The 71,655-nt window shown below is 43.2% G+C and overlaps 1 protein-coding gene across 2 annotated transcripts; it reads left to right on the top strand.

Annotated features, from left to right (window-relative positions):
• Positions 1–20,264: 20,264 nt before the first annotated feature.
• Positions 20,265–71,133, top strand: EEIG1 (estrogen-induced osteoclastogenesis regulator 1). 2 transcript variants are annotated; one of them, XM_075185174.1, is made up of 12 exons: positions 20,265–20,363; positions 38,381–39,164; positions 56,001–56,121; positions 57,278–57,307; positions 58,267–58,383; positions 59,034–59,080; positions 59,260–59,399; positions 59,940–60,083; positions 60,893–61,082; positions 62,942–63,063; positions 65,399–65,468; positions 66,682–71,133. In XM_075185174.1, exons 2-12 carry the CDS (start codon positions 39,019–39,021, stop codon positions 66,725–66,727), a joined length of 1,173 nt encoding a protein of 390 aa, XP_075041275.1. In that variant the 5' UTR covers positions 20,265–20,363; positions 38,381–39,018; the 3' UTR covers positions 66,728–71,133. The 2 variants fall into 2 exon arrangements, with proteins under 2 accessions (XP_075041275.1, XP_075041277.1); XM_075185176.1 differs by having other exon boundaries at positions 20,269–20,363; positions 59,940–60,044.
• The last annotated feature ends 522 nt before the right edge of the window (positions 71,134–71,655 follow it).

The following is a 71,655-nucleotide window of genomic DNA, read 5'->3' as shown; positions in this document are numbered from 1 at the left end:
AGTTCCCGATACCTGGCTTGGTGATGGTCAGCAGGGACCTCCTCCCCAAATGAGGAGGCATTCACGTGTGAGCCAACAAGCACCTCACTCTCCTCCTGGGAGGAACAGTCAGAATCATTCATTACCAGGGTGTGGAGCAACCACACTACTGTGCTTACGCGAGGTGGAAGGAGTGGTAGATTCCAATATCATCTCTAATGAGGAAGAAACCTTAACCAGGCTGTGAACTGAATTATCCAGTCTTCTGGCCCTAGCTGGTTCCCCTTCACTAATGGACTTACAGGACCCTGTCCCGGCATCTTAGGCACCAGATCTAGCAAACTCCCAGTAGAGCCAGAGGGAAACTAGGAAATATCACCCTCCCAGGAACGGGCCAGCTGAGCAGGCTCAGGAATAGAATTGGCTAGTCCTAGCCCAGTCAGAACCAGAGCACCCAGATGCACGCGGCACCCGTTACTCAGAGTGGCAGGATGCACAAAGTGTCAACACCTGGCTGTCCAGAAAGCAAACTGGAGTTGCATCTAGCACAGATAAACTTCATCATAGAAATTACCCCAGGCTTAGCCCTTGGTGCTCTCTCCCTATCTGACATAGACACAGAAGGAGGAAAAAACAACACAGGAAGCAGCACACTATCAGAAAAGATAGTGAGTCTGCAATACAGCTCCAGAGTCCAATTAATCTGAGGGTCTAACCACTCAGAAAACGAACTCCACAAACCTGGGACCTTACAGACAGAAGGGGAGAGCTCCACGATGGCTGCTGTTCCCGTGTCTGTACCTAAGGAGTGAAGGACGTCCTTGGAGGAAGTATAGGGAGAATGTAAAACCACACGGTGCAATATTTGGACTCGTATAATCAGGGCCGTAACTACGGCTGTGCAACGGGGCGACCACCCAGGGCGCAACGCTGATGGGGGGTGCAGTTTAGGAATATTTTAGGGTCATTTGGTTACAATTGAGGGCTAGGGGGGCGGCATTTGTCGTTCTCGCCCCATGCGCTAGATTTCTAAGTTACGGCTCTGCGTATAATTGCAGCATAAAGACACTTGAGATCCATCACTCCTCTCTGTGTACTCTGTCATCATCTCGCTGCCTTAGGCTGGGTGTCAGGCGCCGTCCCTGTATCGTCTCCCCTACACAGAAATGGGCGCCGGCTCTCGCGCGTCTGGTTGCTGAGCTGCTGACTAGTTCGGCGCATGCAACGGGATGCTACTTTGGCTTCCAACGGCGGCGTTCCACGCCAACGCCACTGGTAATTAGGGCCTCCCTCTTCCCATATATATATCTGACTCTGGTGCTAAAGGGGTGCCAGAGTATTGCTCCAGCGTTATTAGTGTATTCTCCTTATTCTGATTGTCTCCAATGTATGACTCGGCTATCGTTCCTGACCTGTCTGCTCTCTCTTCTTTGGCTGATCTTGCTCCCAGTGTTTGACCCAGATTGTTGACGATGTTAATGGATTTTCCCTTTGTACTGCTTTGCCCGTGTGGTTTGACCAGGATTGCCTGACACCTCTTCTAACTACGCTTCACTGATTACTCTCTCTGAGGACCGCAACCTGTGTGTCTCCCGCAGCTAAGCCCAAACTCCCTTGCGGGGGTCCCTGGCGAAAACCTGGGGCACGTTAGACTCTGCACCTCACTGCTGATTAGCGCTAAAATCAGTAAGCAACTCCTTCAGTTTCCAGATACGTGACAGTATACTCTGGCCTTGTCCATAGATGGAACAGGAGAGCCTTTTGCTCGAGATCTTCTCCTTCACCTCGCCCGCCGAGTTGAGCAGCAGGAGGCAGATCAGGCACGCTTACTGCAATGTGTCCAAGGAGTGGTCTCTCGGCTGGATTCTCTGCGGGGTGCTTTGGCACCATCCCAAGCGGCAGTGACTACCACAGCTATCTCCACTCCTTCAGCTTTTGCTTCTTTTTCCTCTTCTCCTTCTTCTTCTGGGCTTCGGATTCCCTCACCGGAGAAGTATGACGGAGATCCTAAGAGATGCCAAGGATTCCTGAATCAATGTGCTATCCACTTTGAATGTAATTCTACAGCCTTTCACTCTGAATGAACCAAGGTTGCATTCATAATCTCCTTGCCCAGCGGACAGGCTCTCGCCTGGGCTTCTCTACTATGGGAGCGATACTACCCTCTCCTGGAAAATTTGGCTTCCTTCATTGAAATGTTCCGGAAGATTTTTGATGAACCAGGACGGGTCTCCTCTGCTGCAGCAAGTCTTCTGAGTCTCTGTCAGGGTTCCTTGCTGGTCGGTCAGTATGCCGTGCAATTTCGCACACTTGCCTTGGAACTTTGTTGGAACAATGAGGCATTAAATGCCACCTTCTGGCAGGGTCTTGCCGACCTGATCAAAGATGAGTTCGTGTCCAGAGAGATTCCTTCCGATGTGGACTTACCCTCTGTCTCTGCCGGAGATCCAAGCTATGTCTCAGTACGATTTTGAAAATTTGTCTTGCGGATTCATCAGAAAATCCTCTTCCTCCGCTGGTGCGGGCTTTTTCTTCATTAAGAAGAAGGACGGATCCCTACGTCCTTGCATCACTTATCGACAGCTAAACAAAATTATCATCAAGAACCGCTACTCTTTACCTCTCATCTCCAATCTTTTCGTTAGGATTAGCGGTGCAAAAATGTTTTCTCAACTAGATCTCCGTGGGGCTTATAATCTCATCCGTATCCGCCAAGGAGACGAATGGAAGACAGCCTTTAATACACGGGATGGGCACTTCGAATACCTTGTAATGCCCTTTGGGCTATGTAATGCCCCGGCAGTCTTCCAGTCCTTTGTCAGTGAAATTTTCCAGGACCTTTTGTACAAATCTGTCGTTGTCTATCTGGATGACATCCTGATTTTTTCGCAACATATTTCCTCTCACCGGTCGCACGTTATTGAGGGTCTTTCTCGTCCCCGCAGCCATCAGCTTGACTGCAAACTAGAAAAATGCATCTTCGAGGTCAAGCAGGTTCTATTTCTTGGATGTATCGTATCTGGTTCCGGATTACCGATGGATCCAGAGAAAGTGACCGCAATTATTAACTGGCCTCTCTCTCAGGGCCTTAAAGCTGTTCAGAGATTTATAGGTTTCCTGATGCACTGGAGGCTTTTGAGTGGTTAAAACAAGCATTCTTGTCAGCTCCTGTTCTCTCTCAACCGAATCAACTAGAACCTTTCTTCCTCGAGGTAGATGCCTCCGCCGTTGCAGTCAGAGCAGTTCTCTTCCAGAAGTCCAGTTCGGGTATTCCCTGTGGTTTCTTTTCCAAGAGATTTTCCAATCATGAGAAGAACTATGGAATTGGTGACAAAGAGCTTCTCAATATTAAATTAGCACTGGAGGAGTGGCGTCATCTCCTAGAAGGTTCCCGTCATCCTGAAACAGTTTTCACGGACCACAAGAACCTTGTTTATATTAGCAAGGCTCAGTGTCTCAATCCTCGCTCGGTGGGCGTCATTCTTTTCCCGCTTCGACCTTATTCTTACTTTCCATCCAGGCTCCAAGAATGTGCGTGCAGACACTCTTTCTCGTTCCTTTGACAATTCTGACCTCTGTACTCCTTACAAAACCCAGCCTATCTTGGACCCTGCCAGTATAATTGCTCTTACCAAGACCTCTGCCAAAACCCCATCGTAATGCTTTATATCGCAGGTGAGGTTCCAAATATGAGCATCCTCTAGGTGGGGTTAGATGACTCTTCTTAACCCTGACAACTATAAGGAAGGTATTTCTTTATATGTGTTCCTTTTCACGGTGGGACACAAGCAAGTTCTGTAAAGACACCAGTATAGGGAGAGATAAAAACAGCCATTTCCAGCAGAGGATCCACACCAAGATCCACGAGGGAAGAATATTTACCATCAATGCCTGAACATTGAGCAACAACTGAGAGTATATATCTATAAATAAATCTTTCACCCTACTAATACCACTTTCATACTGCCGCCCTGGCAATATCCTGGATTTATGAACCGGGATATTGCTGGGTGACAGTGCAGGACACCCCGGCAAATACCCGCTTATTTTTTCAAACCCGTCGGAAACTCTCAGCTTGATACATTTACTCTTCAGTCTGTGTGTGTATGTTAAGGATTTTAGACTGTAAGCTCCAATGGGGCAGGGACTGATGTGAGATCTCTGTACAGCATTGTGGAATTAATGGTGCTATATAAATAGCTGATGATAATGATGATGACTGTCCCCTTCCATTCAGATGAACTATCTTTACAGCACAGCTTGTGTGTATTACTTCATTTACTCAGTACAGGATGTTTTCTGTTACATATACCTTGTTTTTGACCTAGATCAGGGGTCGGCAGCCTCTGGCACGTGTGCCAGACGTGGCATGCTGACCACTTTTTTCTGGCACGCCGGCGCTGAAGCTGCTTCGGTAAAGCAGCCGATGACGGCCGAATGAAGCTTCATGCGCATATTGAAGCAGCTCCCAGGTTTCTAGAGGAAGACGAGTCTCCAAAGGTAAGTAAGAGCAGCAAATTGAGGGGCACATATACTTGGTATACTATGACTTTCTGGGGGCAACTGTGGCATACTATGAATTTCTGGGGGCAACAGTGGCATACTAAGAATTGGGGGCACAGCTATGTGTCATGATATGAATTGTGGGCACAACTATGAGACATGATATGAATTGTGGGCACAACTATGAGAAATGATATGAATTGTGGGCACAACTCTGAGGCATAAGATGAATTTAGGGCACAATTATGAGGCATGATGTGAACTGGGGCACTACTATGTGGCATAATGTTTTTTTGCTGGTCCCGTTGCTGTTAATATGACATTAGCATCATAAAATGAGACGTAATTTTATATTTATATATATATATATATATATATATATATCTATATATATACACAGGGCTGCCGAGAGGGGGGGTGTGGCTACACATTACCCGGGCCCGGACCTGCCAGGGGGGCCCGGGGCCCCACTGGAGACCTATCTTGCACGCGCGCACCCGTGAGTGCAGGGGAGATCGGTAGTGGCTGAATCCCCTTCAGCTCAGGTACCTTCAGACGCCAGGTCATGTGACTGCGGCGGTCACATGGTACTTAGTGCGGACGGGCTGCTGGATATCTTCCCATCCTGAGTGCTGTGCAGTGGAGAATAAGGTAAGAAGAAGGTGTGATGGAGAGGGGGCATTTGTGACTAAAGCATGTGGGCTGATGTGGGCAGAGGGGGCATGTGTGAGTAATGCATTTCTCTGTAAGAGGCTGGCCTAGTGCTTTTCACCTGCTAGACACACCTCCAATGATGCACAGACACGCCCCCAATTGTACGACCACTCACAGTTTTGTAACACTTTTTTACCATGCTCAACTATAAGGGGACCCCATGAAGCTGCTGTAAAGGTGCCCTGAATATCTCTAGGCAGCCTGCCAATGCTCCCTGAATGTCAGGGAGACTCCCTGAAATAGGGGTGATGAAATTGGGCAGCACAGTGGCTAAGTGGTTAGCACTTCTGCCTCACATGTCCTATGTCCATGTATTGATGCCTATGGAGGTGGCCATTTTCATGGAGACCCCAAGAGTTAATAAAAGACTGACAGGTAAGACAACATGACTTCAGTAATGTAGACAGAAATGTAAAAGACACTTCAGTCTGTAGAGATTCATCAGCTGCTTTTCTTTAACGCATAGTTGCCTCCTCTCCCTGAATGTCTGGGAGACTCCCTAATTTCTGGGAGACCTCCCGGGAAAGAAGGGCAATCTCCCGGTTCTCGCCCCCGCAATAGATAAGTGGGGGGTGGGGCTTAATGACACATATTATATTGTGTCATCTTAGCCCCTCCCCCTGCTGCAATTGGGCAAAACTGTGACAATCATTTAGGGGGTGGGTCCAAAATGATGCAATTCATCAAGCCCCACCCCTGCACGCAAAATTAAAACGAGGTATTGGTTCATATTTTGATCAAAACATTTAAGCCTGCATTCCAGTGTCAAGGGTACCTCATTGTATGCTGGTCCTACACTGGCTTCAAACACAGATTTAAATGTTTTGATGTTCTGAATAGCAAAGGGAGCATTTATTGTAGAGGAGAGGTCCTAGATCAGTGGTCAGGGAACAGGGGTAAATTACCCCAAATGGGGTAAAAATGAAATTCCTGGGGGTAATGCTGCCAATTCACATGCTGTCAGTAGGATTGTAGACCCCTTTAAATGTGAAATTGCTGTTGTACCAGAAGAGCCTCAAGGGTTGGCAGAGGCACTTCTTGAGCTGCGATGTAATAATGAAGCACATATTGTATTTGAAAACAAAGCAGATCTGTCATATTTTTGGATGTCAACAGCTGCAAAGGCATCAAAATTGCACATGAGGAGGCAGCCAAAAAGTTGCTGCCTTTTGCAACAACCTACCTTTGTGAACAAGGATTTTCCACCCTAACGGACATAAAAACAAAGCAGAGAAATCTATTGGACGCTGAAGACAGTATCCAAATTGCTCTGACATCAAAATGCCCCAATATTGATGCTCTCGTATCAAAAATGAAGCAACATCATTTCTCCAAAACCTGAAGTTTTGAAGTTGAAGCTTTCAAAGAAATTTTGAATAACATTTTGAATTCCAATAATTAATAATATATGATTTCCTTCCTTTCAAATCAAGGGGGTAACGTTGACGTATCTAAATATATTTGGGGGTAAACGGTAAAAAAGTTCCCTGACCCCTGTCATAGATGGAAGGGAGAGGTAATTAACCATGTATTCTGATGGATACCAGGAGAGAGAAGATGTGTTACATTATTAAAGCAGTATAAGTTGGAGAAGCGGGGACAAATCAAAGTCTCAACTTATGAAAGGCTGAGAAATTATAAAAAAAATGAAAGTCACACTCCTGGTAGCTAGGTGGCGCTAGAGGATTTAAAATTCTGCTGCATTTTTCAGTATTGAAATACATGCTACAGTCCAGCAGATGGCGATGTAAGATTAGTCCAGCCATAAACACTTCTACCTATTTCTACAATGGCTAGTTCACCTTTCATGTCTTCACTGTTTCTCCTCATTCCAGCTGTACCAAACCACCAATAGACACACAGAAATGCCAGTCGCCAGTAACTCATGAATCAAGCGTTCCCCACCTCTTAGATTGTAAGCTCATTTGACCAGGGCCATCTTTACCTCTCTTTCATGCCATTGTATGTGATTAATTTATATCATGATATCATGATAATTGCAAATACTTGGCATATTCACAGAACATAATTAAACTACCTTGCAATGTCCCGTAGGTCCTATTGGCATTATTTAGGTTAAAAATCTATTTATTCAATATGAACCCAGCTTTTGCAAAAAAAAAAAAAATTACTTACAGAACAAATCGTGAGACCTTAAAGGTTTACATGTAACTACATTTATGGAGAAATGTCAATCATATTTCAGATCATTCTTCTACTGTACTGCTTTATTGTCGGTATGTCGCTCTTTAGCCACGTAATACAATCTTTATATTTGTTTATTTGAAGGAAGTGCGTGTGTCACTGTTTAATACCTAGTGGTCCTTCTGTAGTCCTTGCTGGGACTTGTCATGTGGACTGTTCTCCTTCAGGCTTCTAGCATCTGTGAATTTTCATTATTAATGACACGGTTTGAGAATTGCTAATTTGCTGCGCGCATCTGGATAATGTCAAAAGAAAAATATGTATGTAAGTGCATTGCAGTAGAAAAAAGTGGGGTTGACAGATCGGCATTAATCAGAAATTCATCAGAAATTTGACATAGGCATACTGCATTATAACACTTCACTTAATTCATGTCCACGCTTGTATAATAAATTCTACAGGCATAGAGCATGCACTTGAGCTACCTTTAATAAAGCCATACAGCATGTATATTGTACATCTATCTGGTTTTAAATTGTTGATCTGGCAGCTTAATGGGCAGCACGGTGGCTCAGTGGTTAGCACTTCTGCCTCAAAGCACTGGGGTCTTGAGTTCAATTCCCAACCATGGCCTTATCTGTGTGGAGTTTGTATGTTCTCCCTGTGTTTGCGTGGGTTTCCTCTGGGTGCTCTGGTTTCCTCCCACACTCTAAAAACATACTAGTAGGTTAAATGGCTGCTATTAAAATTTACTTTAGTGTGTGTGTGTGTGTGTGTATATGTTAGGGAATTTAGACTGTAAGCTCCAATGGGGCAGGGACTGATGTGAATGAGTTCTCTGCACAGCGCTGCGGAATCAGTGGCGCTATATAAATAACTGATGATGATGAAATGTTGAGGTTGGGGGAGGGAAGGGGGGCTCTTGAATCTGTTTACCATTAACAATGGCTGCTCCGTAGTCCAAATACAACTTTAGAACTGCACTGGGGCTCTTCCTGGCCACCTTGAACAGTGGGGACCATGGTAAGAAACAACACTGGGATCGTTGGAGTGGAAACCCCAGTGGCCCTGGTATAATAGACTGGGGCCCCTAAGATCCCTGCTCATTATAGCAAAATTATAACACCCCCCCACCTCACACACACACTGTTTTAAATAAACTTTAATTGAATAAGCAAACCCTCAGTCAACGACATAACTTTGTCATATAGTAATATAAACAAAACAAACAAACTTTAATTCATTCTCGATCAGTCAGAGTTAAAACGACCCATCCGCTGTGTTCAATCTACACACCCTGAATCCCGCTGTTTGACAGCCAGGCCAGTTTGTCTATTTCGGTGGCTGGTTAAAGGCTGGAGGTGGGAAGGGGGTATACTGCCCATTTTGTAATTATTTATGTATTTTAAGCAGTGTACTATGCATGGACACTGCATTAATATATGTGTTACTGTTGCGTGTTTAGTATATTACATTATTTGGAGTGTTCATATCACTACTCTGTCGAACGATTCCCAATAAAAATGTAGTTTGAGACCCAATCTTCGCTGGCCTTCTGTAGAGCGCTGCCTGTCTACGTGCACTCTAGGCCAGGTAATAACAGCTTCACAGACACAAATGTGACCCATTTAATGATATGTGATAAGAACTGCCCCAATGTTCCTCCCTTCACGTGATTAATTAAGGCATAAACAAGGCTACACTGAGCAGTGTTCTAGAAGACAGCCAGGAGTAGAGCCTTTTGTACTGGGTAGCAGTCATGCTGGTGAATGAGCAAATCTCTTCAGGGCTCGGTCAGGTGACCAGATGCGCCTCATTCCTTAAGGAACATCGGAATCATCGACGACAATCAACTTTAGAATCTACAAGCCTCAAATGCGGTTTTATTGTGACACGCGTTTTCTACCATTGCTTGTCTCAACAGCAGAGGCGTATTGTCACCGGGATCAATGATCCCAATGCCGGCATCATTTTCAGAACAGTATTATGTTGCATTCAGTACAGAATGAAAAAAGTCTGAGACAATGCTCTTCAAATTAATTAAATGGGATTTTTTAATACTCCCAGAATTTATTTGGACATCCGACTGCAATATGTCAAGTTTACATTTTTATAGTTTGCAAGGAGACTTTGCCATGGCCTCTATAAAGCTTATTTCAGCGTTTGATTGTTCATTTTTTATCATTTATGAGTTTTATTACAAACCTCCATGTTATAGGGCACTAAAAAATACAGTGGCAATATATAAATAATGATATAGTGTCATTTGAACCCAGAGGCCATGGTTCATTAAGACACTTAGGCAAGAAATTTCTTACTTAAGTCTCCTGGACCAAACCATGTTACAATGCAAGGGGTGCAAATTAGTTTTCTGTTTTGCACATAAGTTAAATACTGACTGTTTTTTTCATGTAGCACACAAATACTTGACAACGTATTTGTACACTCAAATTTAAAGTTGATATTTGTGCGCTACATGAAAAAACAGACAGTATTTAACTCATGTGTAAAATAGGAAACTAATTTGCACCCCTGCATTGTAACATGGTTTGGTCCAGCAGACTTAAGTAAGAAATTTGTTGCCTAAGTTCTTTAATGAATCAGGCCCTGTATTATTACTTATATATTGCAAGAACTGCTACAACCTCATACACAAAGTGGGAACCCACTTGTGTGCTAAAAACAGAGTTTACCAAGACAACTTGTTGCTATTTCAGCAAAAACGTTAGCCTAGAAGTCAGTGGCATTTACATTACAGACTTCTATATTAAACAATGGCACATTTTCCACCATGGTCCCTCACGAATACTACACAATATGAAATGCTTACTCTCCCAAAATGTCTGGGAGACTCCTGAATTTCGGGGAATCTTCCTGGACCCAAAGAAGTATGGGCAGCACGGTGGCTCAGTGGTTAGCACTTCTGCCTCACAGCACTAGGGTCATGAGTTCAATTTCCAACCACAGCCTTATCTGTGTGGAGTTTGTATGTTCTCCCCGTGTTTGCGTGGGTTTCCTCCGGGTGCTCCGGTTTCCTCCCACACTCCAAAAACATACTAGTAGGTTAATTGGCTGCTATCAAATTGATCATAGTCTCTCTGTCTGAGTGTGTTTGTTAGAAAAATTTAGACTGTAAGCCCCAAAGGGGCAGGGACTTTGTGTACAGAGTGAGTTCTCTGTACAGCGCTGCGGAATCAGTGGCGCTATATAAATAAATGATGATGATGATGGAAGAGTAGACCACCAGCCTGATCTTCTTGGGAAGTGATGACACTGTTTACTGACAATCATCATGGCTCCGTGCCCAGTTGTGTAGTGAGGAGAATCGCGGTATTATGCAGCAGAGGGGTAATTATGACATAAATTGCATTGTTACACCCAAGCGCTTGCTCGTTGCTCGTCCATTCTGGGTTCTTCCAGAGGGGAGGTCTAAAAATTAGACAAGTATGCTCCAGAAAACTGTCAGTAACGTAGCTGTTTTCTAGATCCTGAAACTGCGTTAGGCATTAAGGCTAATTTGCATTTAGGTGATAAAATGGCAGTGAACCACAGCAACCAATCGAATGCAAGTTAGACAATGAAAATATCTGATTGGTGCATCCATATCACTAAGCAGTATAGCCAACCATCCGCAATTGCTTTCCCAGGTCAAGTCTAACCTTGAGAACTGGAATCACCAACTGATCTGTTGGATAGGATGTATACATTCAGTGAAGCTAAATGTTTAACCTAGATCTTTTCTAAGGCCTTCTGATCCGTGTATCCCCTGCTTAAATTTCTTCAGCATTACACTACACAATTTATATACCAAGAAACGTCCTAGAGTTGGGTTCCGAATTCAACAGAGATCGGCACAGGGAGGAGGTCTGGGGGAGTCCCTAGCTTCAAACATTACTGTTTGGCAACACAGCTTACTATCAGGACAGTGTGGTCGGCAGTCACGGAAACTAAAGTGAACTGCGGATTGGAACCTCACACTTGAAACACAACCTCACCCGCTTTTCGGCGTCCCGAGACACAAGGCCAAGCAGCCTCCCTGGTGACGTCCATAAAATAAAACCGGTGTCAGAGGGTGAGTTGCCCATTTCTTTCATTACAGACACAAGCCAGTATATCTCTTATTTTATACATCTTATATACACCTTATCTGGCTCTTCCCTGACTTTCCTCTATCACACCTGGCCCTCCTTCCTACTTCTACCCTTGGTTACGCAACATGCGCTGTTCTCTTGTATCCACCACCCAACTATATCTGGCCAGACCAACGGAAATGTCATAATCAAACAGGAGAAGAAGAAACTTATTGGCAGGTAATACAAGGCCTTATAGGTTTATCACTCTTACATATCCTTGGAGCGTGTGTTTTATTGCTTGTTTATCCCTTTATTACTACCCCTTGTTTCCCCCAACCTTTTTTATGTTTCACCTTCTCTGCCCGTTACTCTGATAATCATCAACACAACTAGTCCTTCGGGACTGTGATAGGGTCAATCGGGTCTCTATGACCACATTCAGATATATCCTGAGTCAGGACTTGTAGTTGTGCAAATATCAGTCTATTAATCTGCAACTTGTTCTATCTTGAAAGTTGTATATTGTTATTTGATAAGAATATTGTCTGCTAGGACTCAGTCAAGGTCAATTTGCTTGTGCTGGTCAATGGGGGAGAGGTCAATGGGGGAGAGGTCAATGGGGGGAGAGGTCAATGGGGGAGAGGTCAATGGGGGAGAGGTCAATGGGGGGAGAGGTCAATGGGGGGAGAGGTCAATGGGGGGAGAGGTCAATGGGGGAGAGGTCAATGGGGGGAGAGGTCAATGGGGGAGAGGTCAATGGGGGGAGAGGTCAATGGGGGAGAGGTCAATGGGAGAGAGGACAATGGGGGAGAGGTCTTTGGGGAACATCACCTATACCACTAAGGTACAAACAGATCCTATTAGTAACAGGATTAGATAGGGTGACGGTTTAGATAGTTACTGGTTTACTTATATTATTCTATTCCATGATAGTAATCTAATACACGACAAGAGAAGTGTAATCAGTGGAACTCTTTGTACCTGTAACATAACCCCTGAATATAATCACATCTGTATCCATCTAGTGGTAGCAGCCATGTATTTTATATAAACACTATGTAGTCCTATAGGTTAAGATGGGAGAGGTTGTACTATAATACATTTTTCTATGTATTCATTCATTGTGAATAATTGTCTCATATAATTCCACTGAGTTATGGAAACATATGTATGTAAACCACCAGGGAAACAGTCTACATGTATAACAGAGTTAGTTATAATGGGAAAGGCAGAAATTTGTAAGACCCTCCTCTCCAATCCTCCCACAACAGGACGCCCACAATAGGACGCATCTGATATGGGAAGTATCCCCTCTCTGCCGGGGCAAACGCAGGATTTGTAGAGGGGGGTTTCCACAGAACGCCACCAGTGGGCGTGACCAGCATGCATGGGGGCGTGGCCATAATTATAGACACTGCTTGGCTGCTCTCCAACTCTTCCTAACCCCAAAATATACATGGGCAATGCTGCGTGCACTACTGTTAGGTACACGCAGCTCTCCCTTTTCAAGCAGAGCTGTGTAAAGAGGGAGCAGGGTCCAGCCACCACAATTATACAGTGCTCCAGGCTTGGGGGGTTTCTAAGCACTAGGAACCCCCCCCCCCTCAATTTGCCTATGTCCCCATCCAAACCCAAGTCAAGACTGTGCTACTCCTGAGAAAGCAAAAGTGATGTCTTTAATTCTGTTGCCAAAGAATTGAAGAATCTGGAACTGCTCCAAGCTTCATTTAAGTCAGCCCCTACAAAGATTTCAGAAAACACAGCAAGAATATACACGGCAGAGCAGAGAACTGGTGAATCAAAAGATTCCCTTCTCCCACTGCAAAATACCGTAGCTCAGACAAAGCAATTGTTGCAATCTGCTGCCAAAAGGAAGCTCTATCTATTCCAACAAACCAAAAAACTTGTAGGCTAGATGGATAAAAATGTTATTCTCAATAAACTGATCTATTCTAGAATGTGAACTTTTATCTGGCCACAAAGCGGTTTTATAAATATTTCCCCTATGTATCTGGTATCCACCTATATGGCTTATAGAGGGAATACCAACGGTACCTCCTCTTACCTGAAGCTGAAAGACGGTTGGCGTTGAATTTCAGCAATTTCACACCACAGAGCTCTGTTGTAGAGCCACGGGCAGATTTAGGATCCATAGCCATGATCAAAGATACCATATTGTGTGTGTGTGCTATACATGGGAGATGGGGGTGATTGGTTAAGAAGAGGTATTCCAAATTTGGACAACTGCTTTGTATGTTAAGTCGATCCGGCAAATAAAGCAGTGTTGGGGTAGCTCCCTGAAAATAGATAACAAATAGAGTATAGAAATCGAGTTACAAAATATACTCTTCTGATCTATTATACAGATTTATAGACGCCAAAAAAGTCAACAAAATTGAACTTATCTTTTATGGCAGCATTACGTCCTAGTAGTTAAATGTGACTCACCTGCTCCTGCTCCGAGCCCCCAGGGCTGCTCTAAGCTGTGTTTCCAGGGAGGACTCCTTTTCTTTAATATACAAAACTGCCAGACTTTTCCTGTTTTCCACCAGCTCATGCACTTGGATACAGGGCTGCCAAGAGGAATTCAGGGCCCCGGTACAACAAATTCATGGGGCCCCCCTCATAGCTGAGCATGGTAAAAAAAAAATCGGGTTTGTGGTCATGCATTTGGGGGCGTGGCAAATTCGCCATTGGGGCGTGGCTAACACATCAAAATCACTCGGCTCTCAATTCGCACGAGCGTCACATATGTCCAAGCACTCCTGGCTTTCAGGACATCTAGCACCAAAGTGTAGTATAGAAAAAATGCAGTGTGTACACAAACAGTTCAGTCTTGGCCTCCACCTTACATTGGGCACAACACTCACCAAAAATTGACATTGTCCCTACTAGAATCACAACATTTCACATACTGTCCTGCTCTCTCCTACCTGTTCTTCTCACTTTCACCACCTGTTGCTGCATGTTTCTTTAGTTGCGGCTTGTCTGGATCCTGGAATGCTGGGGGCCCTAGTTGGAAAAAAATAGCTACATTTAGATAATTCCAAACAACCCTGGCGTTAAAATCAATACCATCCACGATTAATAAATTGGCCTTCCTCCAGCTCCAATATTACAATAATGTGCCCCTTCATCATCGCCATGCCTTATGATCACACTGCGCCCTCCATGCTGCTTTTGCCCCCTTCATCTGGCTCCCCTTCATCACACTATACTATGCTGCTCCCCCCCCCCCTTTTTCAATCCCACTGTGCCATGCCTCCCCCCCTTTTTAACCCCACTGTGCCATGCTGCCCACCATTTTTTAACCCCACTGTGCCATGCTGACCCCTGTTTTTTAACCCCACTGTGCCATGCTGCCCCATTTTTTAACCCCTCTGTGCCCCCCCCTCGTTTTTTAACTTCTGTCATGCTGAACCTCTCCCCGTTTTTAAACCCTCTATGCCCCCCCTCGTTTTTTAACCCCTGTCATGCTGCCTCCCCATTTTTTAACTCCTCCGTGCCCCCCCTGTTTTCCTCCCTGCACTTACCTTTTCTCCTTTCTTGGTCTTCTCTGCTGCTCTGTGCTCCATTGCTCCAGACTGACTGAATGTTGGGCATGACATGATGACATCACACCCGGCATTCAGACAGTCTGAATGGAGCACAGAGCAGCAGAGAGGAGGGATGCCGGCTCCGCGATCAGGTGAGTATGTTTTGGTTTTTTTTTAAACTAGCCTGCTCCCCCCACCAACGACCGAGCCCCCCCCCCCCCCTGCAAAAAATAAAAGAAAAAGAAAAAAAGTAGGAAAGAAAAAAAAAAAAAAAAAAAAAGCAGGAGCGCAAGGGCCCGGGCCGGGCCCCCTGACATGCCCGGGCCCGGGTAATTAGTACCCGCTCCCCCCCCCTCTCGGCGGCCCTGCTTGGATATCAAAAGCCCAAAGGCTAAAATTATAGTATTAACAGCACTTTAATGGAAACTACCGAGGAGGAAAGGGATCTAGGTGTCACTATTTTAGGTGACATAAAGGCAGGTAAACAATGTAACAAATCAACGAGGAAGGCAAGTCAGATGCTTGGTTACATAGGGAGAGGAATCAGTAGCAGAAAGAAGTAATAATACCACTGTATAGGTCATTGGTACGGCCTTATCTAGAATACTGTGTCCAGTTCTGGAGGACGTATCTCCAGAAGGATATAAATACATTAGAGACTGTACAAAGAAGGTCAACTAAAATGGTGCATGGCCTACAGCACAAAACTTACCTGGAAAGACTCAAAGATCTTAATATGTATAGTTTGGAGCACAGAAGGAAACGGGGGACATGATAGAAACTTTCAGATCTATCAAGGGTTATAACAAGGTACAGGAGGGAAACATTCTACAAAGGAAGAGAAGTATTAGAACACGAGGACATGTACTGAGACTGGAGGGAAGTAGGTTCAGAGGAAATGTGAGGAAAGATTACTTCACAGAAAGGTGGATAAGTGGAATAGCCTCCCATCAGAGGTGATAGAGGCTAATACAGAAGAGCAATTTAAACATGCTTGGGATAGACATAAGGATATCATTACTAAGGATCAAATAATGTTTGAGGTTACCATATGTTAAAAATTGGGCAGACTAGATGGACCAAGCGGTTCTTATCTGCCATCAAATTCTATGTTTCTATATAGCTCACACTCCCCTCTGCAGTTTCACACAGCCCCTGGTTTTCTCCAAAGTCCTGGGGAAAATGGCTGCACGGAGCAGGCACAGGGCCTCAGGGGAGAAGCTGGATTAGGTGGTAAGGCAGCTTAATACACCTTAACGTAACGACTAGATCCATAAAGTGCACTTTTGTCTTGATGGGCTGACCTAATCAGTACACGTTGTTCTATTATAAATTGCAAACGTCGGGGCTGTATATACAGTTCACAGTACCCTAAGTATTGTGAGTGCTCCATCTGACATTATTATTATTTTTACTGGGAAAATAAGTGGTTAATGATAAAAACAAGAAAATTACAAGTGAATAAAATGATCATGAATTAAATTCTATGCTGCTCTCTTGCATACCTCTCGCCATTTAACGAAGGAAAATCAGGATAAAATAGGCTCCGCCCATGACCTGCCAAAACCATACCCACAATCCACCTTAACCCATCCTAATCTGCATTAGCCCCACCTACATTCATGAAAAGTCATAATAAATGTTTATTTCGGCAAAGTTGACTCCTTTTCACAGTGTAATCATTTTTTTTCTCTGTGTTTCCCCAGTTTATTTTCAATTGCAATAATCTGAGCTGAAATCGTCAATTGTGGTAACAGCTACAGAAATGCCTTTAATTTCGGTTAACAGATTCAGCCTAGGCTGTTGCTATTGAGAAAAGAAGTGGCAAAACCAGAAACAAAGATTCCTACTCTGTGAAAAGGAACTGGGTTAGCAGGTATGCCTATCAGTCCAAATAAGGACTTATGTAGAAACAAGCTTCACTGCCATTAATACACTATTGTCCTAAAAAGGACAGGCCAAGGTGAGCTCGTCATTGTTGCCAACATTCTAAACTCATTTCCACAACACTTTGTTGCTGGGGAGGTCACCTAAGGACGGTATACGCGATGCTGCCTAGGCAGACCACAGTGCACTACAAGTTCCATCATGACCAAACTTAGTTATAATGTATTTTTTTTATATTTTAAATACTTCTTCAATAAATATCAACTTATAAAATGAAGAGAGAGGGAACAAATAGTGAGAACTGTGTCTTATACACAGAAAAAAAGACAAGACAGATTTGGACTGTTGGATTGTCAACAGAAATTAGGGAGAGTTGGCAACTATAATATGACCAGAGAGGAATTGTGGTCATAGGCTGCAGACAGACAGACTATAGGAAACTCAGAAAAGATTGGCTAAGATGACATACCCATATACCTCCAAACTCTTCTAGGTTAGACGGGACAGTCCCATTGTCTTGACAACCATGGCTTTGTCACGAATGCTGGGAGGAGGTATGTTCTGCTCACCACCGCTATGCACAGCAGACTGGCGGTGAGCAGTTGCCACACGCACCTATCACTGGTGTAAATGACAATACCATTGTTTTTTTTATGGGAGTGGAATGGGGTTAGATGCGGTCTACCAATTCAGAAGCACTACATACACCCACAAGGCAAATGGTGCACCAACAGGTCATGACAACATCCCATTTTCCTAAAAACTATCAATAAAGTGGTATGTAAAGCTGGCTGCCCACTTTACAGGCAGGAAATAAGCCTGTGTGAATAATGTTATTTTTTTGTATTATGCTGCTGATTAAAACTAGTTGCAAGTGTACACATGCATATTGCACATACACGTAGTCCATACTCCACATTCCTGATTTAAAAAATCAAGAAAACTGCTTGCAAGACCATACCCCTAATTTGCCCATACACAATTTACAATAATCATGGCCCCAGTTGGTAGGCCTTGACTCTTTTCGCTAACCAAAAAATTTTGGGGGGGTAAAAAATGTGACTGTTGGTGTGTATGCTATACACTTTGAGAGTAATTTCAATGGACTCTATTTAGTCTATAAGAAATTAACGATGATGTGACAATGCTAAAGGGGGAAAAAGACTTGTCTACAATTTCAAACCCACAGTTTTGTAAGTATACCCCCCTAGGACATCTGGTCATGTGCAAGAACAAAAGGACAAAAAATAATAAGAAAACTTAAAAATCTAGTTGGCAATACCCTTGGTGCTCCGCTTACCATTGATTGTGAGTGTGCTAAGCAAGTATAAGTGTAAATACAATATTTATTCACATTAGCGATCAATAAATATAATATATTCTGGCCAGAATTCAAGTGTCAAACTAACAAGTTGATGGCATAAAAAACTGTAAATAGTCCAATTGCTGGTGTCAATGTTAGCCACGTTCCACAAAGGATAGACCTAAGCAGCTGGCCTGTGGATTGGCTAGTACCACAGTCCAAAATCCAGTGTAGGAATGGGTTTTGTCCAAGTCTCTATAAGCAGATTCACCTCGATACTGGAGGCTCCCTCGGGAATCCCTGAGAAAGCCTCCAGTATTGAGGTGAAACGCGTTGGTATAGACCACATCACGCTAACAGAACGAGAGGGATCCTTTATCAAGGGACAGCTTTCACTCTCAACATTACGAGTAACACTCTGCATTTAGCAACAGCGTCCGTCTGCCGAAGCAGAGGAATTTTCACCTACACATGCGCAGCACCGCTCGTCGCAGCGACGAATTTTCCCGAACAACAGAGGAGAGCGACAATCTGCGCCCTCCCCTAGTAAACTAGAAGAGGTAAGAGGATCACCCAGCAGAAAAGTTACGGCGTCAAGCCCAAAACCGGTCAGTGACTTTGTCAGCGATGGAATACCTTTCAGTATGCAGACAGCACCACACCAATAGAATCTGCTTATAGAGACTTGGACAAAACCGATTCCTACTTTGGATTTTGAACTGTGTTACACCAATCAGATTCCAGCTATCAATTATTCAGTACATTCTACAAGATGATAGCTAGAATCTGATTGGTTGCTATAGGCAACATCTCCACTTTTCAAACCCACCGGAAAACTCTCAGCTTGATACATTTACCCCCTGGACTCGTAGCTAGTTTGTGTAGATGGTACTTAGCTAACATTGACACCAGCAATTGGACTATTTATTTTTTTATGCCATCAACTTGCTTGTTGTACACTTGAATTCTGACCAGAATATATTATATTTATTGATCGATATTGTGAACAAAAATTGTATTTACACTTATACTGGTTTAGCACACTCACAATCCATGGTAAGCGGAGCCACAAGGGTATTGTCAGCTAGATTTCTATTTTGAGGGTAAGGATACTATCCTCTCCCGTAGGCAGCACCTATACCAGGCCTGTCCAACCTGCGGCCCTCCAGGTGTTTTTAAATTACAAGCCCCAGCATGCTTTGCCAGTAGACAACCTGTTGATAGCTGGAAGGGAATGCTGGGACTCGTAGTTTCACAACATCTGGAGGGCCGCAGGTTGGGCAGGCCTGACCTATACCATTCATTCTCTAAATGACCTTACTTAGGACAACGCTGGGGTCTTTCTTTGCTAAAACTTAAAATTCAGTGGTTAGGAACAATAACTAGAGCACACTACAATAATCTGACTGGCCTGGCATATGTTAGGGCAGTGATGGCTAACCTGTGACACTCAAGGTATTTGTGAAACTACAAGCCCCAGCATGCTTTGCCAGCTATGAGTTAGTTATCTACTGGCAAAGCATGCTGGGGCTTGTAGTTTCACAACACCTGGAATGTCACAGGTTACCCATCACTGTGTTAGGGGCTGTAGCTCCATAGGTGACATCAATTTTTGGAGCCTGAGCAGAAAATGTGTAAAATCTTTTGAGGAAATACCTCAGTTTTACTGATAATATAAAAAATATGGACGAGATTATTGTTGTAAAAATCTGAATATACAGGACATTGAAGTTTTAATGAGGACTCTTTTGCATATACCACATTTTTGGAGTTACATAATAGTTCTATTTATTTTACATCAACCCCATTCCACATAACATAGCTGTCACTTCCAGACACGTCATGCTGTATCTGAGCCCAAAACACAGCCTCAGCTATTCAATTGATGTATCCTCCAATCACAGGACTCACGTCTCAATCTCTGGCCAATCAAATCGGTGCCTCTTGTTACCAGCCAATAGTGTGTCGCAAATCTGTGCGTCCCGCCAATCACTGCGTGGCATTCTGTGGATGCGTCACTGTAACTAGAATTTCAGTGTAGAATTGGCATTCTGGAAGGTGAACAGTTGGCGGCAGTTACGTAACTTGCGTAAATCGGTCGCTCTACCCAGTGATAGTGGATGGCGCCGTGGCGCTCCTAACGTCAATAGCGTAAGGAGACTGTGAGGTCTGCGGTCAGAAGGCGGCTGGAAGGGAGATAAGAAGAGCCGGTGACAGCACCAGGTATGTGCAGCTCTGTCAGTGGTCACTGAGAGGTACCATGCTGGGGTCATTGCAATCTAGAGGTGCAATGCACTAAATACCTGGGACAGGCATTCACCTGGACTGTGCAGTTACTGGTGGGTGGGCTGTAGGGTATATTTACTGCAGGTGGACTCACTGGTAGGTATATAGGACAAGTCTGTGCACTAGCTGCAAGGTTCAGGTACATAGTCCTACAAATGGGTATATAGTCTGTACCTGTACACAGCGGAGTCACTAATGGGTATATAGTCCCTTCCTGTACACAGCGGAGTCACTAATGGGTATATAGTCTGTTCCTGTACACAGAGGAGTCACTAATGGGTATATAGTCTGTACCTGTACACAGCGGAGTCACTAATGGGTATATAGTCTGTACCTGTACACAGGGCAGTCACTAATGGGTATATAGTCTGTTCCTGTACACAGGGGAGTCACTAATGGGTATATAGTCTGTTCCTGTACACAGCGGAGTCACTAATGGGTATATAGTCTGTTCCTGTACACATCGGAGTCACTAATGGGTATATAGTCTGTTCCTGTACACGGCAGAGTCACTAATGGGTATATAGTATGTACCTGTACACAGCGGAGTCACTAATGGGTATATAGTCTGTTCCTGTACACAGCGGAGTACTAATGGGTATATAGTCTGTTCCTGTACACAGTGGAGTCACTAATGGGTATATAGTCTGTACCTGTACACAGCGGAGTCACTAATGGGTATATAGTTAGTTCCTGTACACAGAGGAGTCACTAATGGGTATATAGTCTGTTCCTGTACACATCGGAGTCACTAATGGGTATATAGTCTGTTCCTGTACACAGTGGAGTCACTAATGGGTATATAGTCTGTACCTGTACACAGCGGAGTCACTAATGGGTATATAGTTAGTTCCTGTACACAGAGGAGTCACTAATGGGTATATAGTTTGTTCCTGTACATAGCGGAGTCACTAATGGGTATATAGTATGTACCTGTACACAGCGGAGTCACTAATGGGTATATAGTCTGTTCCTGTACACAGCGGAGTACTAATGGGTATATAGTCTGTTCCTGTACACAGTGGAGTCACTAATGGGTATATAGTCTGTACCTGTACACAGCGGAGTCACTAATGGGTATATAGTTAGTTCCTGTACACAGAGGAGTCACTAATGGGTATATAGTTTGTTCCTGTACATAGCGGAGTCACTAATGGGTATATAGCCTGTTCCTGTACACAGCGGAGTCACTAATGGGTATATAGTACGTTCCTGTACACAGCGGAGTCACTAATCGGTATATAGTCTGTTCCTGTACACAGTGGAGTCACTAATGGGTATATAGTACGTTCCTGTACACAGCGGAGTCACTAATTGGTATACAGTCTGTACCTGTACACAGCGGATTCACTAATGGGTATATAGTCTGTTCCTGTACACAGGGGAGTCACTAATGGATATATAGTCTGTACCTGTACACAGCGGAGTCACTAATGGGTATATAGTTAGTTCCTGTACACAGAGGAGTCACTAATGGGTATATAGTTAGTTCCTGTACACAGAGGAGTCACTAATGGGTATATAGTTTGTTCCTGTACATAGCGGAGTCACTAATGGGTATATAGTCTGTTCATGTACACAGCGGAGTCACTAATGGGTATATAGCCTGTTCCTGTACACAGCGGAGTCACTAATGGGTATATAGTCTGTTCCTGTACACAGCGGAGTCACTAATGGGTATATAGTCTGTTCCTGTACACAGCGGAGTCACTAATGGGTATATAGTTAGTTCCTGTACACAGAGGAGTCACTAATGGGTATATAGTCTGTTCCTGTACACAGCGGAGTCACTAATGGGTATATAGTCTGTTCCTGTACACAGTGGAGTCACTAATGGGTATTTAGTCTGTTCCTGTACACAGCGGAGTCACTAATGGGTATATAGTCTGTACCTGTACACAGTGGAGTCACTAATGGGTATATAGTTAGTTCCTGTACACAGTGGAGTCACTAATGGGTATATAGTGTGTTCCTGTGCATGCTGTGGTCACTATTGGGTATATAGTATGTACCTGTACACAGGGGAGTCACTAATGGGTATATAGTCTGTACCTGTACACAGCGGAGTCACTAATGGGTATATAGTGTGTTCCTGTACACAGTGGAGTCACTAATGGGTATATAGTCTGTACCTGTACACAGTGGAGTCACTAATGGGTATATAGTCTGTACCTGTGCATGCTGTGGTCACTATTGGGTATATAGTGTGTTCCTGTACACAGTGGAGTCACTAATGGGTATATAGTCTGTTCCTGTACACAGTGGAGTCACTAATGGGTATTTAGTCTGTTCCTGTACACAGCGGAGTCACTAATGGGTATATAGTCTGTTCCTGTACACAGCGGAGTCACTAATGGGTATATAGTCTGTTCCTGTACACAGCGGAGTCACTAATGGGTATATAGTCTGTTCCTGTACACAGCGGAGTCACTAATGGGTATATAGTCTGTTCCTGTACACAGGGGAGTCACTAATGGGTATATAGTCTGTTCCTGTACACAGCGGAGTCACTAATGGGTATATAGTCTGTTCCTGTACACAGCGGAGTCACTAATGGGTATATAGTCTGTTCCTGTACACAGTGGAGTCACTAATGGGTATATAGTTATTTCCTGTACACAGAGGAGTCACTAATGGGTATATAGTGTGTTCCTGTACACAGCGGAGTCACTAATGGGTATATAGTCTGTTTCTGTACACAGTGGAGTCACTAATGGGTATATAGTTAGTTCCTGTACACAGAGGAGTCACTAATGGGTATATAGTCTGTTCCTGTACACAGCGGAGTCACTAATGGGTATATAGTCTGTTCCTGTAAACAGTGGAGTCACTAATGGGTATTTAGTCTGTTCCTGTACACAGCGGAGTCACTAATGGGTATATAGTCTGTACCTGTACACAGCGGAGTCACTAATGGGTATATAGTCTGTTCCTGTACACAGTGGAGTCACTAATGGGTATTTAGTCTGTTCCTGTACACAGCGGAGTCACTAATGGGTATATAGTCTGTTCCTGTACACAGCGGAGTCACTAATGGGTATATAGTCTGTTCCTGTACACAGCGGAGTCACTAATGGGTATATAGTCTGTTCCTGTACACAGCGGAGTCACTAATGGGTATATAGTCTGTTCCTGTACACAGGGGAGTCACTAATGGGTATATAGTCTGTTCCTGTACACAGCGGAGTCACTAATGGGTATATAGTCTGTTTCTGTACACAGTGGAGTCACTAATGGGTATATAGTTATTTCCTGTACACAGAGGAGTCACTAATGGGTATATAGTGTGTTCCTGTACACAGCGGAGTCACTAATGGGTATATAGTCTGTTTCTGTACACAGTGGAGTCACTAATGGGTATATAGTTAGTTCCTGTACACAGAGGAGTCACTAATAGGTATATAGTCTGTACCTGTACACAGCGGAGTCACTAATGGGTATATAGTGTGTTCCTGTACACAGAGGAGTCACTAATGGGTATATAGTGTGTTCCTGTACACAGTGGAGTCACTAATGGGTATATAGTCTGTACCTGTACACAGCGGAGTCACTAATGGGTATATAGTGTGTTCCTGTACACAGTGGAGTCACTAATGGGTATATAGTCTGTACCTGTACACAGTGGAGTCACTAATGGGTATATAGTGTGTTCCTGTACACAGAGGAGTCACTAATGGGTATATAGTGTGTTCCTGTACACAGTGGAGTCACTAATGGGTATATAGTCTGTACCTGTACACAGCGGAGTCACTAATGGGTATATAGTGTGTTCCTGTACACAGTGGAGTCACTAATGGGTATATAGTGTGTTCCTGTACACAGTGGAGTCACTAATGGGTATATAGTCTGTTCCTGTACACAGTGGAGTCACTAATGGGTATATAGTCTGTTCCTGTACACAGTGGAGTCACTAATGGGTATATAGTGTGTTCCTGTGCATGCTGTGGTCACTATTGGGTATATAGTGTGTTCCTGTACACACTGGAGTCACTATTGGGTATATAGTGTGTTCCTGTACACAGCGGAGTCACTAATGGGTATATAGTCTGTTCCTGTACACAGCGGAGTCACTAATGGGTATATAGTCTGTTCCTGTACACAGCGGAGTCACTAATGGGTATATAGTCTGTACCTGTACACAGCGGAGTCACTAATGGGTATATAGTTAGTTCCTGTACACAGAGGAGTCACTAATGGGTATATAGTCTGTTCCTGTACACAGCGGAGTCACTAATGGGTATATAGTCTGTTCCTGTAAACAGTGGAGTCACTAATGGGTATTTAGTCTGTTCCTGTACACAGCGGAGTCACTAATGGGTATATAGTCTGTACCTGTACACAGCGGAGTCACTAATGGGTATATAGTGTGTTCCTGTACACAGTGGAGTCACTAATGGGTATATAGTCTGTACCTGTACACAGTGGAGTCACTAATGGGTATATAGTCTGTACCTGTACACAGCGGAGTCACTAATGGGTATATAGTCTGTTCCTGTACACAGCGGAGTCACTAATGGGTATATAGTCTGTTCCTGTACACAGCGGAGTCACTAATGGGTATATAGTCTGTTCCTGTACACAGCGGAGTCACTAATGGGTATATAGTCTGTTCCTGTACACAGCGGAGTCACTAATGGGTATATAGTCTGTTCCTGTACACAGCGGAGTCACTAATGGGTATATAGTTAGTTCCTGTACACAGAGGAGTCACTAATGGGTATATAGTGTGTTCCTGTACACAGCGGAGTCACTAATGGGTATATAGTCTGTTTCTGTACACAGTGGAGTCACTAATGGGTATATAGTTAGTTCCTGTACACAGAGGAGTCACTAATGGGTATATAGTCTGTACCTGTACACAGCGGAGTCACTAATGGGTATATAGTGTGTTCCTGTACACAGAGGAGTCACTAATGGGTATATAGTGTGTTCCTGTACACAGTGGAGTCACTAATGGGTATATAGTCTGTACCTGTACACAGCGGAGTCACTAATGGGTATATAGTGTGTTCCTGTACACAGTGGAGTCACTAATGGGTATATAGTGTGTTCCTGTACACAGTGGAGTCACTAATGGGTATATAGTCTGTACCTGTACACAGAGGAGTCACTAATGGGTATATAGTCTGTACCTGTACACAGCGGAGTCACTAATGGGTATATAGTCTGTTCCTGTACACAGCGGAGTCACTAATGGGTATATAGTCTGTTCCTGTACACAACGGAGTCACTAATGGGTATATAGTCTGTTCCTGTACACAGCGGAGTCACTAATGGGTATATAGTCTGTTCCTGTACACAGCGGAGTCACTAATGGGTATATAGTCTGTTCCTGTACACAGTGGAGTCACTAATGGGTATATAGTTAGTTCCTGTACACAGAGGAGTCACTAATGGGTATATAGTCTGTTCCTGTACACAGCGGAGTCACTAATGGGTATATAGTCTGTTTCTGTACACAGTGGAGTCACTAATGGGTATATAGTTAGTTCCTGTACACAGAGGAGTCACTAATGGGTATATAGTCTGTACCTGTACACAGCGGAGTCACTAATGGGTATATAGTGTGTTCCTGTACACAGAGGAGTCACTAATGGGTATATAGTGTGTTCCTGTACACAGTGGAGTCACTAATGGGTATATAGTCTGTACCTGTACACAGCGGAGTCACTAATGGGTATATAGTGTGTTCCTGTACACAGTGGAGTCACTAATGGGTATATAGTCTGTACCTGTACACAGTGGAGTTACTAATGGGTATATAGTGTGTTCCTGTACACAGAGGAGTCACTAATGGGTATATAGTGTGTTCCTGTACACAGTGGAGTCACTAATGGGTATATAGTCTGTACCTGTACACAGCGGAGTCACTAATGGGTATATAGTGTGTTCCTGTACACAGCGGAGTCACTAATGGGTATATAGTCTGTTCCTGTACACAGTGGAGTCACTAATGGGTATATAGTGTGTTCCTGTGCATGCTGTGGTCACTATTGGGTATATAGTGTGTTCCTGTACACAGCGGAGTCACTAATGGGTATATAGTCTGTACCTGTACACAGCGGAGTCACTAATGGGTATATAGTCTGTACCTGTACATGCTGTGCTCACTATTGGGTATATAGTATATGTATTCGCAGAATAAAAATAATAACATACCAATAACAATTTTCCTGAAACAATCGCCATTCACCACTCCCTATACTGCCTGTCTGGCACACACAGTATCACTGTATAATTGGTATGTAACTGTATAGTGATGTTTATTTATATGTACACTAAATATTGACTGTACCTGGATCACTGTGTCACTAATGTGTATATTTTTTACCTCTATTTTGCACATCTACTTGTCAGTATGCTATAATTACTCTCTATTTTCACCCAGTGTGCTGCTATTTCTATGATTTATCCTTTAAAGTTAACAAAACTTTTCCATACTAGGGAACATTAATGAACATAATAGTGAATTAATTTGCTATGTTGACTTTCTGCGTGTATGACGTTGGATGCACCCAGAATTTTAATTAATTGAAAAGGACAGTGTCACTATTTATCTATGTGACCCACAGCACAATGGTTTTGACATTTATGTAGGATTTGCTTTTAAGACATCTAATGTTATTAAGGCACTTGTCCTACTCCACGTTCTGGTGTAAAAAAAACCAAAACATTTACCAGGTGTCAATTGGGAGGTAGTTGCAAAAATTATCAGTACACTGTTTAAGAATAGATTCACAAGCGGACCAGCAGAGGTGTCCCTGGTAATTGTGTTCAGTCAGTAAACTGTGACTGCCTGCCATTCAGTGGATGTCATTCATTTGTACAACCTGTCATTTATTGACCTGTAATTCATGGATTAAGCACTAATTACTCTCAATTGTGTTGGTTATCAAGGATTTGGCTTATGCTACAGTGGAAAGTGACATTCTAGGGTGGATGTCACTCGTCATATTGGCACCTGAAGTCCTATTCTTATATAAATCGAAAATGTGTACACCCACCGACCTACCCCCATTTAATTTTTTATTAATTATTTTTCTTGTCAAGGCAGCGCGTCACCGTTGTATAGATACCATATCGCAGAACATACTTACGTTGCTCCATAATAAAAGTCAAATATTCATCATCATCATCATCTATTTATATAGCGCCACTTATTCTGCAGCGCTGTTCAGAGAACTCACTCACATCAGTCCCTGCCCCATTGGGGCTTACAGTCTAAATTCCCTAACATACACACACACAGATTAGGGTCAATTTGTTAGCAGCCAATTAACCTACCAGTATGTTTTTTGGAGTGTGGGAGGAAACCAGAGCACCCGGAGGAAACCCACACAAACACGGGGAGAACATACAAACTCCACACAGATAAGGCCATGGTTGGGAATTGAACTCATGACCCCAGTGCTGTGAGGCAGAAGTGCTAACCACTGAGCCACCTTGCTGCCCATTAGGTGTTTCCCTCATGAAATCATTATTATCAATAATCCATACCTTCATACTCAACCATTGTATTATATACATTGGACATTTTGCAGCCCTATTTTTTGCGGTGCTAATTATCAATATCGTATTATATAAGGTTCACATTGTACACTGAGAGGTGAAGAACCATATAGTATATTTTTAACCAACCCCCCCACCTCTTAAGTCTTTTGGTTTGGCTTAAAGCTATGTGGCAGCTTGCACGCACGTGGCCTACAATGTTCAGACAAGCGTTAATGCAGATACTATATAACCGTCACACGACCACATCCTGTGTGAGACTTCAGCATCCTCTGATAATGCTCAAACCCTTTCGCTCGCATCCTAAGCACCTCAACAGGCCGCTGTCCCAGTATATGCTGAGTTGCAATCAACTTGATACCTGTATAGGAGAGCATGAGATATGGCTGCATCAAGCACACAAGCTTCATGAGTGTTGCTTATTTATAAGGAAGATTTATTCCCGGTTGGACCAGATATATCCTATGTCACTGCTTGTGGACAAAGTCATAAAATCTCTCCGAGTGAGTTCCAGCAAGTCGTGTGAATGTTCGTGTAGATCACTGTGTGAGAAAGTCAGAGTCACACGGCGTGGGTGTCACTTACCGTCAGTGACATGTCTCCTGAATCATTTGTCATCCGATCCCTCGATATGGGTTTCACCGAATCATTTCCATATATATATATATATATTTATTTATTTTTGTTTCTTACTAGCACATCTCCCTGTCAGATCATTTACCTGCTAGTAACATGAACATGACACTGCTCATATCAGAATACCGCCCTAGTGCACGATTAAATCAAATTTTCCCGCTTTTAATTTGTATTTTAATTAAAAAGGGTAAAAAAAATGATCCTATAGGTTTCTTAAAATGAACCGGACACCTACACAGAGAGTGACGGCGGCAATTTTGTGAGCCGTGTCAATGTTTAGCCCCTCAGTTCACTAGCAACTAGTGACAACGCTGAGTCACGAGGTCATGGATACTGAATGTTGGTTCAGTACACAAAATGGCCGCCTCAGCTCTGTCTAGGTAATAGGTCTACCTTGACACAAATGGCTCTTTTTATGTTCAAAGGAAGATAGAAACTAGCTCACCCATCCAATATATTGCTATAATATAATTTAAAACGTTTATTGTACTGTTCTTTAAACAAGAAATGGTTATATTGAGTGTAAAGTATATAGTGTTTGCTTATCTGCCGTTGAGTGACAAGACTCCTATCCTAAGTGATGATCCTGTGATGTTTTACCAGCCTTGGCTGTAGACTAGTAAGAGGTTGATTGCGGTGTTTACAGACACAATAGATCACAGCCTGTGCTGCACGCCTGTCCTTGACATAAGATATAAAATAAATTGCAGTCACAAGGGAGCTTGGGCAGGGCCTGGCTGACTCCCTGTAATTCTTCATACATTTCCATGTTTTATGAGGCAAACTGAAACATTTCTTATTCATCCCTATTACAGTCCCGGAAAGCATTTAGGGCTAGATTTACTTAACTGCGGGTTTGAAGAAGTGGAGATGTTGCCTATAGCAACCAATCAGATGCTAGCTTTCATTTTGTAGAATGCACTAAATAAATGATAGCTAGAATCTGATTGGTTGCTATAGGCAACATCTACACTTTTTCAAACCAGCCGTTTAGTAAATATACCCCCTAGTGACTAAATAAACAATGCCCCCCACCAAAAATTATTAGTCACCTATATGCCATGTAAGCAACCTTTTTATGGGCTAAAGCAATATTTCTAGGAATGCATCCTATCGATTCTGTAGGAACCAGTGACATCATTTTGGTACTGGATAAACAAATATTAATGAGGTACTGGTTCCTAGGATACATTCTAATAAATATTGATTCAGCCAATAGAATGGCTACTTCTGCTGTATGTAAGCGACAGGTACCTTTTAAATGATTCCTTAACGCCTCCCAAGTCATAAGAGATTCCTACAATGATTGTAGGGTGCAACAGTTTTGCATTTCGTTAAAGTAACTGGACACCCTTTCTTATTGAGACACTAATCCCTGTTCCGGACAGGGATCAGCAGCAGGACCTTGAAAAGGAGAGGGGATATTTAGTGCGATAGAGCAGAATGCCAAATCATTGGTTATGAGCCATCTATGACACTGACATCCGCCCCAGTGCTCACAATCATGACACTGACACCTGTCTAAGTAGGGATCATCATTTAGAGAAGGGAGAGTGTACAGTAAGTATCGACTCATCCCTTTTCATATGAAAGGACAGTGTCAAAACGTTTGGGTTTTTTTTAGGTTCCGACACACCGATAAGAATTTGGCTATCAACCATCGCTTAAAGCAGCATCCCACATAGAACTTTTAATATTTTTTCTTAAAATAGAAAGTAGCTCTCTAAATATGCAACTTATAGTCATTTTTCTTAGCTGTCCTCCTACGAATCATTATCTCCTTTTCAAAATCTCTCCGGAGGGCACAAAGTATGACTGCCAGTCGTACACAGGCTCACCCCTCTCCGCATGACATGTGAAGGCAGAGGGGAGGAGGATGTTACATTACACACAACAGATAGTGCTTAGATGGATGTTCCAAAGCCCTCTGTGCTAATTACATCGTGTGCTATGTGACTGTGGTTGCCATAGTAGGTCCATGACACTATGCAAAATGGTACCTCATTAATAGCAGCCTGAAGAAACAAACTAGGGAAAAATGATGAATAACGAGACTCTGCTTATAGTCCTACACAGTGATTTATGTTAAAGAAGCATTACTAGTTGTGGGATGGATGCATATGGATATATATAGCAGTGTAGGGACTGATGCAGAGCTGGTCGAAATCGTGCCCCCGTATCACAGGTGCAATTTGCATTAATTAAAAAAGCAGCAATTGTGACAGTATGCAAAGTGGCGAATATCTTAAGATACGTGCTTCATATACGCCAGGCATACGTCACATATACTAACATCCCTCCTGCGTCCATATTTTTAACCATTTATTCTGTTTGCAGCAAACGCAATCACTATTAAGCATCAGTATACTGCTTGGAGCTCATATATTACATTCCACTTTAGTGCTAGATGCATTTCAATTCCCTTTCAGGGTCAAAATACAATGTATTATCATCCCGGCTGAGACTAACACCATTTATAAACTGCAGTGGAAACTTTTCTACCGGAAGGGTTCCAAGGCCACTATAGAACAAGGGGGGCTTTTGTCCCAGTCCACACACACACAAGTAGGTTGGTTGACGGGACTTCAACCTCCATAAGCCATTGTTACATTAGTCATATATTGGCTGCATTGCGTTCGACAGATGTGTGAATTAGTAAGGACTATTGAGTGATACTTGGGCTTCTCGTGAGTGTTTTCACGTTGCCACCGAGAGGTTTGAACCCGTTCCCACGTGTGTTCTGAGGAAAAATGTTTTTAAATGGTTTTCATTCTTACCTCTCAATGCTGTGACAGTGGATTCTATTCCAGCTAGGGAGCTATCGGTGCGGAGTTTGTATGTTCTCCTGTGTTCCACAGTAGCAGGGACTGATGTAGGAGATTAAGCACTCTCTGTAAAGCACATACTATGGTATGTTGGCACTATACAAATAAAGGTTAATATTACTAATTGTAAAATATGCATTAGTTATATAACAGGTAAATATTCCCACGTTATGACTAATGAAATGTAGAACGCAGGTTTCTCTGTGCATTAATCTATTTGCACGGTCTTCATGTGTATTTATAAACCCGGAATTTGGAATAAATCCACGTGTTTGCTGCACATGTATAAGGCCTCTTGAACATAACCGACAATAGGCAAAACTGCCCACCTTCTTTAATTCACCATAGCTTTACTGTCAAGTCCATTCTTATATCTATCATCATCATCACCATTTATTTATATAGCGTCACTAATTCCGCAGCACTGTACAGAGAACTCGCTCACATCAGTTCCTGCCCCATAGGAGCTTACAGTCTAAATTCCCTAACATAGATACACACAGACAGAGAGAGAGAGACTAGGGCCAAGTTTGTTAGCAGCCAATTAACCTACCAGTATGTTTCTGGAATGTGGGAGGAAACCGGAGCACCCAGAGGAAACCCACACAAACACGGGGAGAACATACAAACTCCTCACAGATAAGGCCATGGTTGGGAATTGAACTCATGACCCCAGCGCTGTGAGGCAGAAGTGCTAACCACTGAGCCACCGTGCTGCCCATCTATCCACAGGCATCTGTCTAGTCACTTATATTCCCCTCCATTTCCACTAATGTTTATGTTCCCTTGTTTTCGAAATTCCACTCTACCCCGGCCTTTTAAAAGGGTCATCTTTGTAACTCGCTTAGTTTTCATTATAATCAGGACTATATAGCAGAACGTAGGCAGAAATGAGCGCTGCTGAGGGTGAAGGTGGCGTGGGCTGTCACGCCTGCAGCTATCGCCATCCTTGTCTCTTCTACTTACCATGAAGCGCCAGCCCAAGATCAAAACCTTACAAAATTTTTTCATTCATGCTTTTAACTTTGGAAAACAACTATTCTGTTATATTTTAAAATTAATTTCAGTTTATACCCCTCAGAGATCTTAACCCCCCCCCTCCCCCCCTCGCACACATTAGGCTGCAGCTTAATCAACCTACTGGATAATCAGGTCCTGTTCAAAAGAAATTTTTCTTAAGCGCAAGGTTCAATGCTTAGGGATGAGGGTATCTTTTTTTATTTATTCTGCCTGAAACTGTCCTTGGTGCATGTTGTGTGGATCGCACTGGTGTCTCTACAGTAATTAGGTCAATAAAAATCACATGTATCTCTGTGTGTGCTTTATGTATAAGAACTGTATATATCTGTATGTGCTTTATGTATAGGAGCTGTGTATATCTGTGTGTGTGCTTTATGTATAGGAGCTGTATATATCTCTGTGTGCTTTATGTATAGGAGCTGTGTATATCTCTATGTGTGCTTTATGTATAGGATCTGTGTATATCTGTGTGTGCTTTATGTATAGGAGCTGTATATATCTGTATGTGCTTTATGTATAGGAGCTGTGTATATCTCTGTGTGCTTTATGTATAGGAGCTGTGTATATCTGTGTGTGCTTTATGTATAAGAGCTGTGTATATCTGTGTGTGCTTTATGTATAGGAGCTGTGTATATCTCTGTGTGCTTTATGTATAAGAGCTGTATATATCTGTGTGTGTGCTTTATGTATAGGAGCTGTGTATATCTGTGTGTGTGCTTTATGTATAGGAGCTGTGTATATCTGTGTGTGTGCTTTATGTATAGGAGCTGTGTATATCTGTGTGTGTGTGTGTGCTTTATGTATAAGAGCTGTGTGTGTGTGTGTGTGTGTGTGTGTGTGCTTTATGTATAGGAGCTGTGTATATCTGTGTGTGTGCTTTATGTATAGGAGCTGTGTATATCTGTGTGTGTGCTTTATGTATAGGAGCTGTGTATATCTGTGTGTGTGTGCTTTATGTATAGGAGCTGTGTATATCTGTGTGTGCTTTATGTATAGGAGCTGTGTATATCTGTGTGTATGCTTTATGTATAGGAGCTGTGTATATCTGTGTGTGTGCTTTATGTATAGGAGCTGTGTATATCTGTGTGTGTGCTTTATGTATAGGAGCTGTGTATATATGTGTGTGTGCTTTATGTATAGGAGCTGTGTATATATGTGTGTGTGCTTTATGTATAGGAGCTGTGTATATCTGTGTGTGTGCTTTATGTATAGGAGCTGTGTATATCTATGTGTGTGCTTTATGTATAGGAGCTGTGTATATCTGTGTGTGTGCTTTATGTATAGGAGCTGTGTATATCTGTGTGTGTGTGTGTGCTTTATGTATAGGAGCTGTGTATATCTGTGTGTGTGCTTTATGTATAGGAGCTGTGTATATCTGTGTGTGTGCTTTATGTATAGGAGCTGTGTATATCTGTGTGTGTGCTTTATGTATAGGAGCTGTGTATATCTGTGTGTGTGCTTTATGTATAGGAGCTGTGTATATCTGTGTGTGTGCTTTATGTATAAGAGCTGTGTATATCTGTGTGTGCTTTATGTATAAGAGCTGTGTATGTCTGTGTGTGCTTTCTGTATAAGAGCTGTGTATATCTGTGTGTGCTTTATGTATAAGAGCTGTGTATATGTGTGTGTGTGCTTTATGTATAGGAGCTGTGTATATCTGTGTGTGTGTGTGTGTGTGTGTGCTTTATGTATAGGAGCTGTGTATATCTGTGTGTGTGTGTGTGTGCTTTATGTATAGGAGCTGTGTATATCTGTGTGTGTGTGTGTGCTTTATGTATAGGAGCTGTGTATATCTGTGTGTGTGTGTGTGCTTTATGTATAGGAGCTGTGTATATCTGTGTGTGTGTGTGCTTTATGTATAGAATCTGTGTATATCTGTGTGTGCTTTATGTATAGGAGCTGTGTATATCTGTGTGTATGCTTTATGTATAGGAGCTGTGTATATCTGTGTGTGTGCTTTATGTATAGGAGCTGTGTATATCTGTGTGTGTGCTTTATGTATAGGAGCTGTGTATATCTGTGTGTGTGTGTGTGCTTTATGTATAGAAGCTGTGTATATCTGTGTGTGCTTTATGTATATGAGCTGTGTATATCTGTGTGTATGCTTTATGTATAGGAGCTGTGTATATCTGTGTGTGTGCTTTATGTATAGGAGCTGTGTATATCTGTGTGTGTGCTTTATGTATAGGAGCTGTGTATATCTGTGTGTGTGCTTTATGTATAGGAGCTGTGTATATCTGTGTGTGTGCTTTATGTATAGGACCTGTGTATATCTGTGTGTGTGCTTTATGTATAGGACCTGTGTATATCTGTGTGTGTGCTTTATGTATAGGACCTGTGTATATCTGTGTGTGTGTGCTTTAGGTATAGGACCTGTGTATATCTGTGTGTGTGTGCTTTAGGTATAGGACCTGTGTATATCTGTGTGTGTGCTTTATGTATAGGAGCTGTGTATATATGTGTGTGTGCTTTATGTATAGGAGCTGTGTATATCTGTGTGTGTGCTTTATGTATAGGAGCTGTGTATATCTGTGTGTGTGCTTTATGTATAGGAGCTGTGTATATCTGTGTGTGTGTGTGCTTTATGTATAGAAGCTGTGTATATCTGTGTGTGCTTTATGTATAGGAGCTGTGTATATCTGTGTGTATGCTTTATGTATAGGAGCTGTGTATATCTGTGTGTGTGCTTTATGTATAGGAGCTGTGTATATCTGTGTGTGTGCTTTATGTATAGGAGCTGTGTATATCTGTGTGTGCTTTATGTATAGGAGCTGTGTATATCTGTGTGTATGCTTTATGTATAGGAGCTGTGTATATCTGTGTGTGTGCTTTATGTATAGGAGCTGTGTATATCTGTGTGTGTGCTTTATGTATAGGAGCTGTGTATATATGTGTGTGTGTGCTTTATGTATAGGAGCTGTGTATATCTGTGTGTGTGCTTTATGTATAGGAGCTGTGTATATCTATGTGTGTGCTTTATGTATAGGAGCTGTGTATATCTGTGTGTGTGCTTTATGTATAGGAGCTGTGTATATCTGTGTGTGTGTGTGTGCTTTATGTATAGGAGCTGTGTATATCTGTGTGTGTGCTTTATGTATAGGAGCTGTGTATATCTGTGTGTGTGCTTTATGTATAGGAGCTGTGTATATCTGTGTGTGTGCTTTATGTATAGGAGCTGTGTATATCTGTGTGTGTGCTTTATGTATAGGAGCTGTGTATATCTGTGTGTGTGCTTTATGTATAGGAGCTGTGTATATCTGTGTGTGTGCTTTATGTATAAGAGCTGTGTATATCTGTGTGTGCTTTATGTATAAGAGCTGTGTATATCTGTGTGTGCTTTCTGTATAAGAGCTGTGTATATCTGTGTGTGCTTTATGTATAAGAGCTGTGTATATCTGTGTGTGCTTTATGTATAGGAGCTGTGTATATCTGTGTGTGTGCTTTATGTATAGGAGCTGTGTATATCTGTGTGTGCTTTATGTATAGGAGCTGTGTATATGTGTGTGTGTGCTTTATGTATAGGAGCTGTGTATATCTGTGTGCGTGTGTGCTTTATGTATAGGAGCTGTGTATATCTGTGTGTGTGTGTGTGTGTGCTTTATGTATAGGAGCTGTGTATATCTGTGTGTGTGTGTGTGTGTGCTTTATGTATAGGAGCTGTGTATATCTGTGTGTGTGTGTGTGTGTGCTTTATGTATAGGAGCTGTGTATATCTGTGTGTGTGTGTGCTTTATGTATAGGAGCTGTGTATATCTGTGTGTGTGTGTGCTTTATGTATAGAATCTGTGTATATCTGTGTGTGCTTTATGTATAGGAGCTGTGTATATCTGTGTGTATGCTTTATGTATAGGAGCTGTGTATATCTGTGTGTGTGCTTTATGTATAGGAGCTGTGTATATCTGTGTGTGTGTGTGCTTTATGTATAGAAGCTGTGTATATCTGTGTGTGCTTTATGTATAGGAGCTGTGTATATCTGTGTGTATGCTTTATGTATAGGAGCTGTGTATATCTGTGTGTGTGCTTTATGTATAGGAGCTGTGTATATCTGTGTGTGTGCTTTATGTATAGGAGCTGTGTATATCTGTGTGTGTGCTTTATGTATAGGAGCTGTGTATATCTGTGTGTGTGCTTTATGTATAGGACCTGTGTATATCTGTGTGTGTGCTTTATGTATAGGACCTGTGTATATCTGTGTGTGTGTGCTTTATGTATAGGACCTGTGTATATCTGTGTGTGTGCTTTATGTATAGGAGCTGTGTATATATGTGTGTGTGCTTTATGTATAGGAGCTGTGTATATCTGTGTGTGTGCTTTATGTATAGGAGCTGTGTATATCTGTGTGTGTGCTTTATGTATAGGAGCTGTGTATATCTGTGTGTGTGTGTGCTTTATGTATAGAAGCTGTGTATATCTGTGTGTGCTTTATGTATAGGAGCTGTGTATATCTGTGTGTATGCTTTATGTATAGGAGCTGTGTATATCTGTGTGTGTGCTTTATGTATAGGAGCTGTGTATATCTGTGTGTGTGCTTTTATGTATAGGAGCTGTGTATATCTGTGTGTGTGCTTTTATGTATAGGAGCTGTGTATATCTGTGTGTGTGCTTTATGTATAGGAGCTGTGTATATCTGTGTGTGTGCTTTATGTATAGGAGCTGTGTATATCTGTGTGTGTGCTTTATGTATAGGAGCTGTGTATATCTGTGTGTGTGCTTTATGTATAGGAGCTGTGTATATCTGTGTGTGTGTGCTTTATGTATAGGAGCTGTGTATATCTGTGTGTGTGCTTTATGTATAAGAGCTGTGTATATCTGTGTGTGCTTTATGTATAAGAGCTGTGTATATCTGTGTGTGCTTTATGTATAGGAGCTGTGTATATCTGTGTGTGTGCTTTATGTATAGGAGCTGTGTATATCTGTGTGTTCTTTATGTATAGGAGCTGTGTATATCTGTGTGTGTGCTTTATGTATAGGAGCTGTGTATATCTGTGTGTGTGTGTGCTTTATGTATAAGAGCTGTGTGTGTGTGTGTGTGTGTGCTTTATGTATAAGAGCTGTGTGTATGTGTGTGTGTGCTTTATGTATAGGAGCTGTGTATATCTGTGTGTGTGTGTGTGCTTTATGTATAGGAGCTGTGTATATCTGTGTGTGTGTGTGCTTTATGTATAGGAGCTGTGTATATCTGTGTGTGTGTGTGCTTTATGTATAGGAGCTGTGTATATCTGTGTGTGTGTGTGCTTTATGTATAGGAGCTGTGTATATCTGTGTGTGTGTGTGCTTTATGTATAGGAGCTGTGTATATCTGTGTGTGTGTGCTTTATGTATAGGAGCTGTGTATATCTGTGTGTGTGCTTTATGTATAGGAGCTGTGTATATCTGTGTGTGTGTGTGTGTGTGTGTGTGTTTATGTATAGGAGCTGTGTATATCTGTGTGTGTGTGTGCTTTATGTATAGAAGCTGTGTATATCTGTGTGTGCTTTATGTATAGGAGCTGTGTATATCTGTGTGTGCTTTATGTATAGGAGCTGTGTATATCTGTGTGTGCTTTATGTATAGGAGCTGTGTATATCTGTGTGTGTGCTTTATGTATAGGAGCTGTGTATATCTGTGTGTGTGCTTTATGTATAGGAGCTGTGTATATCTGTGTGTGTGCTTTATGTATTGGAGCTGTGTATATCTGTGTTTTATTGAAATATATAAAATGTGCATGTAAGACAGTTACAACTATATAATATATTATAAATTCTGAATACAGCTTTATGTTTCGCAGTCACTGAGTTTGGTGTAATTGGGGGATCAGTGTTCTCCTAATGATCAGTCCGTACATGATCCTTCCTAGACATGTCGGTGCTGCATTTGGTTTGAGGGTATTATGCTGCTGGCTGGGATCTGCACTGTACAGACCCCGTCAGATTGTTGTCTTTCCCCTGCTCCTTCTCAGACAGTGATGTGTTTGTTTTGTTGCAGCGCTGGTGATGATGGTGATGATGATGATGTGCCTATGAGCCGAGTGCTGGATACAGAGAGAGAGGCAGCTCTTCTCCCCCTCCACCTCCCACAGAGCCGGTAGAGGAGGAGTCTTTAGCAGCCCAGAGCTGAGTTTAGATTCCTGCTGCTCACTGACTGATCTACCACAGCTACAGGAGGACAGAGCAGAGGGCTTCCCTGTCCACAAGTCCATGTTCTACTGCTCCTGCCCGGAGATAAGAAAAGCTGCGGACAGACTTTGCACCCTCTGCCTGCTGTGATTCAGGAAGAAACCTTTTCCCCATAAAGAGAGGGAGAGTGCAGAAGACAGAGCCTACCAGGACCCCACCTCTGCTGGTTTGGAGTTTGCGGGTCCTCTCCTCCGACACTTGGAGATGCTCCAAAGATCATTCCTCTCATCAGTAAATTCTTGGGACATCCATTCCCCAAGGAGTGCCGGAGACCCCAATCACAGATACATAGAAGTTGACGGCAGATAAAAAGACTTGGAGCTCAGTGATTTTGACTTTTCTTGAAAGAAGGGAGAAAAATTCCTTCCGAGTGCCCCCCCTCCTCCCTAACCCTTTACATCTGCTTTCTCTTAACGCTTTGATCCGTTTCCATATTGGGGGTCACTCATGGCCTTCCTGACAAAGAAGAAGAAATTTAAGTTCCAGATCACCTTTCTCCTGGAGGAGCTAACAGCCGTCCCGTTCGTCAATGGGGTCCTCTTCTGTAAGGTCCGGCTGCTGGACGGAGGGGACTTTGTCAGCTTGTCTAGTCGGTAAGTACTGTCCACACACACACACATGCCCAGATACCGTGTCAGTGCCTGGGCTGCTCTGTCAGAAGAGATGACTTGTTTACTCACAGCACCAGCAGACTGAGCTACTTCTGTTTACCATTTACACATCAGAATGGGCCTGGTAAACTAAACTGCACTCTAATAGGATCACAATGTGGTACACGCATTTGTTTTAGCCCTTTAAATGAATGTAACAATACAGACTGCTCTTTGATTGTAAGAATCTCGAACCAAGAAAACAGCGGCTCAAGGGGGTTAGAGATATGTGGGCTACGCAGATCCAACTAGATACTGTGGGGAGTGACAGATCGCAGTTAAAAAATATTTTTTGAGCTGTAGAATTAATGTTCTCATTTATTTAAAAGGTACAAGCATGCTATTTTGGGAGAGGGGGGGGGGGTGGCAGGTGTTTCTTAATACAGTTCAGTTGTCACACATACAATTCTGAACTGAATGGTGCAGTGAGCTTACACTCTTGAGGATATTTAAATATGTACCTGAAATAGTACTAAGCAGACCATATAGAATGCAGAGTTAGCGCACTGCCCCCGGAGTATAACTAGTACAGGTGACCGTGCGAAGGAGGGACGTTAATGCTCACAGGTTAGTTTGTGCTGTTTCTGTAAGAACAAGAATCTGTTTTTCTTCATTAGAACTCTGTGTACTCTTCTCGGTACTGTTGGGGTAAAGGTGTGCATTGTCCGTGCAGGCGTGTGGAGGTTTCCATGACGCGGTTCTCTACAGGTACAAGGCGCACACGTGCACACAAGGGTGAGCTGTGTCTGTGTTTGTACAGGTGAGGCTGGTACCTGCTGGTCCCAACCTGCCCTTTACTCTCATTACTCAACTCACTGCCTGTGGCTGGGGATAGAGTCTCTTCATTGGTGTCCTGACGCCAGGATTCCTCTCTCTGCCTCGTTTACAGACATACAAGCAGAGGCGTGCCTCTACAACTGTGGTGGTACTGCAAGTCTCAGCATGCCATGCCCGCTGTTGCTGCAAGGCATGCTGGGACTATTAGTTTGTCCACAGCTGACGAGCCTCCGGCTGATATTATTCTTTTCTTTCTGTCTCATAAGGAGTTTCATTTGGTACAAGCTATTCTGCATAAAATTTGAACTAGAGACATTATTATATAATCCCCATTTTAGTGTATGTATTATATTGTTTTTCCATTATAAAAGCTTGCACAAATTGTCATGCGCGCCAAGATCCTTAGATGGTGACCAGAGAGCATCTCGAGTCGTCCCAGAAAGTCCATCAGTACAAGTAGTCATAAGTCTTACTTTGGGACAGGGCCTTTGAGTGCAAAGAAAATTGTGTACAGTATGTGTAAATGTGAATTCATCAAGAAAGCTATCATTTGCTCGCTCTCTCTCTCGCTTTCACTTTTGCTTTCTCTGTCGCTCGCTTTTGCTTTCTCTGTCGCTCGCTTTTGCTTTCTCTGTCGCTCGCTTTTGCTTTCTCTGTCGCTCGCTCTTGCTTTCTCTGACGCTTGCTTATGCTCTTGCTCTCTCTGTCGCTGGCTTTCGCTCTTGCTCTCTCTGTCGCTTGCTTTCGCTCTTGCTCTCTCTGTCGCTTGCTTTCGCTCTTGCTCTCTCTGTCGCTTGCTTTCGCTCTTGCTCTCTCTGTCGCTTGCTTTCGCTCTTGCTCTCTCTGTCGCTTGCTTTCGCTCTTGCTCCCTCTGTCGCTTGCTCTTGCTCTTTCTACCGCTTGCTTTCGCTCTTGGTCTCTCTGTCGCTTGCTCTTGCTCTTTCTACCGCTTGCTTTCGCTCTTGCTCCCTCTGTCGCTTGCTTTCGCTCTTGCTCTCTCTGTCGCTTGCTCTTGCTCTTTCTACCGCTTGCTTTCGCTCTTGGTCTCTCTGTCGCTTGCTTTCGCTCTTGCTCTCTCTGTCGCTTGCTCTTGCTACCGCTTGCTTTCGCTCTTGCTCCCTCTGTCGCTTGCTTTCGCTCTTGCTCTCTCTGTCGCTGGCTTTCGCTCTTGCTCTCTCTGTCGCTTGCTTTCGCTCTTGGTCTCTCTGTCGCTTGCTTTCGCTCTTGCTCTCTCTGTGGCTTGCTTTCGCTCTTGCTCCCTCTGTCGCTTGCTCTTGCTCTTTCTACCGCTTGCTTACGCTCTTGCTCTCTCTGTCGCTTGCTTTCGCTCTTGCTCTCTCTGTCGCTTGCTTTCGCTCTTGCTCTCTCTGTCGCTTGCTCTTGCTCTTTCTACCGCTTGCTTTCGCTCTTGCTCCCTCTGTCGCTTGCTTTCGCTCTTGCTCTCTCTGTCGCTTGCTCTTGCTCTTTCTATCGCTTGCTTTCGCTCTTGGTCTCTCTGTCGCTTGCTTTCGCTCTTGGTCTCTCTGTCGCTTGCTTTCGCTCTTGCTCTCTCTGTCGCTTGCTTTCGCTCTTGCTCTCTCTGTCGCTTGCTTTCGCTCTTGCTCTCTCTGTCGCTTGCTTTCGCTCTTGCTCCCTCTGTCGCTCGCTTTCGCTTGCCTTAGCTCTTGCTTCCTGTCTCGCACACTATTTTGCTTGCTTTCTCTTTCACGCTCTCTCTTTCACGCGCTCTGCTGTTGCACCCCATACAATCTCTCAGTCCGACGCTGCATCACATCAGTATCTGGCCCATTACTTTGTCGTGCGCTTCTCTCTGGAACCTGACCTGTGAGTTAGTAGCTCACTGTGATGTTATTAGAGCGCATGACCTGGAATGTGACTCTCTGTACATTTCGTGTTTCTTGCATGATTTATAGACCTGTCACTTTAAATCCTAGATAACTCTTTATCTACCCAAACACTTTGGCTGCAGGAAGCCACCTCCGTCTAAACGCTGCTACCAGACTCTGCTTCTAACTGTCCGAAATTCAACCGTAAATATATGCACTGTGTTACATAACCGCAGAATCTGGGGGCACACGCTGTGTACCTAGGACTGCGTAGTAACGCATGGGTTAATATTAAGTTGTGTGAAGTGTCTCTATCACATGGATGTGCGGTGACAATAACATACAATTATGATATGACTTTTATGCAGTTTAGCATACGTCTAAAATCTAGATAATTTTTCCCTTGTAACATAGCGCTGGATTTTGGATAAGCAAACAACCTGTGACGTAGGATAACTATGTCCCTAAGGGCACCGAGTGCATGGGAACGGCTTAGCTGCATAGATGTAAAACGTGGAGAGATTTCATGGGAAGCGACACATAGATATCAGATGGGAGGAACCTTCTGTAGACGTATGTGTAGCTGTACCTTGTAAGACAGATTCCTTTGCTGCTGGTTCCATATCTGTCGTTCATTCCTACTGTTCTGCTCACTCTTTTCTGGTATCTCACGTTCCATGTTATCGCATGGTAAAATGTGACACCTGGCCTCCTTCAGTTCTTGCTTCCAGCAGTCACAGGACACTTTCACACGTGCAGGTGGTTCCCTAAGGTGCTGCTGTCACCATGCTAGGTGACTGATCGCGTACGTCGCTGACCCCTAGCAAGAGATCGCGCGTCAAAATCACCTCCGTAGCCCTAGCCTCAAGCACGTCCTCAGAAATGTTCCATATAGTGAATACAGGTATATTAGCCGGCGTCATCTGCTGTCTGTCCACCTGTTTTCATGCAGCCGGCCCTGATTATATAACGGTGAAGTCGGGTGTAGAGATGTCATTACGTCTACACGTGACCCTTCATTCCGACCATTACAGAGATCCGCAAGAATGGGCATACTTGTTGCACTCTGTGCCCGCCTTGGCTGGAGAGCCAAAGATTGCATAACAATGCTATGAGACAACCTGTGGCTCTTAGATGCTGTAGGACTACAAGTCCCAGCATGCTGGTCCTTGCAGTTTCCCAACAGATAGAGAAACAAAGGTTGAGTAACGATGCCACGTTACATCAGGGTACCTCTGGCTATCTAGACGTGGTGGGACTACAGGACCCGCATGCTGCAGTAATTGATGTGTTCTTGTATGGCGATTCTGTCCCTTTAAACCAGGCCTGTCCAACCTGCGGCCCTCCAGATGTTGTGAAACTACAAGTCCCAGCATGCCCTTCCAGGTATCAACTGGTTGTCTACTGGCAAAGCATGCTGGGACTTGTAGTTTCACAACATCTGGAGGGCCGCAGGTTGGACAAGCCTGCTTTAAACCGATTGGCCCTGCTTATTTCCACCAACCCTGTCACCGTGTGACCTCTCTCTATACAGGTAAATTGGTCCGTGACAGTGTGTTGCTGGGACAATGAATGTATAAATTGTATTGGCAACTCTGCCTGCAAATCACAATAGGAACCGTACTCTCTGGTCGGGTAGTAAGACGTCAGGATTAAATCCCAGACGTTCTCCCGTGACGTCATCTGTCTCTTTCCTTCACATGGTTTTGTTTTAAGAAACACATCAGGTCCTCGGGGAAAAAAACTAAATTGGATATCTTTGGTTTTTTTTTTAAACTTGGATGCTCCCAGCATTGTAGCGAAGGGTGTAACAGAAAGCAGATCATGTTCAGTTATCATTCTAGCAGTGTCATCATTGTATTCAGGGCAAGCAGAGGTAGACTCGTGTGTACATTTATATGTTATTCAATATATGTATGTATTTATTTAGGATCATTCAGGCAAGTGTCTCATCTTGTCTGCATACTGCATGTGACATTGTCATGTGTTTGCTTAGTAAAAGCATACTAGGGTGACTGTAAAACAACTGTAGCACATAAGAATAATAATAGTATAATAATAATAATATATGCAGCGTTCCCAGACAGTAATAATCATTTTTGTGTTTGGTGCTAGGGTCCTAGAACAGTGATGGCTAACCTGTGAAACTACAAGCCCCAGCATGCTTTGCCAGTAGATAACTAGCTGATAGCTGGCAAAGCATGCTGGGGCTTGTAGTTTGCCAGTAGATAACTAGCTGATAGCTGGCAAAGCATGCTGGGGCTTGTAGTTTCACAACACCTGGAGTGTCACAGGTTAGTCATCACTGTCCTAGAACCTATGATAAACTTGCTATTCTCATGATGGCAATACAGAGAGATAAGTGGTATTATATGTCGTAACTGAGGTAAATTAAACACCAGAACCTGTCAGAAATGTTATTTAACCATTCAAAATAAGACCATGATAGAATTTAAGATAGGGGAAGAGAAATATTGTCAACAAGCTTGGCGTAAGCTACCATTTAATGTAACCCTCATCACAGGCATTGAGTGTCTCTTTTTTGCGTTTGTTTTCAATAGTCTTTCCAATGTGACGTTTAGTGCCTTGCAAACCTAAATTATTTAAAATATTTTCACTCGTGAAATGTTTGCAGATATTGTCAATCAATGTGCTTGTTTCTAACCAAATTGGCAGTCGGTTGTCCCATGTAACCCTCCAATTGAACTTCCTGGACAACTTAAATCGGATTGGAGCATTAACCTGTATGTGCTTGTATTGGCTGAGAGGTGAAATCGTTCATCCCGTGTGGCAGAGTTTGGGCCAATCGGTGAACAACCCGAAGATCTGATTGAAACAATTAGCCAGATCAGCACGGTGGCTCAGTGGTTAGCATTTCTGCCTCACAGCACTGGGGTCATGAGTTCAATTCCCGACCATGGCCTTATCTGTGAGGAGTTTGTATGTTCTCCTTGTGTTTGCGTGGGTTTCCTCCGGGTGCTCCGGTTTCCTCCCATACTCCAAAAACATATTAGTAGGTTAATTGGCTGCTATCAAAATTGACCCTAGTGTCTGTGGGTGTGTATGTTAGGAAATTTAGACTGTAAGCTCCAATGAGGCAGGGACTGATGTGAGTGAGTTCTCTGTACAGCGCTGTGGAATCAGTGGCGCTATATAAATAAATGGTGATGATGATCTTCGGGATCTTTCCACATTTATGGTTCCTGGAAACTGATTTCCTGAAGCTGTCAGCGGGTAGAAGGTTAAAGTTTTCTAGTTTTAATGACTGTATTTAAGTGCCTCTGTTCTGCAACAACCCTGTTATCTCTTAAAGACACAGTGATATACAATTGCTTAGTAAATATAACCAGCCATCAGGTAAAGCTGGGCTTTTCATGTTTAGTACCTGTGTTATACCTGTAATTCCCATCTGCAGAAGAGAATGAGGCGACTGTGTGTTCTTCCCAAGTCCTTATCTGAGATCAAAGATAGCAGTTGTTTGATGGGGTAGTTTTTGTACTTTCCATGACCAAAGATTGGGCATATCCAGGAAGAAATCGGCTAATTTGAATGTTTCCAATTAAAATTGGGAATTTTAAATGTGATTGCCCCCTTCAAATGATTATTCTGCATTTGATCACTTAAGCTGGGTACACACTACAGAAATTTCAACCAACTTTTTATGCCGAGCGATTTTTACATGCGATCGAAAAGCCTTTCAGGAGACCGTTTTGCTGTTCCCTCTTTGACCCATAATCCCTTGAGAGGATGTGCAGAAGATTTTTACAGGTACGAACCCCAAAAGTGAAACCTGTGCATGCATCTTTGTATACACTAAGCCAGAGATGCCAAATGAGCTGCCAACAGGTCATGTTTTCAGGATCTCTTTAACCATGCACAGATGAGTCTATTTGGCTGGGTCAGTCATTATCCCACCTGTTTCTGCAGACAGAAATCCTGAAAACATGACCTGTTGTCAGCTCTTGAGGATTGGCTTTGAGCACCTCTGCACTAAGCAATACATAGGAAGATAATGAAATGCATTTCTGTGAGCCACTGGCCTACGTACAATCATATTCTCTTATCAATGGCAGCCATATGAGATACAGACTGGTATATACAGTGGGTGAGTTTCTTTCATAAGCCCAGAATGATCCAGGTCCGATCTGTGCTCTCTGCCATGTAGCCTGTACATTACTGCATAGGTCTCGTAAAAAAAACACTGGGAAACTGTCCATAACATCCCTGTGTCCTTATGTCCTTCCTATCTCGATTCCTGTTGTTTAGGAAGTTGCAAGTTTATCATAAAAATCCTTCCTGCTACTCTGCCCCAGTCCCAGGCCCTGCTTGCTGCAGCTTATCTGTGGAATGCACATCAGCCAGGCTCTCCCATTAACCCCTTACCCCCCAGCCGCCCTGTATATGACACGTTGCACGTCAAGAGTTTCAATGGTCAAACGTTGAGAGATGTGAAGTCGTTGGTGACTGTAGAGCACATCACTCTCCTAATCACACACGGCTGTACCAAGCATAATCTTTTGCTGTCACCTGTAGGTAACCCGGTCATCACTTAGGCTTCCCTCACGTGCTTGTGGCTTAGCCCGAGATCCACTGGGCATCTCGGCACTGCCAGACCGGGAGGCAACGCAGCCAGGGGAATCCATCCAAAGTCATCCTTAAACCCAAACACTTGCGGGTGTTCCAGTTACTTGTGTGGTTAAAGTGTGAATTCCCCACTCTGATAACGAACACACTGAAATATCCCAATGATAATATATCCTGATAGCCCTAAGCCCACGGCACTTAAAAAGAGGATGTGGTAGAGCATCCGGGGAATATAGACAGTGGGTAGGGTTAGTAATTTAATAAGCAGTTCAGCAACACCTAGAATGTCAAAGGTCACTAAACCCTGACGCACGCCTACATCTGATTAATAAAAGACCACGTGGATTGTAACTGGATGCTTAAATACTGATAAGTCGCAGACTGTCCTAAAAATATATACAGATGGAAACGCAGGTAGTATTTTCCCAGGATGCAAAGGAAAAATGCATTTGCCCGCCCTGCATCCAACACCTTTGTCCAGGTGCAAATTTTTACCCCTTGGTTGGGATTACTCTAAATGACCTCCCCCCCCCCCCCCCCCCCACCGTGTATTCTTTCAATTTGCATATGGAAACACAATTAAAGGGGGAGGTTGCTAACTGAGTGGGGGTCCAGACAAATTGTTCATGTGGTTGACTTGTTAAATCATCAGAAAACCTCCTAACTTTCCAGTGTGATCATCTAACAAAGGGCGCTGTTCTTTTTAGCCGTCGGCCAGTTTCATTTCACTATTTGTCTACCAGTTATGCCAGTTTAGCGAAAAGTGCGGTTATACACTGAAAACGTTGTGTGTGTGACTCTTTATTCCTTTAATTCTTTTTTGTGGTCAAAGCAGATTTGTCATCGGCACATTAAACCCACATTGATATATCTTCCGCCACATACAGATTTGTCTTTTCACTTCAGGTTTTTTTTTTTTTTTTAATACTCTTTTAAACATTTCTAATCACATTTTCATCATCATCATTTATTTATATAGCGCCAACATATTCCGTAGCGCTTTACAATTGGGGACAAACACAGTAAACTTATAAACAAACTGGGTAAAACAGACAAAGAGGTGAGAAGGCCCTGCTCGCAAGCTTACAATCTATGGGACAATGGGAGTTTGACACAAGAGGTTAAGGGCTAGATTTACTAAGCTGCGGGTTTGAAAAAGTAGGGATGTTGCCTATAGCAACCAATCAGATTCTAGCTTTCATTTATTTGGTACCTTCTACAAAATGATAGCTATAATCTGATTGGTTGCTATAGGCAACATCCCCACTTTTTCAAACCCGCAGCTTAGTAAATCTAGCTCTAAGTCTGCATTTGCAGTCGGCCCAGCCAGACTGCAAAGGTAAAAGTGACTCATAAGCTAAATGATCCTGTCACACAACAATGTTGGTCAAGGGGTAGTTGTATAATGGGTGGTAATAGGGTAGTGTAGTGAGGTTAAGAGGGTGGTTGAGGAATATTATAAGCTTGTCTGAAGAAGGTGGGTTTTCAGAGAACGCTTGAAAGCTTGTAGACCAGAGGAGAGTCTTAATGTTTTCATTCCTCTTCACAATTCTGCAATGGTAGCGGCCATGTTTCTTTTTAAACTACTAGATGGACGGCTAAATTTGTCCCCCCGAATCTGGTTTGCATAAAACCTCAGGGCATTATATACTTAAGGAGCGTACTGCGAATCTAAACAACTAAACGAAATATAGTACATCTATTTATTTATTTTTTATTTTTTTTTTGCAATTGGCACTGTACCATCTTCCATACATGGAGGGCAATACGTTTTTATTGAGTGTATATACAGGATATTTGCACTGTTATAATGCAAGATAAGAGATGAACTCCCTAGGTGTACTGGTGCGAAACCAAAGTAATTTTCTGTGTGCTCCGTGCATTAGATCCTCTGTACGCAGGCAGCAGGTACACGTTAGAGAGTTGAGAGTCTGATAAGACAATCGCTATTGGAACAAAATGTTAAGTCATGATGATAGGTTTAACAACAGGCCTCTGTGTTCATGTAATATTGTGCTTTATCAGTATATCTTCAGATTAGCTCTTGCAATTTTCAGCTTGAATAATTCTAGAGGAGGCATCTGATGAAACATTATTGCATCACATATTGAATAAAACAAGCCGTAAGGTTCTTAATGGTGTGTTCCGTGTTCCAAACACCAATTCCCACCTGAATTGTAACAACTGCGTCCTAGCAGAGCTGTGCGGCCTTTCCACGTGATGGATGGCTCCAATTAAATAATCGTCCTTGCCAAAGAGTGTATGACGGCCTTAGGGAACATGGAGCTTATAATTCTTCCGGACAGCATGGTTTATAAACCCTACAAAACTACTTTAAAAGATAGACCGCCCTTTTGGAGATATATTTGTGTCCCGTCAGCTGCCCTTTCCTGTCTGTTGGGGCATCCTTGCCGCAGCTTTCCCTTGGCACTCTCCGGCTTTCAAACTGTTCACCGCAGCTGCGATTTTCAATTTCCAACATTCATAGTGTAGAACAGGACTAGCCAACCTGTAGCTCTCCAGGTGTTCTGAAACTACAAGCCCCAGCATGCTTTGCCAGCAGATAGCTGGTAAGGTATGCTGGGAATTGTAGTTTCACAACCCCTGGAGAGCCACAGGTCGGCCAGGCCTGGTATAGAAGCTTAAATGTAGCTACATCAGTATTATTCACCGTGTATGGGATGTGTGTGCTTTTCTGTTTTGCTGTTAAAACAGGAACTTGAATAAATTCGCCCTTAGATAGGTACTAAGGGAGATCTTTGTGTGTGACGAAAGGGGAACGTGAGCCTGTTTTATAAAAAGGGCCCTTTGTCTGCATCGTACAGGGAATGCGAGAAGCCGGGCCACTCTCTGTTCTCATACATGGGAAAGGTACAGCTTCTGAATAGAGGAGTGTGATAACCATTCATGTCGTGTCTGCAAGTATAACAAGCAGGGGTAGTAGCTAAACAAACACTCATTGGGCCTGGCAGAGGGGGGGGGGGGTGGGAAGCTACCCCCCTTCCCCAAACCCCCCCTTCCCTCCCCTTCTGCAAAAGTGAGCAATAACGTTAAGAGATGTTTGCTAAATTCCTCCATTGTGTCCAAAATATCTGCTGAAATTTGACGCCAGCGACGAGGGGCTTTTGGGGGGAAATTTGGGCAGGAGGTGGAACAGAACATCTGAATGCAATTAAAGCAGACCAGTGCTGCACCTTGTAAACCACCGTTCTATTCCCAAATTTTATTTTATTTTTTTGCTGGGAAGACCATGTGAAATCAACCGCCCCCTCCCCTCCCATTGCGTGGGCCCGGAACATTGTTATTTAGAGCTATTTTGGTTCCAATCACTCACACAGAAATAAAAGTTAACTAATGGCACAGTTCCACTACATCTCGCATTGCCATGGAAACCGTAAAAATCCAATCCTCGCCGTCACCCTTTAACCTCTTCCGAGCCGCGGACAGGGGCAAACAACGTGTGTAAATATGCCAGGAGGAGGGTGGGGAAAGGGTTAAGCCGGTTGGATGCTGCACTTGTATTGTATTACAGTTCACTAATCCCTAATTCTTGAAATGTAAGAACATCCCTTTATTTTCATTCACAGTGTTCCTTTGTGCCCATCTGCCACCTCTTTGTGATTACAGCCAGACCCCCTCCTGTTCTGACCCCGATTTACTTGTTAGCAAAGGTATATAGCGAGCTGTGTCCTCAGCATGGCTAGATGCTGTACTGTACGTGGGTGCAGGGCCACAGTGTGTTATAGCCCTCTGGGGTAATGCAGCATTTGGGCAGGCCGTGGGGTCGCAGGTAATTCAGGGAAGCCCTTCAAAACGCCGGTTTAATTCCAATCGATGTGCCAACGTTACCTTGTCGGCATGGCTTAGTCACGTCAACTCTGATCCAGCCTTTGGTGTGGTCCACTAACCTGTCATTCTCTTCATGCCTTTGTCATGAATCGACAAAGCCTGTCATCTGCTAGTGCATCACAGGCTGACGTTCTCTTACGCAAGCTGTTTGACAGGACAGAAAATGCTGTCGGTGTGGTGGTGTCACTGGGGCATTTTGTTTTGTAAACTTGGTGCTGGAAGCCATTTTGCCAAACCATTATTTACGTGTAGGCGGCCTTTCTGTTCCTTAGGACAACGCTGAGGTACTTCTTGTGGGGGCTAGTGAATTGTCAGACTGCACAAAATGGCTGCCTGCACTGTTGTGAGTAAACAACAATTGAAAACAAAGCACACAATCATTTTTTTAATATATAATTATCTCTCAATAATGCCACAGGCAGGCTGTATATCAGAGCACATTGAAAATAGCAGAATTCCTGTCAGAGTTTACATCTATAGCGTTTTTGGAAGGTACCAGTATGTTATGTCATATGTACTTCTGTTACGTGCGACTAAAGTACTGTGGTAGTGGTACAGTGAATTGGGGTGCACCTGCTGGGTTAAAAGGTGCTGAAGCTGAGCCCCCATCTGCAGCTGCAGCGATCTCCACCGCCAGCTTTGCTCCAGTATCAGGCAGCTGCCCGTCAGGTCTGCAGCACCACACAGAAGGAATTGTGGCATCCTTGTTATACTGTCCTTTTGTGCTTCGGCACAAGGCGGGGGGGGGGGAGGGCACAGCTATTGTTAGGCCAGAGTTTGGAGAAATTCCATCCCTGCTGCTCTATAATGTGTCTTTGTTTTCACAAACAAGCAAGAGCAACAGCCCCCAGCTCACGCCCTGTACGGGTAAGTGGAGAACAGTGCTAATCTGCAATGATTTCTGCTCAAAACTGCTATTGTTGTGAAAGGGTTGTTTTTTTTATAGTCCCTTAAAAACAAAGCAAACAGTGGAGAGAGTTTTCTAACTTTTTGCTTAGAAATAACAGTGTGCTATGTGCACACACACGTGTTGTAATCCAGAGCACAGAATTACATGTTTGCTTTCAGGGTCAAGATACTATCCCTATGTTGCTGTGTGTAATATAGCTGTTCTAAACAAGGGACGACAGCGTGCCTGAGATATGCACTGTTCAAATGTATGGATGTTTTCCATTTGTTCATGATAAATTGACCACTAGGTGGTGCTGTTCTCTTGCCATCGCTGGCTGATATTTCTTTTAACTCAACAGATACATCAACATGCCAGCCTATGGCTTGCCAGCTACATGCTCCTCTTATTGCAAGATATAGATATAGATATAGATATAGATATAGATATAGATATATATATATAATTATCAACTATTTATATAGCGCCACTAATTTTGAAGAGCTGTACAGAAAACCCACTCATATTAGTCCCTGCCCCATAGGAGCTTACAGTCTAAATTTCCTAACATACACACACACACAGACTAGGGTCAATTTGATATTTGGTAGCAGCCAATTAACCTACCCGTATGTTTTTGGAGTGTGGGAGGAAACCAGAGCACCTGGAGGAAACCCACGCGAACACTTGGATAACATACAAGCTTCATACAGATAAGACCGATATGATCGGGAATTGAACTCATGACCCCAGTGCTGTGAGGCAGAAGTGCTAACCACTGAGCCACCGTGCTGCCTACGGGGCATTAATACCAGGCCCAGTGTTTCTGTGGAGATATTCTTACCTTGTCATGCCCTCTCCCTCTTTGTGAGGTTGGACTTTGACCTTCTCTGATCCCTGAAGAATTTTAGGAATGTGATCATGGGAAACTTGTTCCTGCCAGTAGAGCCAGGAATCTGGTTTGTCCACCTCTAGTTCAGATCAGGGAAGTTGCCTTTGAGTATGTTATCACCTATGATTGTCAATTACGCTGTTTGTCACCGGTGGGGTATTCTTTAAAATTCCTCCGTTTTTGCAATAATTTATAACAGTAATGTATTATTACCAAAGGTATTCTCACTCCAAAGTATAGGGAAGGTTGTTGTATTTGTTGTCCGTCACCTTTTCGAGTTCAAACACTGTAAGGGTTGGTCATAAATTAATTACATAGCTCTGTTGGTTCAAAGAGTACAGTAATGGGACTTTCACAGCTCTATTCTCATATATCACTATTACAGGTCCGGGGAAAACTGTTTTGATGTAACCTTGAGTCTCAGTAGGACAAACTCGATTCAAGTCAGTGATCTGTACAGTGTCTTCTAGAAGATGACAGAGCAGGCTGCTTAACTTAGGTCGTCCTGATTCTTTATTATTGGGGGCTATAGGGACCATTGTTTGTTTTTGGGGAGCTCTGTTTTTTGGGCTTTTAGCTTCTTCGTGAATGGCGAGCCTGCCAGTGTAAGTACAGATTGTTAGCATTAGATTGGACGTGTTGCCAATACAATGCCAGATATTTGCACTCTTGTGACTGATAAGGCAGAATTTCCCAGCATAACAAGATTCTTACAAACAAGTTATTATTTTGGCTAGGAGAAATCTGCCAGACCTCTTAAAACTGACACAAATGCCCTGAGGTTTTCCATCTGTTGTTGAAGTTCCATACACCCCCTGCTGTTAAGCTGTGTTTGACTATGGTCTCGGCTCCTTATTCTTTATTCTGGGATGTCCTTGGTCATGTGACGGGGGCAGTGGCGCGATATTAGGGGAACGGAGGTCAGCAGGAAGCCACAAGCCAAGTTAGGTAGTAGAAGGAGCAGGGTCTCCTAACAGCACAGAATAGTGATGTGAGGCTGTGATCAAACTGGTGTCGGAAAAATGGTGTCAAAAGTTTCTCTGTCTGAACCGAAGTTCACACATCTACCTTGATAAATTACACTCGTTTTTTAAAGAGCGTGTGTCAACCGCGTACAGTGGTGGCAGCCATTTTGTATGCTGAACCCATATTCTTGAGAATGCAGCCTATCCACTGACAAGAAAACAGTGATTTCACTGAGGCACTCCATGACCAATATTCATGAGGTCTGACTGGTTCCTTCGTAAGCTACATACGCCTGAATATTTACGTTCAGCTTACAAAATGGCTGCCTCCGCTGTATGCAGCCAACAGGCGCACTTTAATAATAAAATTCTCACATCACAGCTGTATTCAGAACTCTGGTTCCAGGTTGTAGGCGCTCTTTATCTGCTAGAAGGTACATCATGGGGCACCTGCAGCCAAGGATGGAAGCGGATGCTGCACTTTTAAGTCACGTATGTCTAAAAACACGCCGGAAAAAATGCAGTAGAACCAGAGGCGTGAACATTCCTTACAGCAAAGCAGAATTTTTAAATATACACATTAATTCACCCTGCCCATCAATGTACAGCAACCTAAAATACATTTGACCTCTCCACCACCCTTATAGCCGACACTGAACCCAATTTCTATTTCCTCTCGTTCTTTCCCATCCACTCCATGTTCCAGCAATTATCTTTTTCTCTGATAATAAAAGACTTTTCTAGTGAAGACCCGGACACTCTTTTGCACCTCTTAGCAATCAATGTCTCTGTGGCACATTTGGTTTCCAGCAGATGATTTTGTCCCCAGGCTGCAGAGGGGAGGTTCTGTCATTAACATTGCTCATGTTTACTGTTCTGTGCGTCCCCCTCCGCTGCTTACATCAGCTTGTTATCTCTGTATCATGAAATACATCAGACACGTTCTCCCCTGTGTCTGATAACACAGCCAGATCGACAGCAAAACAAGATTACCGCGAGGAGGTAATGGTGCGGCTCTCAGCAGCCTGCCAGATCTGTTATATTGATATTGGGATGGGCAGCCCAGGGCCTGTCTTATCGATTTAGGAATGATTACTTGCGACATGCTGGGAGTTATAGTTCTATAAGTCGGGGTTATTAGAGAAGTGGCAGTAGTGCGATGCCGCTACTGCCTGGTACTTGGACCCCCCTGACTGTCCTGATCGCGGGCGTTTCAAATACATCCCAGTACCTACTGTAGAATCTTACCCCCATCAACACCATCCTAAAGCAGATTTACCCCCAACCTACTCCCTAGTGGGTTACATTTACCTCAGAGTAACATCTTACTGTTTCTAAATATTAAAATCGATAAAAAGGGGAGATAAGGGCCATTAATTAAGACATTTTTGCAGACATAAGGGCTGGCTAGGAACACATTTATTTTGCAGATTAATGATAAATGTGCCCCTTAGTCATTAGAGCAGGTGTATGGGGTGACTAGTAAATTGCAGACACAATGGACTACTTGGTAAACATATCCATTATTTCAGGGTATGTGGGGTAGGTTGAGGAATAGTGACCTAATTCTGCCAAACCTCAACGTTCCAGAGACCTGTTTTGCATCGAAAACTAACCGAAAAAACAATGCGGGTTCTGTAGACCTGGCAATTATATCGTAGGTCTATATTTTACCTGAAATTGAAAATCACTGAAGGGTTTGAGTGAAGGCTACTGTTTCACAAGAGGGAAAGCAATTACTGAGAAAAGGAAAATATGGTGATCTAGCAGGGGCTTCAGTCCCTCAATTCTCCCCCCCTCTTCCGCCCTCCTCTATCTGCTCTTAGCTTCTGGGCTCCTTCTAATGGGACTCATCGGGGTTTGTATATCTCAGGCTGTGCATTCAGCTGTGAAGTGCTGCCTGGATATAGCGGTTTGAGCTCCTGTCAGCTGCAATCACACATCAGCGGGCTGCTGCTAGGCTTCCATCAGCATAATTACAGCAAATATTTTCCCAGGTCTCTGTACAGTTGTCAGATGCTGAGATAGGATCCAAGGCCCGGAATAGCTGCGCTGCTCTATGCACGCGGTGCTTATTGTACCTGCGCCGTTGATTTTTGAGGTAAAAAAATAAAAATTAGGGGTCAGTATGATGTGACATCCTATTAACAATACTAGACAACACTTTTCTGTTCAGGCATGAGCTTTTAAATGAGGTAAACAATATGTCAGTAAGACATGGGGCTAGATTTACTAAACTGCGTGCGGGTTTGAAAAAGTGAAGATGTTGCCTATAGCAACCAATCAGATTCTAGTTATCATTTATTTAGTACATTCTACAAAATGACAGCTAGAATCTGATTGGTTGCTATCTTAATAATACCAGCGCAAACAAAGGGCAAAATCAGTGTTCTAGTAAGGGTGGTGTTATAAAGAGAGTGATGTATAAAGGAATTTAATCACTTTTTTAAGGCATGTTGGTGCAGACAATATATTTAGTGGTAAGTGTGTAGAGGGGAGGGCTTAAAGGGGGAGCTTTGTTTTACCCTCTTGCCCACTGGTTGTTATTAGCTTGGCGGTGTAAGGAAAGCCCCGTGAGGTGTTCAGCAGCAGGTGGGCGAGGAAGCATGGCCTCCCCAGGATGTTGTCAAACACTTGTGGCTTTAGCTGCTTCCTTTCAAAGAAATGAGAACCAGATTAAATATCCTGTTACGACGATTTCGAGCATAGCGGGCAGAGATAACCGGCCGTTATGTTTGTACTACAGCCCCCAACATACTTCCCCCGCCACCATGGGACGTGCGATAGTGTAATAGGACATGGTGAACGTTTGATACGGTCTAGTAATTATAAGCAATGAGATGCACTACAGGGGTTTGTGATAAATCTGCTGCTGGTCAGCACGATCTGTTATGTACACTGATATATGTGGCTTGGCGCACACTGAGACGTCTTCTGCTGTGTGGGGCCTGTTGGTCGTACTTGGCTAAGCCTCTCATCTTTTGTCTCCTAACACAGGGAGGAAGTACAGGAAAACTGTGTCCGCTGGAAGAAGAAGCTGAACTTTATCTGTAAAATGAGCGCCAACCCTACGACTGGCGTGCTGGACCCCTGTATCTGCAGAGTCTCTGTCCGGAAGGTGAGCAGATGACACAACGTGGGGAGAGGTGGAGAGTCATTTTGTGTCCGCTTGAACAGGCCATTATGTCGGCTAAGCTGTATAATCTGAGCGTGCGGCCCAAGGATTTAGTTTGATGCCGAGACTACTTAATCGTGCGCTGAGGCGTTATGCAACTGAATTGGCAAAGTGACATCATTCGCATAGATGCAACTGTGCTAGCAAGCATGTGGGGTGTAACTGTACATGGGCCTGTCGCAAAGCCACAGGGCGGCCATTTTGTGTGCTAAAATGAGTTTTCAGCATAGAGAAACGGGCACCTCACTGAGGCGAATCAATAGACTGCATTCTCATAAATATATGATGTAGACTACAAAATGACTTCCTGTGTCGGCAACAGTTGTGCTTTTAAAGACTTACAGCTAGATGACGATGCAAGCAGATCATTTGTGCTATAAACCTGTAAAAATAATATTCTACATCAAATTACCCATAGTCCCCAGGGCCTTGTTTTCAAAATAAGCAATGTACCCCAGTATTGCTCCTACTCCTATAAGTAGTCTTTAGGCACACTTTATTTTTCTATAGATGTTCAATAAACATGTTGACATAAATTATTCTGCACAGACAATAGTTGTACTTTACTTGCGTTTGCTACTGGGAGGGATTGCGGCCATGTTGTTTGCATTGTCAAGGTAAAATGAGATGTATGGGGAGGTGTTTCCTGTAGCAACCAATCAGATTCTAGCTATTATTTTCTGGAATGTACTAGATAAATGACAGCTAGGATCTGATTGGTTGCTATGGGCAACACCTCCACTTTTCCTGTTTAGAAGGTTTGCTATATCTACCCCCCATACTCCATGTACATTATTAGTACAGTGTAATGGGGTGAGGGGCTCCGTGTACGCACTGCATTGTATTCTCTCCGATGTGTGGGAGACGTTGTATAACATCCTCTGCGTGTGAGCTGTGGGCTTAGTGTGAGCTGTGGGCTGCAACACGCGGAAAACTAGATTTCGAATTAACTCTCTACATGACATAAGGTAGCGAGTGGTCCAGGGGGTGGACATAAAACAGCCGAATAGATGTGCGTCCTGTTGTCACAAACTGTGAATTGTGTTTGTTTGATGGCGTCATGGTGGAAATGATGTTCTGTCTTTTTTTCCTGTTACAGGAACTAAAGGGTGGAAAAACATTTTCAAAGGTAAGAAGGGAGATATAAATCAGTCACTAGACCCCCTCCCCTCTCACCTAATCCTCAATCACCTGACTGTTACATCCATGGTGTAAAAATACCCCATCCAGGGCAGCAAATTGAATTACCGGCCCTCCTGACCCGTAGGGGATTAAACCTATAATTGCTGCACATATATAGCTCAGATAACATATATAGTATGTGTAACGTGACTGTGTGAGTGCTCACACATGCAATGTCAACAAGGTGACTGATAATGAGATAGTCACAGTTCAGATGGGGAGGCACGGTTTGGGGATTAGCATTATGTTTTGAAGATATTAGCCGGGAACAATCGCTCTGTGGATTCCTAGAGTGCAACATGTGACCGATTGCTGGGGCATTAATCAGGTTAATAATACATTGTCATTTTGCTGAGAGGCAGAGATCAGGGGTGTATGTGTAGAACAGCGCGGTCAGCAGAAGGAAGCACGAGAGAGGAGGACACTCAGGGCTGAGCATCCTTCCAATACGAGCCCCTTCCTCTGAGCTTCCTGCCACATTGGGGGGGATGCGGAGGACCCCTGCCAGCAGCGCCACGTGACGCAGACCCAGGAGCAGCGGGAACGTAGTGAGCGGATGGCGGCCACAAACAACACAATATTATTTCTCTCCTTCAAAGACACGTCTTGTGCCACTGGCTAACACAGGGTTAAATAGCTACCTCTAGTTCTAGCTGCAGAGCAATTGTGTCTTGACAGAGAGGCTACATATTGTTATGCAAACAGAGCTGCTGACAACAGGTCATGGGGTCATGTGAGAACAACAGAGTTTAGAATTGGGACTATAGAACAAGTAGAACTACAACTCCCATAAATCTGTGGGAGGAGGGGGGTTGATATCCACTTTGATCCATCCATCATTCCCTCTGTCCTTTCATCGTATCTTTGGTTTGTGTATCTCCAACCTCTCCTTATGTCACTTTCCAGCTGGGCTTTGCTGACCTGAACCTGGCCGAGTTTGCAGGTTCCGGATTCACAGTACGCTGCTGCCTTCTGGAAGGATACGATACACGACACACCAGGCAGGATAACTCTATCCTAAAGGTAGCGCAATCTTCTCACGTTATTGCTATCTGCCAGATTTTATTTGAGTTTTTGTTTACATTCTGTCAGCTCACTTTACTTCTCCTTGTTTCCCTATCATATTTATCCTGAAGTTCCCATATGCTCCCTCTGCATGAAAGAGAGCATATGCACAATCTCAAATGCCGAATTTCAGCCGCGGAGACAAACTGATGTTCGTCTTGGGTGGCTTCCTCCAATAGCTCCTCTAGACTTGAGAGGCAGGGGAGCTGTGACCTAGCAGGAAGCCGCATGGAGGCGACAATTAGTCCCTCTCTGCAGCATTTGAACATAGCTCACAGAGATTTCTCTCCCGGGTGGAGGGAATATCCCAAAGTGTACAATGTGCTATAAAATGTCCTTTTAGCTCTAACACATCAGGTCCTTTGTAACTTGTCCTTGCCGTGGGCTGACCAAGGATTCAAACTAACTAGGCGTTTGTTACAAAACTGTGTCATGGAGTAGAGGCAGCTATTTTGGTAGTCACATTTTGGTTCTTCCATTTTGTCGACTGACACCGTTTCAGACATTTTGTGCTCTGAACCAAAATTCAGCCATCGCTTCCCTAGGAACTAGTGACATCATTAAGGCACTAATATTCCCCTTAATAATTACACACCTTTCCTTGACAGGTCACCATTGGGATGTCTCTCCTTTCTGGCGACCCATGCTTCAAAACGTAAGTAACTAAGACTGCTGGTTCTTCACACTACTATGACAATGAATAGTGTCCTAACATGTATTACAAACCATTGTTGTGATAGCTAAAAGAACAGCTGAAGTTATTTACCTGTATTTTTTGAGGTTTCCTTTTTAAGAATTCAGTGTAAGCCAATGACCTTGACCTGTCTCTTTTAGGCCTCCATCCACCGCCAAAACAGTCTCCGCCCGAGGACAGGATTCCTCTCTGCACATGACCTGTAAGGGCGAGGGCACGGTGCGTTCTGCGAGCGGCACGATACGCCACAACAGAAGCCGACAAGCATTGCTCGGTTCGGGTACGATACGGCGGCCGCCATTGTATTGTGGCCTGTTTTTGTTTGTTCCTTCATCACCTGGTATCCAGAGAGTCGTCCCAATTTCTTCATTCCAGATTTCCTAGCTCCAGTTCTACTTATTTACTTAGAATAAAATGCATAAAAAATTGACACCATTGTTCCTCAGATTGGTTATGTCTTACATATCATTCTTGTTGCATAACTTATTTTGCAAGTGTTGGCCGAATTAGTAAAAGTGAAGACACCTAGAAAAGAGGATTAACTCATATAGCAAACTTGTTTGGCAAGTGATTTTGACAAGGCCTTCTATAAATACATATAATTAGTTGTAGAGCAGTATTGTGCTCCTCTCCATTGTAAGATGAAGTAACCAGCATCAGCCGGGAGGTACGGCTGGCTAGCAATGTCCCCGCTATCTGTTTATTTCTCATGGGAACAGAGGGTGGGATTGAAGCCAGATTCGGCAGCTGTGTCCTTACTACTACTATGTACATCCCCCGAACCTCCTCTAATCCTCTTTACTCTTCCTAAACATTCCAGGGGTCTTCGAAGAAGCCGATCAAAATCTTTCAAGCCCGGAAGAAACGTCCCATTCAGGCCACTCGCGTAACTCCAGCCAAGCCAGCCAGCAGTCCAAAGCATCCGGTAACCCATCTCCCCTCTACTCAACCGCACTGCTCCAAAGTACATAATATCTTGGTGGCTTTTTGTAAATAATAGCAATGTGTTCAAAAGTTGCTGTCTACATCCTGCCATATTTTCGGTAAAAGTACATTGCCGATGCCAAGTCACTGGTTGTGACCAATAGAGTTTTATAAGTTGTTTCATTTGTCCGCTGTATAACGGAAGAATGAAACAGTGGTACTTAAATTAGCAGAGGTGGCAACTCCTTGCTTTAAAATATGTATACAAAGGCTTATTCTGTTTAAATGATTCATTGGAGGAGATTCAATTGGCACCGCACACTTTGACGGCAATTACGGTAGGAATCTCCACTCATTTTTGGGGTGCGAGGAAAAATGAGCGGAGATTCCAGCCAGAACATCGGCGCGAGACGTTCTGGAGACTCCTCTCCCCAAATTCAATCTCCCATTATGTCCCATCTCTGCCATGTATTGTTTCCTGCATATCTCCACAGCAGGATCTCTGAGGGTGCCCACACACACATAAATATTCAATGTATTTTAGTGAAAACATCTTTCCACAAAAGACTTTCATTGTCACACACACATAGTGATCTAAATCCGATACAAGTGATAGAATGTTCGGAACAGATAACGCTGCGCTATGATTGGTCCATCTGCTCACACATATAGCAATGCAAATGTTTTTGAGTTATCAAATTTCTGAACAATCCTTTCTATTAAGGAATCTTTCGATTAGTGGGCATTTGTCGTAAGATGGCGTGAAGCGTGCTGACATTGCTTGAGTGGGCACCTTGAGCCTCCGACGACCTCTCTTGACCTTCCGTATTTATTTCTTGTTGTGAACAGGACACAGCTCTGAACACTCCCGATGCTCCAGTTTGTCAGACCTGACTCACCGACGCAACACATCCACCAGCAGCAGCGCCTCCGGAGGGATCAGCATTACGGTCGACAGGCCCGAAGGCGAAAATGAAGCCAAACCAGAGAAGCCCCCGAGGCCAATCAGACAGCCCCTCCTCCTAGACAGACAGTTCAGGTAACAGGTGGTCCGTATGAGACATACTGCTTTATGGGATCGGTCCTTTTGAAACATAGCCGCCATCTGCTTTTTCTGGTCCGTGTCTTTTGATCATAGTCCGTTTTAGGGAAGTCCTAGCTCTCTACAGATGTTCTCATTCAATAGCTTGGAAACCAGAAGGAACAAAAATAACTTTTATGCCTTTTGAAATGTCAAGTTTGTGACAGAGCCGCGAGTGTCTCTCTCTCTAGTTTTGTTATGGAATATGTAATGTGACTCATCGGGAATGAGTCAGCCTGGAACCTTGGCTCAGGGCTCTCTACGTTCTCTAGCCAACTCCAGTGACACATACAGATCTCGTGATTTTCCCACTTGGCTTCCGACTATGGATTTTATTGTTACTCAAACCCAGGGTAGAGAGTCCGTCTCTGATCAGTACGTCTGTTCTGCCCCCTATTGCTGAGATCTTTCACTGAAACGCAACAAGATCATCATTCGTAATGTAAGGCCGCACAGTGAACCGTTTTGCGGCATGAAACGACATTGAGCAGATTGTAGTGTTAGCGGTGAGACACGAGGTGCAGAATGAATGCCTTAATGAGGTCACTTGTCCCTAGTGAATTGATGGGCAGAATATTGGTTCAGCTCACAAAACAGCTGCCGCTACTGTGTGCAGACGACGGCAGTGAGAACATGTCTAGAAGTTGGGCTGGAAAACACCCAACGCATTTCTTGATAGTCTCTAAAGGTTTCTAACCGTTAGGTTCTTTATCGTGTATTGTAGAGATGACTAGGTGGATGAAATGCGCTAAGGGTTGTTTGCTGTGTCTAAATATCTTTCAGGTACTGGGATATTCAGGGCTAGTCCGTTAGTTCTGTTCTAAATAGTTCTACCGTATCATTTAGGGCAGGGGTCAGGGAACTTTTTTTTACCTTTTACCCCAAAATATATATAATTTACCCCTTGATTTGAAAGGAAGGAAATCATATATTATTAATTATTGGAATTCAACATTTTATTGAATCTATTCAAAATTTCTTTGAAAGCTTCAACTTCAAAACTTCAGGTTTTGGAGAAATTATGTTGCTTCATTTTTGATACGAGAGCATCAATATTGGGGCATTTTGATGTCGGAGCAATTTGGATACAGTCTTCAGCGTCCAGTCGATTTCTCTGCTTTGTTTTTATGTTCGTTAGAGTAGAAAATCCTTGTTGGCAAAGGTAGGTTGTTGGAAAAGGCAGCAACTGTTTGACTGCCTCCTCGTGTGCAATTTTGATGCCTTTGCAGCTGTTGACATCCAAAAATATGACAGATCAGCTTTGTTTTCAAATGCAATACGTTCTTCATTATTGTATCGAAGCTCAAGAAGTGTCTCTGCCAACCCTTGAGGCTCTTCTGGTACAACAGCAATGTCACATGTAAAGGGGTCTACAATCCGACTGACAGCATGTGAATCGGCAGTATTACCCCAGGAATTTCATTTTTACCCCATTTGGGGTAATTTACCCCTGTTCCCTGACCACTTATTTAGGGTATGAAATACCTATTTGATAACTTCACTTAGGTCAGTGGTTCTTAAAAAGGTGACCCACTTTTTGAACAGCAGCGGGGACCCCCTCGCCCCCCGTAACCTCTTCTTAACATTTAGTTTTGAGATCATGGTTCATTATTGAATGAACAATGTGTTTGCGTTTGATTACTGCTAGCTACTAGTTTACTGTATTGTTTTTTTATGAAGACTTAAATATTATTATTTCCAAGTGACCTGCAGCCGCTGAGCTTAGAGTAGCACCTACGCTTGTCCTCAGTTACCAGTTTATATTCATGTCAATGGCGGACAGCAAAGGTCTCATTCCTGTCTCGTCCCTTCTGCAGGAGGAAGAAGGATTCGGTGGAGAGCCACCCCACCTGGGTGGACGACACCAGGATAGACGCCGACGACATCGTGGAGAAGATCATGCAGAGTCAGGACTTCACGGACGTCACTAACAACGAAGGTAACGGAGAGAGGAATGTACTGGGGGGGGGGCCATACATGTGTGCACTAGTCTATTAACGCCAGGAATGTAGCGTGCAATGCTGGCTCCGTCCTAGAGCCTCTAATTCCACCCAAAGCTTTCTGTAGCCCCTCCAATGTCTACGTGCGCAGGAGAGGCGACAAGAAATGTTTTATTTCTAAAAAAAAAAAGTGTTGGCAACTAATTTTAAATACATTATAAAACATTTGCATATATTATTTCACCTCCTTTCAAACACTAGAGCCTCTTCCTGCTGCAATATCCCATCTCTATCTTTAAACAATCATTTAACTAGACTTGCTATATTTTTTGGGGCATGTCTATTAGCAGTACCTGCCGTTTGGATGGTACTTACTGTCTTGATACATCCGTCACTTAAACACACAGGAAACAGCTGGGGTGTTATTGTCTAAACTAGTGATTACAGGAACGCAGCCTATCCATGCGCTTAGAACCAGTGACATCACCGTAATTGCAGCCTCAAAGTTTATAAGAGGGAAGTGATGTCACTCGCTCCTATTGAATTGATAGGCTGCTCTTTCAAGAATAAGTCCAGCCCACAAAATGGCTGCCTCCTGTGTGTGTAAGTATTAGGTCTACTTTAAGTTCATTCTATGTAGTAGTCTTTTTTTAAGAAATATTTTTGTGTTATTTTTTGCAAATTATACGTTTTGCTGGTCTTAAATTATATATATTTTTTTATCTTTGTTTTTATTTGATGACTAAAAGAAGTCAGTATATAGCCCGCACGACACCCGTAGCCTGTAATTATCGCTCTAGGGGCAGAGGTTTTGAATGATGGGGCTCTCGGTAAAGAGTGTCCTTGTTAATGTTCAGGGATTTCTCAAACAGGAGTGATGTTTAAAGGGTACTATTCAGATACAGAAAACAGTGTAGGAGTTTGTATGTTCTCCCCGTGTTTGCGTGGGTTTCCTCCGGGTGCTCTGGTTTCCTCCCACACTCCTAAAACATACTGGTAGGTTAATTAGCTGCTAACAAATTAACCCTAGTCTGTATGTGTCTGTTAGGGAATTTAGACTGTAAGCTCCAATGGGTAGGGACTGATGTGAATGAGTTCTCTGTACAGCGCTGCGGAATTAGTGGCGCTATATAAATAAATGATGATGATGATTAAAAAACAAGGCAGTTCTCCATCATTTGATCATATGAGTCGGCTTAGCTTGCGAGCAGGGCCTTCTCACCTCTTTGTCTGTTTTACCCAGTTTGTTTATTAGTTTATTGTGTTTCTCCCCAATTGTAAAGTGCTACGGAATATGTTGGCGCTATATAAATTGATGATGATGATGATGATATGAGTTGGCTTCTCCCTAAATCAGTGTAGTTATTGCTGTAGCCTGTCCCTTCACCACTGGCTCCCTGGCACAGACTGGTGACCTCCATTGAGGCACAAGTTGTTAGTGAATCCATAGGCTGCATCTTGGTTGGGTCCATAACAGGACTACCTCCTCTGTGTGATGGGGACAGGTACTGGGTAAAGCAACTACAGCATAAATCCGCAGTCCTTACAGCGAGTGTCGGTGCGTCTGCCCTAGCGACTGTCCTGTTATTGGTAAATAAGAACTTTGATATTATATTACCGTCAGGATAGAAAACAAGTGGATAAGGGTAGTGGATAAGTGGAACAGCCACCCATCAGAGGTGGTAGAGGCTAATACAGTAGAGCAATTTAGACACGCTTGGGATAGACATAAGGGTATCATCATCATCACCATTTATTTATATAGCGCCACTGATTCCGCAGCGCTGTACAGAGAACTCATTCACATCAGTCCCTGCCCCATTGGAGCTTACAGTCTAAATTCCCCAATATAGACAAACAGAGAGACTAGGGTCAATTTTTGATAGCAGCCAATTAACCTACTAGTATGTTTTTGGAGTGTGGGAGGAAACTGGAGCACCCGGAGGAAACCCACGCAAACACGGGGAGAACATGCAAACTCCATACAGATAAGGCCATGGTCGGGAATTGAACTCATGACCCCAGCGCTGTGAGGCAGAATTGCTAACCACTTAGCCACCGTGTTGCCCTATATCATTACAAAGATCTAAAATATGGGCAGAATAGATGGGCCAAGTGGTTCTTATCTGCCGTCAAATTGAATGTTAAGCGTTCTGTTACCGTTTCTCCACACGTAATCCCTTTTACAGTCCCAGGCGGTGTAGGGACAATTTCCAGAACACAGACATATGTCTCTTTCACGTAACGTACTATAAGCTGTGTCTCCTGTCTCTCTGCCACCATAGATGTCTCGCTGGCTCACACTCTGTTCTCTCTCTCTCTTTCTATATTCAGACAGTCACCTGAGGCTGTTTGTCAGCAGAGACGGCTCAACCACACTCAGCGGAATACAGCTGGCGAACAGGTAACTGAAGACCGCACCGTATATAAAACGTTGTCATCCACCAGGGTCTGTGGAGTTGTAAGGGAAGATGGGGGGCCACAGAAAAGCTTTAGAACTCCGCCAGTTAGAGATCCGGCTCTTTAGGTTGTGAGGACAGTTTAATGCCGTAAGCTTTTAAGTTCAGTCCGCACCACCAAACATTCACTTATATAGTGATGATCCACGGCCTATTCTGATCACTGCGACCATTATTAAATATGTTTTGTTCTTTACACCATTTTATATATAAATATTTATAAATTAAATTATAAATTCTGCCATTTTATACTGTTTATAAATGATAAATATTCTACGTTACCATGATCTGTGTTATTAGGCTGCAGTATAGCTTAGGAGGAGATTACATGTCACCGAGGAATCCCGTTACCAGGATCACTAACGTACAACAGAGAGAACATTACACCCTCTGTAATTGGAGAAGGAGATTGGGTTGCGTGAAACACAAACGGGCTCCTGACATACGCTGGAACTGTGATGTTGTTACACTGTGACCTCCTGTAGTTGACAATGAGTTCTGGGTTGCGTCATTGTGTTGTGTGCTGTGTACCCCACGGTATCTTTATTTGGGTCTGTAGTCTTCTTTCACTATCAGTGTAAAGCGATGGTGCTCTGTGGCCTCCTTAACTTCCCAAATATCTATCTTATAATAAAAGTAACAGCAATCGGACAACACACCTCAAAGACGGATTGACTTCAAAGGCTCATGAGAGCTGGTTTATTATGTGTCATGATACACACCTGTGCCACTATAAACTAGCTGTTATTTAGACTGTCAGCTTATTTAACAACCTCGTGCAGAATAGCACACCAGGGTAGATGTATCGGTCATTCTACAAAGAAAAAGTGTCGGTGTTGCCCATAACAACCAATCAGATTGTAGCTATCATTTTATAGAATATACAAGATAAAGGATAGCTACAATCTGATTGGTTGCTATGGGCACTTTTGGAAGGTTTGATAAATCGACCTGCGTCTGTTGTGGAATTTGTGAAACTGCAAGTCCCAGCATGTCTTGCCAGCCTACATCTGGTCTAGAGTTGCTTAGACTAGTAAAACAAATGCCTAGCACATAAGATGTAAAGCGTTAACAGACGGCTCTTTGCAGTGTACGTGGCTCTGCCTATTGATGACATTACATAATCCTTAGTAAATGCCTTGTTCTCTGTCCTTTCAGAATCTCTGCGGGAGTGTTTGAACCTGTTGTGATTGAAATCCATTAAATGCAAGAGAGGTTGCAGATCCGGCCGGCAGTCTCAGGCTCCGAGCCAAACTTGCCATTCCAGGCTGCAGAGCTTGAACCGTCCCCATGTCAGGGGTGAACGAGACACCGCATACGGCTGGAAGCCCTCATCGCTCTCTCTCCTGGTCCCCTCCACCCCCCCACCCCTTGTTCTCCTTTCATCCTGGCACTTGTCCAGTTGTCGTGTGCACATATCCAGCGTGTTTGAGCTCTCCAGCGTGTGACAGTGTGTGTCGTCTGCTTCTAAATCACTACAGATCTGTCCAGGCATCTGGCAAGGACAACCCCCCAGACTCTCCTGCTTACAGCTCTGTGGTAGTGCGGAGCAGGGAGGAGACAAAGCATTGTTCTTACTGTGTGAAAACTGCAGCCACTAATCTTCTTGTCTTTTTGTTACGTGTCCTTTTAAACCTTTGTGCGCTCCTTGGAGCATGTCCGCGCTGTACAGATCCGGCACGGAGCAGTCCAAGGTGCCACGTCTGAATTGTGAGGTTGTGCGATCCAAGGGAAAATAAAAAGTTCTGTGTTCAAATACACGGCTGAGGATCAGCCCTAGAATGCAACATATATAAACGGGCTGATTGGATAACATGGTGCTGTGTGTGCAAAGATGTTGTAACCCACAGCAACCAATCAAAATCTAGCTATCGTTTTTTTATTGCAACTTAGAAAATGAAAGCTGACTTCTGATTGGTTGCTATAAGTTACAGAACATTTATGCACATAGGACTATGTTAAGTTTCAGGAGTCCTTTTACAAGGCATAGTATGAAAAACATCACAGAAACTTAAGAAAACATTGACGGCTAACTAGCAAGGTTTTGTCAAATGCATGATTATAGAATATCCTAAGCTCACCCACCTCATTTCTCCTTAAACGGTACCATTCCTGTTACTTGTAATGCAAAGCTACATGACTTTCACCTGGGTTCTTCTCCATATAGAAAGATGTCAGTGCAGAACAGAGGCTAGTCCCCTACACTAGGTCGTAGCAAACAGCCGGACTGTTGGCAGCCAATGAGGCACCCGCTGGCAGGGGCCCTGTATTACAGCTGGTCTGTAGACCCCCTCCGGGAGGGGGTCATGTGACGCAGCTGGTCTGTATCTAACCCTTAAGGACTCTTCCGGTAGGAGTCGCAAAAAAAAAAAAAAAAAGCGCAGCTGAGCTGTGTAAAATCCTTGTCCGCAGCAGGGCTGTGCGAGATGTTTTAGGGAACCAGCCCAGGGGGTGACACAGCTGGAACGGTGAAGCCCACAAGTGGCCCTCGTCGGGGTGGGGGGCCACCGTTTTCTGTACTGGAATCTTTCTTCCAGACATTCCATTAAATGAGAAACCCAAGAGACGGTTGTCGCCAGGGGTGGGCTGTGCGGGTCATAGCTCCCATCTCCCTCCTGGAACCCGTCCTCTAATAATCCAGCTATTGCATGGTGAAGACTGCACAGTGATTTCCAGAACCAGCGGGCTGGTGTTCTCCTTTCATTCCTGTACCTGATCTAGATTTTCAATGTGAAACTTTCTTCTTCTTCTGTGGCGTCCTCTGGTGCTCAGGGCAGTGGTTTGTGTTTTCTCTTTACTGTTAAATCTGCTGCGGGCATCTACAAGCCGGGGAGTGTTGCTGACTCCCGTTTAGTTTATAGTTTTACAAGGTGTCCGCACGGAAAAGATTAAAACGAGTCCCCTTCGGAGTTTGTCCCCACCGTCTTTTGTCTTTGTAATTGTACCCCTAACCCAGTCACCTGTTCCACTACCTGCTCGATTGTTCATTAGTTCCTCCTTCTTAACATAACTGAAACGGAACCTCCGTAACTGCTATCACCGTTCCGCATAAACAACCACTTATGTCGTCCGCAGCACTTTAATGATTGTTGTACACGGTGCAGGGAATTTAAATGTCTATATTGTTAACTATATATATTTTTTCCTCCGGAGCATCAAATGTCTACAAAAATTAATTTTACAAAATATTTTTGTAGAATTCAGAAGTGTGTAACGTTTTTTTTTTGTTTGTTTCCCCCCCCCCCCCCCCCACCCTACCAATTAATGGCAATACCTTCTTCCTAAGCACTTGAGGGGTTAATTTTCTAAGCAATATTTCCCCTACTAGTTTGTCCTCTATGCTGGGCATGGACTAATGCTCAGATTTGGGTTTGGATTATGTACTGAAGCACAAGAGTAATTAGTCAAATTACCTGGGTGTGTTGATCTGCAATTACTGCACTCCATGAGGTATCCTAGTGACAGAAGGGCACTGCAAAAACTCAATGTCTGCTGGGCCATGCTGTTATTGGACTACAACTCCCAGAATCCTCTTGTGACAGGTTGTTCAGCAATATTGATGTGCCGATAGTTAGATCCACATGTTGTTAGGTTAAGCCACAGCCAACCCAGTGTTTAAAGTTGGCCTTCCCTTACACATAGAGGAAGCCATTTTGTGGACTGAACCAATGCCTTGAGAAAGAGAACTATCTATTCTCTAGGAACCAGTGAAGTCCCTGAGGCACCGTTGTGCCTCCACTTTGCGTAGGCGATGGATCCACTTTAAATCACCTCATTTTAGAGCTGGTGTGGCTTAAGAATCTATTTTGACTTGTGACGTCCCTTCTGGATCATAGTTTTAGGCTGAACCAAAATTTGCACAATAATGGCCCCCCTGCCTGTACAATACAATGTCCTCAATAAGCACAGAGGGCTAGAATTACCAAAAACCTTCTAAAAAGGAAAAGTGGAGGTGTTGCCCATAGCAACCAATCAGATTCTAGCTATCATTTATCTAGTACATTCTGTAAAATGATAGCTAGAATCTGATTGGTTGCTATGGGCAACAGCTATATGTTTTTTCCTGTTTTAGAAGGTTTGATGAATCTACTACCCCTGAGTCTCATTGAATGGTTATTTAGTGCAGATAACACAGATGATTTGTATCCCTTAACAGCCAATCAGACAGTTGCTTTGACAATATTAATATAATCCAGGTTGATCAAACTTGTATTGATTGGTTGCTATGGGTTACACCATACTTCCGCTATTTGCGCCATGTCATTAATTCTGCCGTTAACTCATGCTGTGTATAAAGCACTTTATAAGAAGCAATTAGTAATATTTCTGTATCGGGTCAGTCAGATCAGGTTTTAACACATTGGCATAGTCAGTTTTGTCCTGTGGCTTTTTGCCCCATATTTCTGGTATTGTAAATGTATTCTCTATAGAGAAAAGTGTTACACAACGTACAATCATTTTTGCCACTTCGTTAGGCACATTATAGACTTTTAGCCCAAAGACAGGCCAGCTGAGGGTGTTTACTTTTTGATAAGTAGAGGGCAGGATAAATGCATTTTTACCACCCTCTATTCGATATACAAAGTGAATTTATTAACCAGATATTCGTGCAGAGCAGATTATTTTTGTTTTAAGAGATTTTATACCTTCAAACAATTGTTGGTTTGCGTGTGCCCTCAAGCAACTATATACTAAAAACATTCCGCCAAGCCCTTTATGTTGTCTGGAATTTATCTTCCCTACGGATATGACGCTGCATGTTGGCAAATATGTAAATTACAATTGAGGTGACTTTTTGCAAGAGGTCTGTGTTCTTTTATTATAAATAGGATTTTTGTTCCCTTAATGGGAACATGCATATAGGCCCTACTTATATTATGCCCCATTAGGTGCATGAACATTCTGTACAATAGCGCCCCCATCAAATCTGTCCACAAAGAGTACTGCACCCACCATCACTCAAACAACTATATGAGGTAGATTTATAGTTTTAGTGTAATATAAAGGCACAAGAAAATACCTTTTCTCGGAATAAGCTTCTATGTTTTTATGCTTCTCTTTTGTACAGGACACTTTCTCTAGATCTCTATATTTGCTATTGAATTTTATTATTGCAAAGAGTAGTTCACTTTAGGTAGTTAAGCAAGACTACCCCTCCCCAAACTATGTATTGTGCAAATGTTGGTTTATTCTAATCTGTGCTTCTTACCAGTAGGTTAAATAACCACTATTATTTTTTCCCTTTCTAAATTTAAATAGTGATTAATGAGAAATTCCAATGAGATTCTTTTTTTTTTTTTCTTTGTACTCAGATGATAAGGTATATTCAGAGATATATGAAAAATAAAGTATAAAGCTATTTTTGCAAATTGAAGGTCCAAAGCTGCACATAATTAGTTTTTCATAAAGCAAAATTTAAAGCCTTTTCCTGCTTATCTATTTTTTGTTCTCTGGAGTTTGATCTCTAGCTCGTCACATTTCATCGTTTCCTACATCTCGCCTGTTTCGATTGTTACATTGTAAACGCTCTTCTGATTCAGACTGTACCCCTGTGATCGGTGGCATTCGGGAGCGATTTTGGGCAAAATAAAGATTTCTTTGGTTAACGCACTTGCAGTTTGACTGTTTCTGTTGGTCACGCGGTCTCTTGCCTGGGTAGAACGGGATTTTTTGGTTTTAGGTCACCAAAAAGAAACTCCTTAGTACCTAGTTGGACCTGTACTGTACTTGCATTGGGTGTGCGTGAAATAAAGGCAAGTCATTACTGTATATCTGTGCACACAGAAGATTGAGACAGTGGGTATAGACATTACACTGGTTTTGGAAAAACTCAGAACACGTTCCATGCAGCTAAATGAAAGGGTCTCACGTAGGGTCGAAGTATCCATTAATAATGTCGCCAATGATTTAAATAAAATCTGCATTGGAAGATATATTGAGAAAGGAACAATCTCCGCTTTTATGGTGTCCTGGAAAAAGCAGAAAAAAGTGAGCCAGACTGTGTTCTTTACAGTCGTTTAATATGTGTACTTTGGATAGTAACATGTAGAAAACTACACAGTATTGGTGATCTATAAGAGAAAGAAAAACCAGCAAAAAACTACACCTCTATAAGTAACTTATACTGATCAA

Source organism: Mixophyes fleayi, chromosome 9, assembly GCF_038048845.1.
Source record: "Mixophyes fleayi isolate aMixFle1 chromosome 9, aMixFle1.hap1, whole genome shotgun sequence".
In the NCBI taxonomy this organism is placed as follows: Eukaryota; Metazoa; Chordata; class Amphibia; order Anura; family Limnodynastidae; genus Mixophyes; species Mixophyes fleayi.
This window is presented reverse-complemented; position numbering and strand designations above follow the sequence as displayed.

What these genes read in the sequence shown, in the direction of transcription:
- EEIG1 (XM_075185174.1), top strand. Translation starts at nt 39,019, where the DNA reads ATGGCCTTCCTGACAAAGAAGAAGAAATTTAAGTTCCAGATCACCTTT. An exon ending in TTTGTCAGCTTGTCTAGTCG is followed by an intron (nt 39,165 to 56,000) that starts GTAAGTACTGTC and finishes CTCCTAACACAG; the next exon opens with GGAGGAAGTACAGGAAAACT. An exon ending in CTCCTAGACAGACAGTTCAG is followed by an intron (nt 61,083 to 62,941) that starts GTAACAGGTGGT and finishes TCCCTTCTGCAG; the next exon opens with GAGGAAGAAGGATTCGGTGG.